Here is a 72089-nt window from a genome sequence, read left to right on the forward strand (position 1 = left end):
TGTTAATCATCAGAGGCAAACATCCCAAGATGGAAGGTTTCCCAAACATGGTAGCAACTCGATCATGGTTTGATAATTTGTAGGGACCATTTTCTACCATGGAAATTCTCAGTCCATAAAAACAAAAGAAAAATAAATTTAAGATATTTTTCGAAGGGGTAAACGTAAACACCTCCCCTTTGTTTTATGCCAATTGTAAATACATACGTCTGTGATTATTACATATACATTCCCTCTGTTTCAAAGATTTGTTGCAGATTACCCAATACAAAGAAACAATACCCATTATCTTCCAAGTAATATCATATCCAATTAGTTGTAGATGTGTGGGTCACTATAGCATCGTGTCGTCCAAGCTGTTCAGCATGTTTGCTTGCCATGAAAATTGGACACTCAAAAATCAAGGTAATCCATGGTGTATTTTGGTGTTTCAAAAATAAAAAATTCTTCCAAATTTTTAAAAAAGCAATAAAGGCATTTTGTTTCGTAGTAATGTAGGTTTAGTCCCACGTCGAATTGGCAAGGGAAAATTTTTGGGTTTATAATAAGATGATTTTGCATAGTGCTTAGGCCTCTTTGAAGAAACATGTGAATTTGGTTGTTTGGGGGACTATGCTATGAACCGCACATACGCCGCGCCGGGCCGCGGGCGTGGTGTAGTGTGGTGTAGTGTGTTGTGCATGTGGACAAGTATACTTGCATGTTAAAATATATATTTTTGTTGCCTAAAATGAAAAGTTTTCTTTTTAAAAAAAAAGCCAACAGTGATGACTGTTGGTAGGGGTGCGTATGCACCCATTCGAGGTAACCTTTGAAGTCTATACAAAGGACTTCTTTAGTTTCAAATTTCACAATCAATTCAATCTTTCGAATGTCTTTCTCACTTCAAATTTCTGCAACGGTTTCTTTTGGTTCATCTAGTTCAATTTTTGGATTACACATACAACGAAGGTTCAGATCTTCGTACATCAAGTGCATTGGTGTGACGAGACAATATTCAAGGATATTCTAGAGGCTGATTGTCCAATGTTCCTTTTGCACTACGGATATAGTTCAAAGGAGGGTAAATCAATTTCAACTAGAGTGACTTCCGTTGTGCCTCAAAACAAATAAGTTTTTTAAATTCTTTCTTATTCAAATTTATAATTTTATTTCAATTTCTTTTTATATGTTTTTAATTTCAAATTTTCATAATTAAGGATTTAAATATCTAAAATTCCTACAATCCAACCATGAGCCCACCACATAAATTTGGCGGTTTTTCAATGGTGGTCTATTATTATCTATGTTGTCATCCACCTAATGACCGGATTGGCTTAAATTTTTTGGGTGGCAATATTTATCAAGGAGTGACCCTGCTAGGTGGGTTGGATGCCAATGTATAAATAAAGGTGGGCCCCACATGCACACAAAACGGATATTTTTGTGTAATTTGGTAGGGCTTCGTGTAAACTCTTGAACAGATGGGAATTGCAATTATTCCTTTTAATATGTAGTAAGATATGACCATACTTGAGGCTCAGTCTGTTTTAGCCCCAACCCAAATCTTGTGCACTTAGGCTACGCTGGGCTACGTTTTGAGGCCCATGGGTTGGAAATGTCCTCAGCTTTAATGTCAATAATTAATTGGGTTGGATATGCCTCATATCTACCATAAGGTCCAAATAGTGGGCCGTTCTAAATGGTAGGGCCTGACTTCATCAGATCCTGATTGAGTATGGATTGGGCCTAGACAAAAGTTTCTTACTACATGAGCTACAGATGTGCATGCATTAGCTTTCATATTGAACTTAGCACATTCCACAAAGATTACACACAGCATCACTAACCAATTATTTAACAAACCCCTCCCCTTAGATCCACATTTCTAGACTTCAGTTATAAGTATTACTCATGGCATGATAAAGGGTAGCCTGGTTATGATAAAAGATAAATATGATTAGAGTAGGTCTTGCGTAATGTGGGAGTTCTATCTTAGCCATTCTCCTTTCTTACAAGCGCTAAATATTATAAACTTACTTTCCATAGTAGAATGATATATGTATGTTTGTTCTTGGATACACCGGAATATATAAAAACTTGTAGATTGTGATTTTATGCAATTTACATTCTACCTAGCATGGCCTCATCCTTCTAGTAAGATAAGGGTGCAATCTATAGTTCCTTTCAAGTACCTTTAGAACCCTAAAATCCATTCCAATAATCATGTCCTAGATTACTAAGTATATTTCCATTTAGAATTCTTACTTTGAATTCTAAATCCGGTCTAATGTCTTCACTTAGAATTCTTACTATGAATTCTAGATCGAGTCTAGTGCAATTCATTTCATTTGTAACCCTAGCATATTTTAATTAAGCTTTACATTTATCAATATTCTTTATTAATTTAGTACTTAGATAAAATAGGGTTGAACTCATTTAAGGCTATAATGATCGAAACTTCTTTAAGACTTTCAATAGACAATGAGATTATCTTTCTATATATATATATGTGTGTGTATATATATATATATATATATATATATATATAAGGGAAATTTTTACAGGGTAAACCGCCCACCTATTTCAAAAACATTTTGCGGCCGCTTACACGGATGGATGCTTGACAGATGCAGCTGTTAACTACCTAAAGGTTAATTTTACCCTTGTTTAATCGCAAATATTATTGTTGCTTGCCCTATCTTTGTTTTATCTTTGTTTTATCTTTGCAAAATGACAGTACTACCTCTTTTTGTCCCTGTTTGAGCGACGCAGAGAGATTGCAGACGCAAGGGAAGTGGATTGCGTATTGAGTAAACTCTGTGGGGCCCACTGTGATTTATGTATTCTATCCACTCTTACCTCCATTTTAATAGATAATTTTAGGTCTTAAGCCCAAAAATGAAGCATATCCAAAGCTCAAGTGGGCCACACCACAAGAAACAATGTGAATTGAATGTCTACCGTTGAAAAATTCATGTGGTCCACAGAAGTTTTGGATCAATCTGATATTTGTATTTTCCCTTCATCCATGTCTGTGTAATCTTATGAACAGGTTGGATTACAAATAAACATCACTGTGGACCCTGAAAAAGTTTCAACGTGGGAAATTATTATTCCCACTGTTTCCTATGGTATGGTCCACTTGACCGTTGGATATGATTCAATTTTTATTTCAACCATTAAAATGAGCTGAAAAACGGATGGATGGCTTGGATAGACCACATACATTCACAGTGGGCCCAACAGAGTTTACTCAATGCGATAAAAGCTTACTGAGTTTACTCGGTACAATCCGAGTTTACTCGGTACCCAATCCGATTTCAGACACATGAGGATAGGTGGGGTCCACGTGAACGTCATGAAGATTGTTATGGTACACGTGAACGTTGCTAATTGCATGGACATCTCTTTTAAACTAACATCCACCAACCACATGGCAGTGATGGTTCTAGATCATCAAAATCACAATCTAGCTATGAATTTAGCTTATGAGCATGTGCAATTGACATTTTTCTACTTTAAACTGTTTTTTAGGCCACCTAACGGATGGACAATATTGATTTATACGAAGTTAGATTACAATGTACAAAGAGATCACCAACCTCAGTGTTGTATTGAGGTGGCAAAGTTCTGTATTGGAGCTATTGCATGGCCATTTTGAGCTCCTGATTTGCCTTATTTTTTGGTGCATGCGAGCTGGAAAAATAGATGGACAAGGTGAATTTCTCACAAACATCAAAGTGGGCCCAACCAACAGCTAGAGTTTGGTAGGCAGGACAATCAATGTCCATCAATGGCAAGCGAGAGGTTTGATGGACATTTAAGTCCAGAGGGGGAGGGTTGCTCAACCTATGTGGAGCCCACCATGATGTATGTAACAAATCCAATTCATCCATCTGTTTTGCTACCTCATTTTAGGGCATGGATCCAAAAATGAGGCCAATCTAAAATTCAAGTGGGCCAAACGAACATTAAAAAAATAATAATAATAAATAATAAATAAAAATTGAGAATTAAATACCCTGTAAGAAAATAAAGATTGCAATAGTTTCAATGAACAATTTTCCCACGCTTTATTGATGTAATATGTGCTGACTTATATACACAGCTAGGAAAAACTATTTACGGCAATGTACATAAATTTAGCTAAAAATATGCAGCAGTTACAAAAATATACAAAATTGATTTTGAATGATCTTGCTTGATTGTAGGCTAGATGTACTCTATTCAATCTTGGCCTTGATTCTTGCAATCTGTCTTTATACGACCCCGCAAGATTGAGCTTCCATCAGCAAGCCCAATCTTGTTTCTCAAGATTTCTATGCTTAGTCTTGACAATGGTTTTGTCAACAAGTCAGCCAATTGATCTTGTGTATGAACATGTCGAACTTGGAGAGAGCCACGTTGAACAAGATCATGCACAAAATGAAGATCGATTTGTATATGTTTCCTGCGTGAATGTTGAACCGGATTGAAGCTTAGGTGCGTAGCACCAAGATTATCACACAGTAGTGAGGGGGCAGCTTTTAGTGGAAAACCCAACTCATGAAGAAGAGCAAGAAGCCACATTGTCTCGAATGCCGCATTTGCAAGAGCTCGATATTCAGCTTCGGTGGTACATCTTGCAACTACTCTTTGTTTCTTTGAGCTCTATCAAATAGGATTTGGGCCTAAGAAGCTGATATAGGCACATGTGGAGGTACAATCATCAACATTTCCAGCCCAATCTACATCGGAATAGGTAACTAAAGCTGGAGGTCCAGATTTTGTGAGTTATATACCATGGAAGATGGTTTGCTTTAAGTACCAAAGGAGCCTTTTTGTTGTTGTGAAGTGAGTGGTGGTAGGCTTGTGCATGAATTGAGACAATTTATTGACTGCGAACGAAATATCTAGACGTGTCAAAGAAAGATACTGCAGGCTGCCAATAATTCTTCGATATTTTGTGCTGTCTACATTGGCTGTGCCATCAAGTAACTTGAGTGACTGAGTTGTGGAAAGAGGAGTGGAGACATCTTTGGCGCCACTCATGTTGGTATTGGACAATAGTTCTCGAATGTACTTGTGTAGTGAGAGAAAAAGTCCTGCATGAGTAGATACAACTTCCACATCTAGGAAGTAATGAAGTAGACCCATATCCTTAATTGAAAAACAATCTCCCAGTTGCTTGATAATTGAAGCCACAAAATTTCTGTTATTTCCTGTAATCACAAGATCATCGACATATACCAAGAAATAACAGATTATAGAGGCCTTTGTATAAATAAATAAGGACGAATCAGCTCTAGAATTTTCAAACCCAAGCTCAAGCAGTGCATTTTTCAGTGTAGTGTACCAAGCTCAAGGGGCTTGTTTAAGCCCATATATTGCTTTTTGGAGCCTGCAAACATGATTGGGTTTAGATGGATCTTTGAACCCTGGGGGTTGCATCATATATACAGTTTCAGACAATGCACCATATAAAAAGACATTATTAACATCCATTTGCCTTAACTCCTAACCATTCACAATAGCAATAGACAGAACTATTCTAATTGTGGCTGGTTTAACCACTGGACTGAAGGTCTCTTTGTAATCAAGCTCAAGACGTTGATTATAACCCTTTACAACTAAACGGGCTTTGAATCGATCCACTGACCAATCATATTTCCTCTTCACCCGGAACACCCACTTGCAGCCCATTGGATTACAATTCAGAGGGAGTGACACTAAATCCCAAGTGCCATGTTTCATGAGAGCTGTAAGCTCATTAGACATAGCATCACGCCACTGTGGTTGAGACAAAGCCTGACTCACACAGGTTGGTTCAATGGTTTCAGGGAGTGGATATTTAGACACGAAATTAAGTTGTTTGGGTTTAAAGATTTTGTTCATAGACCGAGTGGTTATTCGGTGAAGTCATTGAACAAGTGGTGGAGATGGGTTTTGAGCAGTCGGATTGTAGAAATTTTCAGCTTGTCCTAGTAGTTGTGTAACAATTGAGGGATGAGGAACCAGTGAGTTTGAATCATTCACACAAGGATTCAGACTAGAATTGGGAGATGATGAATTCAAGTTCAAGGAATTATGACCTAGATTTTCAAATGAAATCTGAAGAGAAGAAGAAGAGGAGTTGAGCAGATTACCTGACGAGACTGCGTCGACGGCGGCTACACCTTCCGGAGTCGTGGATGAGGGCAGCAGAGCAGACGGCATCGACGAGGGCATGGGCGTGACTTGGGCATCGAAGAACAGAGGAGTATTTGTGGGTGTCAATGTGTGGGTTTTCGGGTTTGTAGAAGACACAGTGGGAGTGTTTGGTTCATCGAATAGAACATGCCTAGAAATGTAAATCTTTTAAGTTTTGAGGTCAAGACATTTGTAGGCACTTTGGACTTGAGAGTATCCGAGGAACACACAAGGTGAGGATTTGGGCTGCATTTTATGGGTGTTATAGGGCCGGGTAAGTGGGTAACAAAGCCATCCAAATTTTCTCAATTTGAGATAATTTGGTTTTTGACCAAAAAGAGCTTCAAAAGGAGAAATGTTTTGAAGGAGAGGAGTGGGTTGCCTATTAATTAGATAGGATGCTATTTGAAAAGCATGAGGCCAATAGGAAAAAGGTAACGATGCATCATGGAGAAGAGTGAGACCCGTTTCAACTAGATGATGGTGACAACGCTTGGAAACACCATTTTGTTGTGAGATGTGTGGCTCGGTGGTATAATGACCAATACCATTGATCAATAAAAAGGATTTTAAAGTAATGAATTCGCCACCATTATCAGAGTACAAATTTTTTATTTTGGTTTGGAAGCGTGTTTCGACAAATTTTTTAAAGTGAGGAAAAATAGTAGATACCCCAGATTTGGTAGCCATTGGATAGAACCACATGTATTTTGTGAAATGGTCAACCAATATAACATAATAACGAGATCCGTCGATTCCAGTATAATGTGTGGGTCTCCAAACATCAGTGTAAATAAGTTCAAGCGGTGCATGACTTTGAAGACTATTGGAATGAAAAGGTTGTTAATGTGCTTTATTGATGGAACATGAACTACACAATTGAGAAATTTTATTTGATTTGGCAACAGGAAGAGAAAATTTTTTAACAAGATGTTGGACTATTCGAAGAGATGGATGCCCAAGACGCTTGTGCCACCCATCAATTGAGGTCCGTTCATGCACATTAGCAACCATTTTGGAGGGGGAAGACATCATTGATTCCGGAAAAGTGTAAACACCGTTTTCACATGCTCCTCAAAGTAGAATCGCCCCCATGATCTTGTCCTTCACAAAGAAATGAAACGGGTGAAATTTAACAAAAACATTATTTTGTTTGGTGAGATGATGAATGGAAATTAAATTTTTGGAAAGATTTGGAACAAAGAGTATCACCTAAGATAAAGGTGCATTTGGGTGAGTGTAATTCCAAAGAACCAATGTGTGAGACAGTCAAACCTGCACGATCACCAAGAATTACTTCATCAGTACCATCATATTCAGAGTGAATGGACAATTTTGTAAGATCACTCGTTATATTGTGAGAGGCTGCCGAGTCCATGAGCCATATTTTGTCTTTTCCATTAGAAGAAGTCACACAGTTGGCTGTGAATTCATTGGTCTATAGCTGGGGACAATACTTTGCAGTATGGCCCATTTTCTCATACAACTGACAGCGAGGCATGTAACGTTTCTGAGTGTTGTTGGGCTTGCCAGACCCATTATTAGCACGTCGTCCATCACGTTGGTGACTATTGGATTGACGGGCTGGGCTTTGGCCTTAGTTACGTTGATGCCCATTTGGTTTATAAGACTTCTTTAAGAAGTCACCTCCAGATGAAGACTTGCCCTTAGCCGTGTAATTAGCTATCATCACCATTTGCTGAGTAGCTGTCTCCAAACGTCGAAGATAAGATTCGTGACCAACCAAGAGATCGTGCAGCTCTTCAAATACCAGGGACTTCTCTCGTGCTCGGATCGGCGCATCTATCTCCCAAAAATCCGATCCTAACCCATTCAAGACATAGAGGGTTAAATCGTCATCGGAAATGGGATGATCAATAATGGCGATTTCATCAGCCAAGGCCTTCACAACCTGGAGATAGTCTGTGATCGACCGATTACCATGCTGGATTAAGGTAAGCTCCTCCATTAACTGCATAGCACGAGTGCATGATCTGCTAGCATATAAGGTTTTTAGTTTTTTCCAAGCTTCAAGAGAGGTTTTTGCCATAGCAATGAGTGGTGTGATTGACGGAGAGGTGGGGGCTAGAAGGGCACTCAGGATAAGTTTATCCTGTCGGATCCAGTAGGTCTTGCGCAGCACATCAGCAGCAGTACCAGTGGAAGAGGGGCACAGAGAGGTGCCTTCGACATAGTCAAGTAAATCGTAACCGATGAGGAGTGCTTCGAATTGAGCACGCCATTAAGGAAAGGTGGAGGGAGTTAATTTTTCATTGATTTGGGCAATGATATTGAGAGCAATGAGTTGTTTATCTGTTGCGGAAGGAGGTTGGGTGTTGATGATAAAGGTTGGATTTTGATCAGAGGAGGAAAACATAGTGGAGATTTGGATCGTTGACTCGTTAGAAATTTGCTCTTCTGATACCATGTAAGAGAATAAAGATTGCAATAGTTTCAATGAACAAATTTCCCACGCGTTATTGATGTAATATGTGCTGACTTATATACACAGCTAGGAAAAACTATTTACTGCAATGTACATAAATTTAGTTAAAAATATGCAGCAGTTACAAGAATATACAAAATTGATTTTGAATGATCTTGCTTGATTGTAGGCTAGATGTGCTCGGTTCAATCTTGGCCTTGATTCTTGCAATCTGTCTTTATACACCCAATGTTAAATGTTTGCCAGGCAATAGGATACTTTTTTATATATATACACTAATCCACCTTGTCCATCTGTTTTTCAGCTCATTTTGCTTCTGCCCAAACCAAACATGAGGCCGACACCAAGCTCTAGTGAGCCACACAGGAGATTAAGTCTAGAGGTTGTTCTAATATAGTGGGGCCCACAATGATGTTTGTAACCAATCCACTCCCTCCATCTGTTCTCCTTCCTCATATTAGGGGATGGGACTAAAAATGAGACTAATCAAGAGCTCAAGTAGGTCACACGAACATGAAATAGTGGGGATTAAAAGCTCACCATTAAAACACGCGTTGAGCTATCGGATGTTTGCGACAAATCCACCTCGACCATCTGTTTTTCTGGCTCGTTTTATGCCATGAACCAAAAAATGAGGCCAGTACCAAGCCCCAATGGGCCAAGTGACAGGAAACAGTGGGAATTGGATCTGGCACATTTTTAGGCTCATGCACTAAAATAAGCTGGTAAAACAGATGGACAGGATGGATTTTTCACAAATAATAAGGTGGGCCCTACGTTCGAGGGGAGATTGCAAAATGCCGTAAAGTGAGGGCAGTTCCGTCAATACGAAAATACACAAATGCATTCGTATAGTAAACTAACGGCAAGCAGTTTAATCTCTAACGGTGAAAACTATAAGCGGATTCTAGGAAATAGTTTAAAATTAGGAGGTTTTCGGTCTATAGCCCAAAAGGCAGGCAGCCATATGGAAAAAGCCCCAAAAAAAAAGAAGAAAAGTTTCTTCTACATTGATCAAAATTAGTCCAAATCTTTTGTAGTATTCTACAGATTAGCAGGTGATAATTTGACCTTCGATATTAGCATTTGTTTGTCTCATTTTCTAATTAGTCAAATTATTAGATTGAATTAATTAGTGAAATATTTCATTGTCATTGCTTCGGAGCTTTTTGCAACATAGAGAGATTACACTTTTCTTTTTTCTTGTACTGATTGAACTAATCCCTTAGGTTATCCCAGGTAGAATTCAGCATTAGATCACCAATTAAGAATACTGTTTTGAAATCCATTTGATGAATTACAAAACGATGCATCACAACAAGAGAAATATAAGTCTTAACAACTAGATCATATGAATCGAAAATAATTACTTTGAATTTGTGTAGAACCCACTAATTATTCCATTAGCATTTTTCCTTTCTAAAATACATTATCATATTTGTCTTAAACCCGACAGATGATCAACCAAACATAGGTATTAATGGAGACAATGGAATCCCTATCATTCATTTTCAATGCCCTCCTTCTGGCCGCTATGGATTATCTATGAGCCACACATTTGCACGAGGTGATGTGTTGAAGAGGGGCCATCATAGACTATTTATAGTTAAAAAGTCATCTTGTTTAGATGATCCTATTCCTATCCATATTATCAAGGGTATTCGGTAGTCATGGATTTCCATCCTCAACACATTTCCATAAGGTGATATTTCGGAAATAGAATTCATCTCAATTGGACAATCCTATCCATATGATTGAAGACATGTGAAATGGATGTCACCATCGTTTGCCTATGGACCACAACAAAATTTAGTCCTGAGGCCCAAAAAACAAGCCCATTCATGATTTACGTGGGCTACACCAAGCGAATCAGTTTGGAGAGTAAGCGCGACTATGTACACTGTCTCCGATCATGTGATCCAACTTAATTATAAATGGGGCTGATTTTTTTGCCCCTAGGACTTACATTGGGTGACACACCTGGTTGTAGGCATAGATTTCACATAACCTTTACAGTGGAGCCTACCCCAGTCACCCCAACTCTTTGCCAGCAGAGCTGACCCAACTTCCAATGATTATTTACTAACTGGAGGTAGCTTTTGAAAACTTTTTTGAAAAAGGTAGTGGAATGTAAATTCTATATTAAACAATAGTTTTTTTTTTTTTTTTTTTTTGTAAAATTCATGTGTAGTGTAGATGGCTTCGGAATGGATGGAGTGGTGTACGAGAGAAGGGCGGAAGTATTCATATATCCACATCTGCAAAAGCCACAACAGTCCTCTTCCAGAGTACAAACCTTTATGGGTGACTTCATAAACCCCCCTATACAGGTGGCCAGGCATGACAAATGTTAGAGTAAGCTTTCGACCGTGGGCAAGAGCCTCGGCCAAAGAAACGTATTCGGTGGTGATTTGCAGGGCATTCATGCAAAGCAAATGCAGGTAGATCCAAAGCAGCAGGAAGGTCATGTGCTCTTCAGAATCGACTGGTTTGCTGTGATTACGGTAGGCCATCATGAACTGAGAATAGACTTTACCACCTCTGTTCATGAAGCGTTTAGCATCTTTGTGCGCTGGATAGATGGTTTCACCAAAAGGAAGCAGTTGGATCAAGGCCGAAACGCAAAAAATGGTCGAACTCATAGGACCGCAGCCAAAGAAGAACGTGTTGGTCGATGAGCTCTAGAAAGTTAAAGTTGCAAGAAGAGCCAGATCTGTCGGATAGTCATAAATGAAGAGTTTGATGCATTTGTAGATGCCCGATTCTCTCCACGTTGCCTCGTGTTTAGAAGAAGAGCGGGTGAACCAAGCTTCCCATTTTGGGAGTGATCTTAGCCATGCCCGAGGATTCTTCAAAGCATTTGAAGCATCAGGGATGAAATCAGGCTGAATTAATAATGTCTCATTGGGACAAAGGGGAAACAAAGGATCCATCATATTGACTTCATCCATGTCCATTGAGGGATTAAATGCTGGACCCATGTAGAGGTAATCACCCAGGGGTGATTGAAATACAATCTTGTTGATGCAGTGATCGGCAAGTGTATCCATCACCATAATCAAGTCATTTTGATGAAATGCGGCAGTAAAAGAGGAAGAGGCAACCATTGTTTGGGAAGAAAAATGGGATTCAGAGCTGTTGGGAAGAAGGGTAAGGAATGAAAGCGTAAGAGGGAAAATAATTCGAATCGATGCTTATATCGGCCGATGGAGTGAAGCATTTATTAGGGCATCATTATAGTCTTGTTAGAAACGATGTAAGTACACGTGTCAGCACAAGGTTCATCCCCTGTCTCGATAAAGTGCAGTCGTCACTAACGTATTGCGGTGAGTCAGCAAAAGTCGATTAGTGCCCTACTAACATGTGTAAGCAATAAATAATACATTTATGAAGGGTTGCAAGTCACTTTCACCTTTTCCCAAAGGTGAAGCGACGTGGGGGGGCAATGTTCATCCCTATTATCATCATTCCCTGGCCAATCAGGGAGAGCTACGTGTGATCTGTACAGATCCGCATGATGCATTTAAAGATCTGTAGATATGTACGGAGAAGATTTCTCGATAATCGCAGCTGGAGCGTATCAGATGATACTGTGTATTGCTTGAGCAGCCGAAGAAGAAGCAATCGGGTGAAGCAGTTACAGGACAGGTGGTAAGAGAAGAAATAGAGAAGTTCAAAGTGGTGGCGAACAGTTATAGTAATCGTCAGAATGTGGGAAGGATTTAGATGGGCAAATCAATGCTATAGATAAAAGAGGAATGCAAGAAGTAAAATCGTCTCATACCAACCCAAACAAACCAAATCTATCTTCCAAACTATCCTTTTATCCTTTAAAATTATCAGTCAATTTACTTTTCATAGCGTAATCATTCACTTTTCTTGTCAAGCAAATTACATTTCTTAAGTATAATCTTTTACTTTTCAACATGTTGTTTACATTTCGTAGTGTAATCTGTGGTGTTAACCAAATAGTTGGTAATCTTTAGTTGTAATTTGATTCTACACTCGTGCGCTGGATTCAGTTCTTCAATCGGGAAGGTGTTTGGCAGCCGCTCTTCGCGATTGACTATAACAATCCCTTCCTCATCTCATTTTATATGTAACATAAAGTCCATTCGCACAGAAAGTAAAGGAGTAACCCATCATCAGAGGACAAACCTCACCCTTTAAATATTGCATGATCCAATTTTACACATTGAGGGAGTGGCTAAATAGACGACCGATCTCACCAGATCTCGATCATACGCTTCGTGTCTACCTATCTTGGTGCTTAGGGTCATTGTTGTTCAGTTTGAATTGAAGCCGCAATTTCAATTCTTGCATGCCTACACACCTAGTTTGTTTAGTGTTGTTTTCGGCACTAGGTGTGTGGGTGTGCCAGAATTGAAATTGTGACTTCAATTCAAATCGAACAACAATGACCTCAAGCCTATTCAGCCGCTCGCTCAATGTGTAAAATCGAATCATGCGATATTCAGAGGGTGGGGCTCGTCCTCTGATGATAGGTTATTCATTTGCCTTTTGTACGAATGGACTTTACGCTACAGATAAAATGAGATTAGGAAAGGATTCTTACAGTTAATCACAAAGAGCAGCTCCAAAGCACCTTTCCAATTGAGGAACTGAATCTGACGCACGAGCGTAGACTCAAATTAGAACTAAAGATTACCAGCTACTTAGCACCATGAATTACACTGCGGAATGTAAATGCAAACGACACGTTGAAAAGTAAAGATTACACTTAAGAGATGTCATTTGCTTGATTGGATAAGTGAAGGATTGCACTATGGACAGTAAATTGACTGATAATTTGAAAGGATAAAATGATAATTTGAAAGAGATTTAGTTTGTTTAGGTTGGTAAGAGACGATTTTACTTCTTGCATTCCTCTTCTATTTATATAGCCCTGATTTACCCAAATAGATCTTTCCCACGTTCTGACGGTTACTATAACCGTTCACCGCCACTTTGGACTTCTCTATTTCTCCTCTTGCCACCTGTCATGTAACCGCTTTCATACAATTGCTTCTTCATCGGCCACTCAAGCAATATACGACATCATCTGATACACTAGAACTACGATTATTGAGAAATCTTCTCCGTACATATCTGCAGATTTTCAAATGCACCATACGAATCCTTATAGATCACACAGCTCTCCCTAATTGGCTCTTGCAGGGAAAGGCAATAATGGGGATGGGCGGAATTGTCTATACTTAAAAAATAAACCTATCCATTTGATCAAGCACAATGTAAAACAGATGGTATCTATTGCCTTCAGCCCCACACATTAGACAAGGTGATACATTCTGAGGCATGGAGGCCTGCCATGGATCACCCATGTTTAAAAGTTTTATCTCAATTGTGCTAACAGATCCAAACAAATCCATTAGATCCCCAGTGGCATCGCAAATTGTTTTAACTGTAGGAATATGCAAATACCCTATTAATGGGGGCATTGGACTATGCATAAACCCCAATATATTAACGAATTATTAGTAACATTAGGCACTGCTCATCCATAAAGGTATAGTTCCACGACAGACACCGTCGCAACCATAATCGGGAGATCCAAACCATTAATTTAGTATGTTGGCATAGAAATAGACGGCTAGAGAAGAATACAGCATCAGCTCTCAGATTCAACAAGAAAAGGGACAGTTATGATCAACTAATCAGGTGGAGTATCACCATGGATGACACATGTATACCTTTGCTGATGAACAGAACCACCAGTTTCAACTCTGCTCGGTTTGGTTTGGGCTGAAGCTTGTTTTAAATCTAGCCAGCGAATTGACAACCTTATGCCAGGTGCAGCCCTAATCAGTAGTAATTGATTTATCAAAATCATGAACCAATGTAAGGGGAGATGACAAATTCCGCCCTTCAACTTTGATGGCTGTTCATATTGATCTCTAAAGTTGAACATCGATGGGCATGGGGGCTATTTGAAGCTGAGCTCCAATGCTTGGCTCTCAAGTATCGAACCACTGGATTGCTAGAATTGCATCAAGATTGGCCCATCTCAAGTATCGAACCACTGGATTGCTAGAATTGCATCAAGATTGGCCCATCTCTGTATTTCTGATTAACCATCCATTTGCCGACCACCAAATGAATTGAAAACAATGGTCCGGATCACTCGATCATGGGGCACAGTTGTACAAACTGAAAACCACGAGCTACTAGGCATAACCTTGGTGTCAAGGATCATATTATTCATCTTCATTATCATCATCACAAAACAAAAACAAGAAAAAAAAAAAAAAAAAACGAACACCCACCTGATCTCATTATGGAAATTTCAAGTAGATGGGACACTGAAAAATGTAAGTATATCTTGGAAAAGTTCAGGGAGCACGGCCTGAATCCTATAGTGAAATATTTGTCTTTCGATGCATCAGAACCCAAAACCTATGCATATCTTGGAAAAGTTTGTGGACCATGGCCTGAATACTACAGTGATAAATGTATGGGGAAAAAACTGTTTTCATGAAAACAATAGATATCTAGCTCACCATTATTTCTCAGAGACCATTGTTTGAAGAGGCAGGGAACTTTCAGCTTCATTAAGACTGGAATTCCTTTCAGCAACAACCTTTGACATTCCAAACATCTGAAATGGACCAAAAGAGCATCTGGTAGGTAAATATATATATATATACACACAAATGTAAGAGAAAGTAGCAGACCAATCAACCCAACACGCATTTGTGAGAGTACTAATGTAACGACTCACCCACGGTACATACGTGGTATGCACACCAATCAACATCATTTGTGGGTCCCATTGTGAATGGAGAATCATAGCCCAAAAATCACAATGAGCGGACATAAAAGGGCCAGCGATTGTGAGGATTGGGGATGCAGATACCTTAACCATCTTACTTCCCCCATTTAATTTGGATCTGGGATCATTGTCAACTGATGGTAACCATTGGCTGGGATAGTCTGACACCACTGTGATTTTCCGGCCATGCTCCCTACATCCATACAAGGGCCAGCGATTGTGAAGATTGGAATGCATGGATGACATGCATCCTGTGGATATAGTTTGGTATACTGCCATGCACGCTGGAGTCTATCCCATCGAGTATTATCTTCAGTTTCTTTTCTTGACATTTAGCTCCCCAATTTGAGTTCTGGTTCATGTGTTTGCCTAACCTTTTGAATGGTCTTCTTAAAGCATGTCTTGTGTTCGTCCATGGAAGCATGAACAAATTCATCAATGTGATCCTTTACATCGGCCAAGAAACTGGCTTCCTCTGATTTCTTCTTTCGACAAGAGGTAGTGATTGGGCTTCTAACAGATGATGACGACTGCAATTGAGATTGAGCTTGCTGGGATTCCATTACGGACGACGCTCGATCTTAACCTACCACATGGAAATCTGTCACCTCAACTACCAAGAAAGGAAACCTTCGAACTGCAATCTTAGCCTTATGACTATCAGTTTCTAACAGATCAAACCTGGAAAACTAGAAATGCTAATACATCCATACAGTCAAACATTAGCATTTTAATTAGAAGGTCTAGGATCAATGTGTTAAAAGGAATGATCTTCATGGTGGAAGCCACCCAAATTGGCCTCATTTTTTGGCATGAAGAAACACTACCTACTGCCTCAGACCACATTCCCATCAAATTTCTTACTTAAAACTAAAATAAGACTATTCAAACCATAAAAATCAGGATCAACAACAAAATAAAGATATGAAATTATCCTTCAAAAACATCAACTCGACCAGCAGTCATCAGTCATTCTAAACCACACACACCAAAGCTTGCAAATTTCCTACTAGGAATATTTTCTTTTTAAAGGTTACGGTTTTATTGGAAGAAACCGAAATGGCCAAAAGAATTACACGACAGTCCACTATTTACAAAAGAGATCCCCCTCACCCACAGCATTAGAGATTGAAACCCATTCCTTTACATCCAATTGGTTCTTCCAAAAACCTCTGATGCACCCCCACAAAGATTACGAAAACATCGCTTGGCCCAAATACCAGTCAATAGGCCAACTTCCAACATCTCCTACCATTCTTCCCAAACCCACCCCCATGCCATGAGCGAAGAAGCCTCCATTGATTCCAGAATCACCCACCACACCCCAAAGAGATCCTAGAAGTTCACCCATACTTCCTTCACAAATGGTTGAATTTCTACTTATGTAACTCTGAAAGATGCCATTCAAATCCATCATTAAAATATCAAGATAACTAAATTTCCAACCTTCAAGTCCTGATTCCAGTCGAAAAGGACACAGAGAAGTCACAGCAGGAAACAACCAACTTGACTCACATTGGTACAAGATACCTTTTGATTACACCATAAATTGGAAATAAAATTTAAAGAAACCAGGGCTTGTGTTCTGCCACTCGAAGCAGTTTACCACAAGTTAAAAGAAACCCACTTGGCATAAAGTGGGTAACCATTGGAGCTCAATTTGGCATGTTGATGAGGATTCTTTGGAGCTTTTATGAAGCTCTTTCATTCAATCTCGTGTTCATCAAATAGCCAAAATGCAATTGTTCAATCTATTCAAGTTCGGACCCAATCCAGGACCTTCTCAATTGGGCACATTATCCTCAGATCCTTCCCCCCAAAGAATAAATAACTAAATAAATAAAAACTGAAGTACTGAAATAGGACACTGAGGTACTGTCTGAGTGTAAGGACAGGGGTTTTTGAGTTATTAGTTGTTTGGAAGTTACAGTGAACCATACAAATTGGGCTACAAACCCAACTTATTCTATTACTAGACAAATACCAATATCACACATTCGAGCTGTAACCTAAATGGGTACTGCAAAATAATTGCGCTAAGAGGCAATGTGGGGCCTGAAAGCGTTGGCATGCGAGCCTCATGTTAATCATGTATAGGTGGTTCGCTATTATTGTGAGCAGCCTGCTACACAGGCATGATCATTCATATTTGTGGGTGTTTTCTGCCTAGCATTTTATCTAGCAACTGCACCACAATGACCCAACAGTGCTTGCTCACCCTTTGGCGGTGTGCACGTAATGGTTTGTGCCGGAGATCAACACAAGTCGGGAATTTGTTGGCCTTTGAGTGGTGTCGAAGTGAGCCTCTCTCTACCATGGCCGATTCCAAGAGCCGTGTAAAAGGGGAAGGTTGATGTCCAGCAGGCAGCAGATCTTAAAACCTTTCAGAATCTATCATTTAAAAGCCGAACCCAATATAGAGTTACAAATAGGCCAGGTCCAGGCCCAGCTAAGTAAAATCAAAATTTTGAATAGGCCCGTTGACAGCCCAACCCAATCTATCTACGAGAAAGACAGATATAATGGCCTATGGGCTGTAGCCAAACCCTGCCATACCCATATCTTAAGATCTGAATTTAAAAGTTCTCATGCTTTATCCCTGCCACACTCAGCATCCATACTATGGTAATGTAAGTTGTACCTACCTTCTTGATCTTCCATCTTCTGCTTCTTTTATGGTCATACATGAACAGATTCTCAATATATGAAGCCCATCCATTATTCAACAAGGAGACACCTAAACCATATTGTTGCAAGCATTAGAACTGAGGTCTCATATCCTCAACATTTAGGCATTTAAACTAAAGGCCAATTTCGACAAGGATTTGACAAGCGGAAAAATCTCCAAAATCCACTTTTTGCAGGGCCTACGCAGCTAATGCAGAACCAGCCTAGCAGCCGTTTCCAAAGTTTCAGTTTGCACGATTGTGCCTCACAAAATCCAATGCAGAGGCTCTTGATGCGGACTCCAAGGATGCACCATATCTCCACACTGGGGTTGGTGGCCCACGAGGTGGGGTCTGTGAGATGTAGGATGGTCACGAGGTGGGTCCCACTATGGAACCGTGTGATTCGAGGACCCATGCGACGTAGGGATTGCCCATGGGGATGTTTCACCCGGGTTTGCCTGGAAGAGCCTGCATATAGGGATAAATTGGTCCTTCTCCATCAGCTCTGGAGCTTTTGGTGCATTGGTCGGTTGTCCGCTATCAGAATGGTATTAGAGCGGGAGCTCAGTGTTCAAGTCTCACCAGTATAGGTGGATGATACATGGGCATCTTGGTGCGGACTCCAAGGATGCATTGTATCCCCACACTAGTGTGGGGCGGTCCACGAAGTGGAGTCTGTGAGATGCAAAATGATCACGAGGTGCGGCTTACTGTGGGATCGTGTGATTAGGGGACCTCGTGCAACGCCAGGGTTGGCCACGAGGAGGTCTCAGATGGGTTTTCCTAGGAGAGCCTACATATAGGGATAAACCGATCCTTCCCCATTAACTCTGGAGCTTTTTATGCGCTAGTCAGTTGTCCGCTACATCCGAGCACCTTACAGAGTATATTGGCGGAGGATATCAGCTCCAGTTTCACTTTGGCTTGGTGACCACTAAATGGGCCCAGTGGGCCACATTGAAGACCCCACGTGAATAATTGTGCATCTTCAAAGACCCTACACCAGGAAGATGCATGTAGGTTGCTTACTGAGTTTGAACGATTGGATTGCGAGGACACATCGATCGGATGGTTGGATCTTGAAGATGCTTTGATCCGACAGTTGAATCATTGTGATCTTGGATCACATTGATCGTAGACTTTAAGATGTTTTAAATTTGTTTCTTTTATTTAGTTGATTATTCATGTTGGATTTATTTTGATATTTTGTTGAGATTAGGGTGTTAGGAACAAATGTTATTTCATTGAGCGTCCTTATGTGAGGATTTTCATCTGAGAGTGCTTTTTTATAAAAAGTCCCTCTTGAGACAATAAAAGGCTTGGACGACCAGCCTTAGCCCATTATTGAACATTTTGAAAAAAAAAAAAAAAAACAAAACTGTTTCTTGCTTTGAGATAGAAAATATCTTATGAATAGAAATTGATGGTGTGATTCCAAGTTGTAAAGCCTAATCTATCCTCTTTGAAAATGTATATCTCTCGTCTTTCTCAAATCCTTCTTCTTCTTTTTTTCTACTTTTCTTCTCCAAACCCTAAATCCCTTTACTCGTTCCTTCTAAACCTGAACACACTGCCCCAAACTCATATTTTCTTATTCCTCACTCCACCAACCCCAACCCAACCCATCATCATTAGCCCCTACATGTACAGTGATGTGGGACATGAAATTCAAATATGATGTGCAAGATTTTCAGCCTTTAGATCACACTACTTCAGAGACAATCACACAAAATTCCACATCCCACATAACGTCAAGCATTCAACAAAGGGAATCTATGCGGGTCCAGGCCTACACATGCTAGGGCTGGATCAAGTAAAATTATAGACCAAACAATGCTCGAAGGAGAGTAAATTCATCCACACATGCACAAAAATATTTCTCAAATCCAAGGGATTCACAAGTTCAATTCGAGAAACCCTAAGGTTAAAGAAAAGGGATAAAAATTGGGGATTTAGGACAATCTAGGGTTAGGGTTAGGGAAATCAGGTGAGAGAGGAGTGAAAGAGAGGAGAGAGAGAATCTGCAACCAACTCGCGCATGTAGACAGCAGGTTGGGCCTGACGCACGTGTGGGGCCCACGAACCAAAAAAAAAAAAAAGCCCTCTTGGGTCTGGTCGGCCAGGGCTGAGCTTCAAAACCTCCAAGTTTCAAGTCGATCCGATGTACGGTCTGGGCGTGGTGCTCCGCCGAAGTTTCAGCCCTCCTGCAGGGCCAGATTCTGAAATTCTGCTAAAGAGAGGAAAGTTGCTGTAATAAAAGATAAATTTGTAACGCAGATGATTGTGGGAGATGATAAGGGTGGATGTTAGAAGATGGGAGCAAATCAAGATAGATGTAGCTTCGCACCACGGTAGTTAGCCCTTCAAAGAAGGAAGGACTTCGCACCCAATTAGGTTTTCATAACTCGAAAAGGAGCAGGAAAACGCAGCAATTTTTATTAATCTTTATTAAGAAAAAAAAAGCCTACAAGGGGTGCTTATTTATAAGAAAACCTTATACTCCTAAAACTCGCACGATGTGCGCAACCTATTACTTAGCGATGAAGTAAACATAAATAATAATTAATCAAAGTATTCTAAACAGTCCATGATATGACTAATCAGACTAGTGGGCCACGATCATGAGAACCCATGATGGGCTTTATTTGACTATCGGGTCTACTCCAACGAACCAAAACTCAGTCTTCTAACTAGGGGGCCCTCCTTGGATATCGTCATCGATCCAAATCAACAATTGGACCCTCCTCCTCCTTGCATACGTATGCAGGGGGGGGGGGTGTAACAACCCTGGTCTTGGTAGTCAGTCACGAGCCCTCTAGCATATAGACACACTTCACGAGGAATGTGGTGAATGCTAAGAGACGTGGTAGAATACATTATCCTCACTCCCATTTAAGGTAGAAATATTGAATTTCGAGGGCGAAATTCTCTTTAAGGGGGGGTAGATTGTAACACCCCGTACTTTTCAGAACTCGGGTGTTACCAGGAAGACCAAATGGTTCATTTCAAATATGATATGATAGTACATATATTATATAATACAAAATAATTTTGTAATTATCTGTAATAATACACATGTTGCTTAAATTATTTAAATTACATATATTAATTATTTTATATTATTTAAAACATATAAAAAATAAATTGTATACCAACTCATTACAATATAATTGATGCATATTAATTAATGCTTGCATTTTATAATTTTCACTATATATTATCGTATTATACTACATATATAAAATACATATCACTTAATATTAATCTTACTATACTATATATGCATAAATAATCATAAAACTACATTATAAATATTAATAAATACTTATCCATAACTATAATTTATTATACTAAGCAAAGGTGTACGTATATTTTTATTTTATAATCTAAAATAGATAGTGGCCCTGATAGGCTCGCCAGTTAGATGAACGACCCTGATTGTGAGTGTGGATCCCGGATCTCCATCGAATCGATGATAATGGGCACTAAATGGCCATATTTTAGTTGATGCGGCCCACTTAAGCCATGGATCTACCACATCCTTTGGGCCAGGCCCTAGTTTAACCTGACGAAACAGATGAACGGAGTGGATTACATCATGGACACCACTGTGGACCCCACCCTTGATGCGCGTGCACTCACTGTGCACTGGAACCAGGAGACCCAGTCAGACCTCGTCTGACCGTGGAAAGACCGAAAGAGGGAGGATTTCCCTCTTTCCTTTTTTTGAATTCCCTTCCGCCAGGACTGACGATGGGACAGGGTCCCTCCTCGGCGATTTGTGGCCCATCATCATGGCCCTAATGAACGATCCAAACCGTCCATATTGTAGAGGACCCAAAGCCGTGCGAACCCTGCCAAGTTTCACCCGTTGGATTGCACGGACGTGCATACAAGCTCAGGAACAAATCGAGTGTGCGGCTGGATATTTCTCAAAAACGGAAATTCCTCACTTTCTTCCTCTTTACATGCTGGCTATCTGCATGCTCTGGCTGTTTCGATCTCGACCCTCCGTTGGGAGGATCCTAGCCCTCCGTTTTAGCTATGTGGCTTAGGTTTTTTTTTTTAGTAAAACCAGCGGCCGGCTGGTCTCGGTTTTGATGGTTGTACTTGGCGGTTTAGAGCAGATGAATCAGGGCCATCAATCCTCCTCCGATGGCTTAGAGAGAGTAAGGCTTCGAAAACAGGGCATATAAAGCAATAGGTTTGCTGCCCTATCTCTTGGAGTTGTACCAGCGAAACCTAAGCCGTCTCCTTCCAAAGCTCGAACCCACCGCAAAAACGCCACTAGAGCTTCATTTTTCCTCTTCCAGAAGCATCATGTGGAGGAACTGGATGCTCCAGCATCAACAGTTCGAAGAAAATAGCCTCCATGGGGAGACTGCCATTGAAGCCGAAGCTTCTTCCTCGAGCACAAGCTCCGCCCCGCTGCTGTCGCAACCTGCACCGAAGCAGGCTCATTGCATCATGCTGCTGAGCATGGTTCAGAGAAAAAAAAGTTGTTAGAAAGGAAGAAAAGAAAGAAAGAAAGAAAACCAGAGAAGGAGTGGGACAGTTGTTGTCCCAACCCGACTCAGCCAAGTCGGGCGCGGCCAGGCGCTACTAGCCTTGGTGACTCAGCCAGGCGAGTTCCTTGCTGACATCAGAGCTAGCTGGACATCGGGATCGAGACTTCCTCCACCTAGTTGTCTGTGAATAGAGAAATCAGCTCCAACAAAGGTATGATTCCAACCATAGACAGGTGATTGAGTCACTCGGTTGCTGCCGAGTTAACTCACCTAATTTCTTCCACCGAGTCCAGCAGTTTGGGGAACTAGATCTGATTATCCTAAACTGGTAGACTAGGTCTCTGGGTTATTGCACCAATCCGACTTGTTGATGCTCTAGACATGTAAACAGAGGAAAAAATGCTACTGAGGAAGAAATGAGTGTAATTACACATTGTCATTAAGGCATATCACTTGAAACCGCACCCACAGATCATCATCTTCGTATCTACTAAATCCAGGTCACAGCTAACTAACCCTCCACTCAAGAACAAGGGTTGGATAAGATGCAACTAAAATTCAGATCCTCATTTGCATAAACAGTCAACAGAAAATGTAAGTTCAACCTCATTACTGTAAAACTAAAAGCACTAGATTGGATCCATGCATAATGCAGTCATTACGGAAGTATGACTTAGCCATCTGAAGCATATTACAATCCATAGCACAGTTCAACATCACCACCACCACCACCACCACCATCATTACATGTGTCCCTACTAAATTGCATCACTGTGACACCTAAAATGAAGGATTAGATATGATTGTACTTGAACTCAGATATGCATTTGCATAAACAATTCCAATGAAGTAACAAACCACTGCATCAGGAGCAAACAATAGCCCATAGAATCGCAATTCTACCATTCAAACAATACCAATCCCAACCACAAACATGTGTCCCTCCTTCCTACCCATTAACCTAGATCATCTCTAATGAACCCAAAACCCCAAAATCAGGATGGCATGCACCCGGGTTCCAACTAGATCAGGCCGGGTTGAATCCCTTGTCTAGATCAAGATGGTTGGAATCGGTTTGTAGCCAAGTTGGGTTCAAATCGGTCTCTAGCGAGCCAACTCAATGGCTATATCTTATCTCTAGTCGTAGGTTATATCGGGGTTGGATCTTAGTTGATGGTTCAACTCTCATGTGTTCTGGCTCTTCAGGTAACTTCGGTTGGGGTAGTAGACTTAACTTGGATTCAGGTTCGTGTGAGTCGAGCCTCTAAAGTTGAGCATTGAGGTCTTGAGTTCCTAGTTGAGGCAAAAGGTGAGGACTCACCCTTTGAGCTTCCCACTTGATTTCATCAATCTAGATATAGATGATGGCCAATCTAGATATAGATGATGGCATGATTCCCATAACTGAGCTACGTACTTTACTATTGAATATGCTAGCTTGTTGTATAGTTAATTCATGTGTTGGACGACAAATGTTTCTTTTAAATTATAACATGCATGAATGGTTCGATGATAACATGCTATCCTTTATTGCATATGTATTAATTTATTTATATGCTATCACTCGTGCTTGAATGATGAATTGAATGGAACTTACCTTGGACTTATGATCCCGCGGTCCACATTTGCTTTTGTGGCTTGAATGGGTCATTGGTGCCCTTTGTGGCTTATTGGTTATATTTACACATCTGTTGTTTCCTAGCCATTTTGCGGAGTTTAGTCATACCATGATTTCCGGGTAGAGCTGAAGTTCGTTTATCGATTTTCTAGCCATCTTGTGGTGTTCACGTACGATATGATTTCTGGGTGGTCTAGAGTTGTATGTTTGTTTTCCTAGCCATCTTGCGATGTTCAGTCATACCATGATTTCCGGGTGGAGCTGAAGTTCGCTTATCGATTTTTTAGCCATCTTGCGGTGTTTACGTACGACATGATTTCCGGGTAGTCTAGGGTTTATATGTTGTTTGTCTCTTCATCTGCGGTGTCAGTCGTACCATGATTTCCAGGTGGAGCTGAAGTTCACTTATCGATTTTCTAATCATCTTGCGGAGTTCATGTACGACATGATCTCCAGATGAAGAAGAGGTTTGAAGGTTGATTTTCTATTCACCTCATGGATTTCACTTGTACCATGATTTCCGGGTGGAGCTGAAGTTCGCTTATCGATTTTCTAGCCATCTTGCGGAGTTCACGTACAAATGCGATTATCGGGTGTAATAGAAAGTCGTATGGTTGATCGTTTGGTTATTTGGACATGTTTCCTTGTATTGCGACTGCCATTATATTTTGCTTATGATGAAATTCTGTTGATTGGTTTGACTTTCTTAATATGATGAAATGCCTTATTTAGTGTATCTAATTTCATGACTTGTAATCTATATTGGATTATGAACGATGAGTGCGTAATCTTAGAGGGTGCTCCTCACTGCGATAGCCATTGACGCTATCAAACCGTAACAGTTGATGCAGGTATAGGGCGAGCCGATGCTGTTCACTAGGTTGTTGGAGCAGATCGAGTAGCTAGGGAGCTAGGTGGGGTCCTTGCGGCCCGCATTGATCTCCACTACTAATTGATAGACTCATGTTTTTACTTACCTGAACCTTGTTATTTGAGATTGTATAAGTCCTGTATGGGCGCTACATTTGGAATTTTGTAATGATCAGAATGTTTTTATACAATGCATGGTTTAATCTACCTTCGTTGCTATTAACTCTGATTAATGATAAACGGTTCAAATTTACACTGGATTTTATAAGCTAACACTCGGGTTTTTGGGAAACGGGTTATATACTCGGGTCTCGAAAACACGGGGCATTACAGGGGGGGACGTGCATGTGCCCGAGATGTCCCCATCATACATACTAGCTAGTTTGCACGGCTGTATGGACAGGGTTGTACAATCGTACGGTCAGCCCCTTCTCTCCATTTTTCTTCCCTTTCTTCAATCCATCTTCATATTCCTTAAACCCTAGCCTAAAACCCTATTTCCTATTCACCTATAAACCCTATTTCTTTTAATTTTCCCAAAGCCCTAGTCCCCAATTCCCTATAAAATCCTAAATTCCCAAATCCTTCCAAAGCCCTAATTCCTTTCAAATCTATAACCTTATATAATCAAACCCTAGCCCTATATTCTCATATCCATAACTCTAGAAAGACCAAATCAGCCCCTTTGAATCAAACCTAAGCCTATGCTAAAGTGGAAGTTCTACCTTCCATTGATCCTATAAAATTCATGTTTTATATGGTTTTGTTTAATGTGGGGTTGTGATTTAGTATGAAATCTGAATTTTATTGTTTATTTGATTTCTTAGATTTGTGGTAGGTTAGTGTATTTTATGCTTTGAATTGCTCTTTAATCCGTTTATAATATATATATATATATATATATATATATATATATATATATTGCATCATATTTAGTTTAGATCACGCGTCCTGCATCAAAATTTGAATGAAGAACTTCATTGTTTTGAGTGCAATCCAGCAAAACAATTAGTGCTAACCTAGCTGGTGGTGCAGGCCATGAAACTAAACATTTCATGATTGTTAAAACATTGGCAACATCAAAATGAAAGTTTCACATAGATATTGGCAGAGAAGCAAAGCTCGTTTAGGGTTAGGTCTGATTACATCAGTATAAAACAGATAAGCTAAACTATATCGACAACAAGCAGATCATTCTCAGACCAGATATCTAACATATATTAAATGAAAGCAGGCTTCAAATGGAATTACGCCTACTCCTGATATCCTAGCCATGGAACTCAGCATAACACAACAGTTCCATAAATCAACTGATTGTTTTCCACCTGAACTCAACCAGAGCTACTCACTAAACCATTGGTCACAACCTGCTACAGTCTGTTGCAAGAATTGTTGAAACTGAAAACCAGGAAATGATAATGAAACATAATAATCCTCTTAGCATTATCACAGCTATTTGGGGTCAGCTTTTAAATGGTAGATTGGAAAAAGTTGTACAATTGGCCACCCACTAGGTATCAACCATCATCTTTTACCAGGGCTATGGAAGAGGCCATTGTAGAGCCTTCTCCCAGGAAAGGACAATGAATATGCACGAGAAAGAATGGAAGTCATCAATGTAATTTGATGTACACAAACACCTGAGTTTTTATCACACCTATTTGGGGTCAGCTTTTAAATGGTAGATTGGAAAAAGTTGTACAATTGACCACCCACTAGGTATCAACCATCATCTTTTACCAGGGCTATGGAAGAGGCCATTGTAGAGCCTTCTCCCAGGAAAGGACAATGAATATGCACGAGAAAGAATGGAAGTCATCAATGTAATTTGAAGTATGTACACAAACACCTGAGTTTTTAAAGAGAATAACATGGTTGCTCAAAGTACAAACAATATAATGTACACATCTAGTATCAAGAGCTACACAAATGAAGAACATATCCTACACAAATGAAGGACATATCCTACACAAATGAAGAACATATCTCTGATTTATGTGAGAGGTAAAACTATGACCAACATACCCATTTTCAAAATTTGTAAAACTATGACCAACATACCCATTTTCAAAATTTTCTGATGGTAATCAACCAAGATGCCTAGTCATTGGTAACAGAAAGAGTCTTCCATTTTGGCAATATTGCAGGGGGCATCCATATGAACATTGAAGAATAATGACAAGAAGATCATCTGCTGCATTGGCAGAATATTCCAACCATGACCCACTCACTTTTAATGGACAACATTATGTTCAGCTCAGTAACACCACTGCTCCGAAAACATGCATGCCCAAGTATGTTAAATCTCAGTGCATCTTTTCATATTTGAATCTTTGTACTTTCTACCTGAACAAGAGGGCAAAGAATGGCATTATATGTATATTCATCCGGAATTACTCCTCTTAACTATCATATAATCATGTAACTCAACTACTTCATGTGCATTGCAATTCTTTTTGAACTCAGTAATAAGAATTGCATAAGTAATACAATCAGGAACGAGGCCCCTATCCAACATCACCTTCATAAGCTCTTTTGCCTGTTGAATACACCCAAACTCGCACAAAAAATTAATCAAAATATTGTAAGTTACTTCATTTGCTAAAGTCTCAAACTGTCTCATCTCATGACATACAGCAAATGCATCCCCAATCTTTTGAATGCTAAAATAACCATTTAGCAAAGTGTTGAAGGTTATAACATCTACTAGTAAACTGATCTGCATCTCATCCAACACAACCCTTGCGGTGTCCACAGATGACTTCCTGCAAAGACCATTAATGATAGAATTGTATGTTACCAAATTTGACCATTAATGATAGAATTGTATGTTACCAAATTTGGCATTTGCCTGGCCTTCACCATTCCATCATAAATTTCAAGTGCATCAGCTATTTTCCCCTCACAGTACCCATCGATCAAAGTGCTGTATGCAGGTCAGGGATCTGTCCTCGGGTAAACATACTGCTCAGTGGTTGCTTCAGTCCTTCAATATTCCTGTTCTTGTATAGATAATTAATGAGAATATTGCATGGAACAACATCTTTAACAAGGTCCTTGTCTTCTATAATCATGTTAAAATATTTCAGTCTTTCAGATGTCCAGTTTTGCAGCAACTGCATGTAAGAATATAGTACGTGATTTGGTTCGATCAATATGCTTTTCTATCATATCTGATAATAGAAAACACACTTCTTCTAAATCTCCTTGCTTGAATAGCCAATTGATTACGGAGTTATATACAATGGTGTTTGGCATTAGACCTTTATCCACCATTTTATCGCACAACCAAAAAGCCTCTTCCATCCTCCCATCACTTGTGTACCCATTGATCATAGTCGCATATGTCCGTACGTTTGCCTCAATCCCCACTTTTTGCATGCCTTCCCAAATTTCTTCAGCAACTGCCACCTTTCCAGCTTTGCAGAATCCATTAATGAGGCAGTTAAAGTAATGCAATTGGGTTTTACATGATTCCCTGACATGACCTCCATCTTCTTCAGCAGATCACAAGCAGGATCAGCATCACCAATCTTGCAACATCCATCAATAAGCAAGTTGAAAGTAACAACATTGGGCATGATTTCACTCTTCGAAATCCGATAAATTGAATGTACTCATGTTTTCTTCATACCCTCTCGAGAACATTTCCCTGTACATCTTCCAAAACACGGAGTGAGCCAAGCAATCAAATACGCGAGCCAACTCTGGTTTCATCCCGAACCTCCCCTTGACCCATCCTGTTTGATTCTGATTGTGGGGCATTCCACCTCCCACTATCAGTCAGCTTCAAAAGATGATTCATGACATTATTCCAAGCATGAAATGCGATCCCATAGCCTTCCATCCTGAGCTTCTTGATTACCACATAAACATCTTCACTAGCCCCGACTTGAGTACAAGCTCTAACCAATGCATCAAAGACAGCTCGACTCAAGGCACAGATATCATAGGTATCAATCAACGTTTCCAAGATAGCCATGGCAGAAACACCCTTTTTCTGCATTAAATATCCCATCAGAGATAGTGCATCCTCAAATCTCCTTGAAATAACCAACACATGAACTACAGTAGAATAAGACTCCAACCTATGTGAACAACCCTTTTGCAGCCCAACCCAATTGAAGAAATCCAATGCTAACCGCAGAGACCTTTGAAACTGCCGAATCACCCAATCCACTAATGAATTCGTCAACATTGAAGAAATCTGTCCTAAGAATCCCCATCTCCTCTGCCTCAGATTCACACATATTGCACTGAAAACAATCTCCTCATTACTCAAGAGTTGATAACCGCTTCCTCACATAAAAGTTTCGGATTAAAGAAGAAGAAGAAATACTCCTTAATAAGCATGAACCTACTACCAAAGAATGTTCAATTTCAGATCCTAAAGATGACCTGGATAACTAATAATCTTTTTCCTGCGATTAACAATGAAAACAGAAAATACACAAATCAGTAACAGAAGCAAAAAGCCTAGAAAGCTTCTAAGGTTTCATTCAAACATCTATAAAGATGGCATTCTGATTCCTAGATCCTATAGACAACCTGAATCATTAATCATCTTTTTTATCATGATCGACAATAAAAACAGCAGCTACATTGGTAGAAGCTGCAAAACCATTCCTTAGTATTAGACTCAGAAGACAACCTAAATCGCAAATCTTTTTTACCCCACAATTACCATTAAAACATCAAAAACATGAAGAAATCCACAAAAGGCCTCAAAAAGTTCTCAGGTTCCAAACTTCTAGGCCTAGGTTGGATGCGCAATCTTTAAAAATTGGATTGTTAAGAAAACATAGATTCCTTGGAACGCCGAGATTTTTATTAATTAAAAAAAAAAAAAAAAAAAGGCACCCTTTAAAGGCTTAATTACAGTGAACCTGAAATAAGTTGGGGTTACATTTCAACACCCACATTTTTATGCTATCTCTTTCTTTTTTTCTCTCACTCTCTGCCAAATTCAACTCATGACCATCACCCACATTTGTTATGCCACTTTTCCTCAGTTTCTCAAGACTGTCACTCTTTCTTCTTCTTCTTCTTCTTCTTCTTATGGAAATAATGAAAGTACCCATATTCAGTGGTACGCATATAAAATAGCGAAAAACATAAAAAGGGACTACAGAGAAAATAAAATCCACGATTTTCAAGTAAAAGCAAATCTAGAACAACGTATTAAAATCCAAACAAGCTCATAATCAACCCAAAACAATTATATCCACATGTTTCTAACTCAAGTATCACTAAACTACCATAGCAAAATCTAACAACAAATATTATAAATCATCAATAAACACACACACACAACACGTATCAGTAAACAAATATACATAGTTTCCTTTTGAAGAAGAAGTTGACGAAGAAGAAGAAGAAGAAGTGTAACTGTGTATGCCATCCAAACTACATATCAAGCTAGCTTCACATGATGATTGGATGCCACCAACATCATACAAAACAGGGGACAAACATCTAAGAATCTCCACTTATTCTACAACGTTGCAGAAGAACTGACCTCCCAAAAAAATCTGTAAAAACCTAACTCTTAATCCAAAATCAAACAAAAAGCATTAAAAGGTGGGGATTAAGGCCATGAACATACCCCTCTTGAGCTTTAGAAGAGATCCAATTTATTTTTATTTTTTTAAAAAAATTACCTAAAAAATTCGAGCACCACAGCCTCACGGACGTGAAAATTTAGTGAGGTGATCACCTCCTAGAGCCAATTCCACGGCTAAAATTTCACCTTGAAATGCTTCGTGGGTTGAGAGAATCAAGCGGTTGAAGTTTCGAGAGGGTGGTGATGATGGTTGTAATCGAGGGTTACGGTTCAAATCCTTCATTCCAAAGTCTCATGCTTGGACTCGGTCACAGCAGCGCCAACGTCGGTAACCTTGTGTTACTGGAAAAGCTCTTATGTGCATTGAGTCTGGATCCTCTGTTATTCGATAACAGGGATCCTCTACTTGCTTCTTTGCTATTGGTCCACGTCACCTCTCGATTTTATAATAAAAAAATAAAAATAAAAATAAAAAAATGGACATGAAAATATTATATATAAAAAATAAAAAAGGAAAAAATAAAAAAGAGAAAAGGAGAAAATAAAATCAAAACCAGACAGAAAGAAGGAGGGAGTCTATCTCTGGAGCCATCTGCTCTCCCTACTCTCCATCTTCTCTCTCAACTTCTCTCCTAGCTTTTCCTCTTCTCTCCTAAGATTTTTGTTTGAAACAAAGTATCCAGACTCTCTTCCTCTCCCGACATTTCTACTTGCTACAAACAGAGGTCCGGACTCGTGCAATGTCAAGGTTATTTGTGCGGTCATGGATGCATGCCAATGTAGAACAAGTATGTGTGATCTTGGCTATTCATTAGGTGATGTAACCATCTATGATGAATTTCAAATGCTTGTTACAAGCCACAAAAGTTTTGATTATCCCACTGTTTCCTGTTCTCAAATGGATGTGGTTAATCCATGGAAGGAAACAACTGTGGTTGACACCAGGAAGGAGAGAGTTGTGGTTGAATCTGTGCTTTTGGTATATAGTACGTGGTCATGGGGAGTGACCCAATGTTATTGTATCCCTAACATTATGTACAAGTAAATATTAAGTTCATCAAAAAATTTAATTTTCACTATAAAATAATTTTTCGTTGCTCTAAGGGTAATCGAAATGCTACCTGTGCAAATGAAAATTAAAAATTAGAGCATACTAATGCGGGCTATTTATTGGGATGGACTGGATTTGGTGTATCTCTCTACTCTTTCTGTTGACATCTCTTCGATTTTCCTTTCTCCAAACTACTCTTAATTCTACGTCTACCACGACAATTCTCATTTCTTTTAATTTCATGAGCTTTTTCTATTATTTCAATGATTTCAACGCTTTTTTCTTTTGATACAGTAACTTTACATTGCTTTCTCATGAGCTTCTTTTTTAATTTTAATGATTTCACTTCTTTACTGCACATCATCAACCTCAAATTTTACCCGATAAGCCTGAACGCTTTTTTCATTACTTAGGCTTTCAACATGTGATGAGGGTCCTTTTTCGTTCTCTTTTTCTTTCAATATCTTTTTCGAATCTTGCAACATCCATTCTAAATGTTTGGAAGCGCATTCAAATACTTCTTCACGTTCACAATCCATTGTTGCCAATTTCATAAAGTTGCAAACCAAACTATTATAACGCCAGGATTGTGATTTCTTATTTTTGTCATTGGAGTCACATCCACTACTTAATGAGGGGAATGTAATTGAAGAAGCTTCTTGAGTCCACCTTTTCAAAATGTACTTAGCTGGGATATTTGTGGATATGCTTCGTAGCTTTTAATGAATAGGGATACAAAATACCCATGAATTCAAACTTTCTACAACAACAAGTGATGGACTCCTCCATTGAGTTAACGGTAACAAGGTGAAGACTATGATTTCTTCTATTCAAAACTTAATATTTTCTGACCGTACCAGACTCATCTACTTTTTCCACTATTTGATCAAGACTATCGCCAAACTCTGCTTGAAATAATTTGAAAATGGTTGGTGTATATACACTAGTTGCGTGCTTCAGGATACTGATAGGAAAAGTCACAATTGGTGAACTTTGGGTCATTTTGAAATTAGCTTCTAATTCTGCATTTCGTCTATCATCCACCAATCGTTCGAAATGTTTAAAAAAATTGATTATATTTTGGCCTGGATGTAAGTATCTCCTCAAATCCTTATTCGAACTTTTGCAATGTTGGGTGCTCTTCATATCTGCACAAAAAGTGTTCTTTCCATATACTAATGCCCACTTCTCTTTTCCATTGAATAATTGTTGTAACCATATATTATCTGTAAGGTTATATTTCGTGATCATTCTTTTCCACACCTGACGAAATTCATGTTCCTCATCAAAATCATACACACATCTACTAAAATCATTGCCTAACGACTTGAAAGAACAAAATAGATGACTTAGATGTTTGCACGCGTTCTGAAACATACATACACAAATACGTTGAACCATTCCTGGTAACTCTGTCTTGATCGCACTTGATATAGCCTTATCTTGATCTATGAGAATGGTTTGAGGTTTTTTTTTTTTCTACACATTGCATCACAGAAAGTTTTAAATAACAATCTGAAAGAATTAATTATTTCATCGTAGATGATTGCAACCCCAGAGATAATTGTCAATCTATGATGAATAACACTGATGAACAATGCAAATGGTTGTCCATACTCGTTTGTTTTATATGTTGTGTCATAGCAAATCACTTCTCCAAAATGTTTATAATCTAAAATCATTCTTCCATCTACCCAAAAAATGTTGGTGATGCATTCTTCAGCATCAAATTGAATAGAATAAAAGAACATTGGATCTTCAGCTTGCTTTCTTTTGAAAAATATCAATAGACCTTCATCATTAAAATTTTTCATTGCTTTCACCCTTTTCGTCCATAAATAATTCTTATAATCTAACAAATTATATCCAACATTTTGTCAACCACTGGCTTGTCTAGTCATGAAATCAAATATTGCTTTTGGCTTTATACCTGAATTATCACAGTTATCGTCAACTACTTCTTGAGTAAATTTTCGTTGTGATCTTAACAAATGAAATTCTTCAGAAGTATGATCAATCTTAAGATCACTAACACGATATATTTACCGTCAACTCCCAATCTAATTTTCATATGTGCATCACAACATGTTCTTGTTTCATCCCAATGATGTTTCGCATTAACATCGTGTTTATCAAATGAACGTTTACCTTCTTTGGAACAAACAAAATCTCTCATTTCCAATGCACTTATCTTTTTGTCTTTATTTATACTATGCTTCCGAACACTGAAACCGACTTTCCTTCCAAAACTATTGTAGAAATCATATGCATCTTTCTCTGTTTTAAACTCCATACCAATTTCTGGATTCCGTACCTTCTCATCCATGTTTGGATCATCTATACCAATTTTCACTTCTGAGTTGATGTCTATATCATGTCGTGATTGAGGCATAGAATCCACTAGGCATGGCGTGCAAGAAGCCATAAGACCTTTATTTTCCATTGACCTATAATGTCAAAACAAATTTACCATGAGGACTATGGTTAAAATAAAACAGCTACATAAAACATATATAACCCATCATCTAACATAAAACACTTCAAATAAATCTAAAAATACTTTAAATAAATCTAAGGGGTCACCATAAAGAGCAATGGACGAAAATCATCCTTAAATCCTATATAATCTGCGGGCCACTAGAGTTTTGAATGGCCTAATGAATGCCCTAGAATGATCAATCACAGTAGGCCCCACAGGGCTCCTAGTATGGCTGTCCATCTCTAGCTAGGTCTTGGTGGGGGCAGTACCTAATCCGCGCCTCCTATAGGATCCACCAACGGTTTGGATGGCAAATAACCATTTAGACTGTGGGAAGCTTTCAATGATGATTGTTTAATGACCACCGTTGTTATCCACTTGAGATTCAGACCTGCTTCATTTTTCAGCCCATGTTCTAAAATGAACCGGCAAAATAGATAGACGACATAGATATACAACACAAACAGCAAGGTGGGGCCCACAGTCAGAGATCGCACCCACCTATTGGATTGGGGTCGCAGCTAATCGGCGATGTCCTAATTTTCTGATACTCCATTCATCCAGGTGTGGTGCGATAGTTGAGTGGATTGGATGGAATATGCATTGTACAAAGAACCCCATGTTCTTTAGACAGTTTACATAAGACCTTTCATCTCAAGGAGAACCAATTGCACTGAGTAAACTCTATGGGCCCTTAATGTATGTGTCTTATCCACGTCATCCATCCATTTTTCCAGCTTCTTTCACGGCATGAGCACAGCATTGAAGAATAGCCAAGCTCAAGGTAGACCACACCACAGGAAACAATGGGATAATCAAAACTTTTGTGGTAACAAGCATTTAACATTCATCATAGATGGTTAAATCACCTAATGAATGGCCAAGATCACACATACATATTCCACATTGGCATGCATCTATGATCACACAAATAGCCTCAACATTGCACGAGTCCGGACCTCTGTTTGTAGCAAGTAGAAATGTCAGGAGAGGAAGAGAGTCCAGATACTCTGTTTCAAATAGAAATCTTTGGAGAGAAGAGGAAAAGCTGGGAGAGAAGTTGAGAGAGAAGAGGGAGAGCAAACGGCTCTAGAGACAAACTCCCCCTTTCTTTCTGTCTAGTTTTGATTTTATTTTCTCATTTTTATTTTTTTCCATTTTTTTATCATATTTTCACATCTATTTTTATTTTTATTTTTTCTTTTCTTTAATCAAGAGGTGACGTGGACCAATAGCAAAGAAGCAAGAAGAGGATCCCTGTTATCGAATGACAAAGGATCCGAACTCAACGAACATACATCAAAGACAGCTCCGACTTGAGTACCACCTTCCTGAGCTTCTTGATTACCACATAAACATCTTCACTAGCCCCGACTTGAGTACAAGCTCTAACCAATGCATCAAAGACAGCTCGACTCAAGGCACAGATATCATAGGTATCAATCAATGTTTCCAAGATAGCCATGGCAGAAACACCCTTTTTCTGCATTAAATATCCCATCAGAGATAGCACATCCTCAAATCTCCTTGAAATAACCAACACATGAACTACAGTAGAATAAGACTCCAACCTATGTGAACAACCCTTTTGCAGCCCAACCGCGAGTCCTTTGAAACTGCCAAATCACCCGATCCACTAATGAATTCGTCAACATTGAAGAAATCTGTCCTAAGAATCCCCATCTCCTCTGCCTCAGATTCATACATATTACACTGAAAACAATCTCCTCATTACTCAAGAGTCGATAACCGCTTCCTCACATAAAAGTTTCGTATTAAACAAGAAGAAGAAATACTCCTTAATAAGCATGAACCTACTACCATAGAATGTTCAATTTTCAGATCCTAAAGACGACTTGGATAACTAATAATCTTTTTCTTGTGATTAACAATGAAAATAGAAAATACACAAATCAGTAACAAAAGCAAAAAAGCCTAGAAAGCTTTTAAGGTTCCATTCAAACATCTATAAAGATGGCATTCTGATTCCTAGATCCTATAGACAACCTGAATCATTAATCATCTTTTTTATCATGATCAACAATAAAAACAGTAGCTAAATTGGTAGAAGTAGAAAACCATTCCTTAGTATTAGACTCAGAAGACAACCTAAATCGCAAATCTTTTTTTACCCCACAATTACCATTAAAACATCAAAAACATGAAGAAATCCATAAAAGGCCTGATGAGGATATCTCGCGCACACGCACGCCCCCCTACGCATGTACGCAAGGAGGAGGGCCCCACTATCGATCTAGACGATGACGACATCCAGGGAGGGCCTCCTCGTTAGAGGACTGTGTTTTGGTTCCTTGTAGTAGACCTGATCGTCATGTGAATTCCACTATTGGATCTTGATCATGGCCCACTACTCTAGATGATCTAGTACTTTGAGTTTTGCTTATTATTGTTATTAGGAATATCATGGACGGTTTAGATTAATTTGATTAGTTGTTATTTTTGTTACTTCGTTTCTAAATAATAGGGTGCGCACACGGCGCGGCTTCTGAGGTATAGGTTTTTCTTATAAATAGACAACCCCTTGTAGGTTTTTTTTTCCATTGAAGATTATGAATAAAATTCTGAGTTTTCCTGCTTCTCTAATTCTCTGAGTTGTGGAAATCTAATTGGGTGTGAAACTCTCCCTTCTTCGAAGGGCTAACTACCGTGGTGCGAAGCCACATCCATCTCAAATCACCCCCACCTCCTACCCATAATATTCTTCATCTCCCACAACCATCCCATCTCCAAATTCATCCATTTTTGTAGCTAATCCTTCCTCTACAGCAGATTTGCAAAATCAGACCCTGCAGGAGGGCTGAAACTTCGGCGGAGCACCATGCACAAACCGACATCCGATCATCCCGAAATTTGACGTGAAGGTGGACCTCCCCTAGCCGACCAGACCCAAGTTGGCTGATTTCAGATTCGTGGGCCCCACACAAGTGCGGCCAGGATCCCACGCGCATGCGTCTAGGCCCGATCGCTGTCCACACGTGTGGATCACCTTGGGTTCGTCTATTTCCTCTATTTCACTCCTTTCTCACCCTATTTCTCTAACTCTAACCCTAGATTATCCTAAATCCCAAGTTTTATTCCCCTTTTGCAACCCTAGGGTTTCTCAAATTGAAACATGTGAATCCCTTGGATTGGAAAAATAATCCTTTGCATGTGTGGATGAATCTACTCTCCTTTGGTCTATAATTTTAATTGATTCAGCCTTAGCATGTGTAGGCTTGGACCCTTATAGATCCCCCTTGTTGAATGCTTGACTTTATGTGGGATGTGGAAGTCTTGTGATTGTTTCGAAATTAGTATCATCTAAAGTCTGAAATCTTGCATATCATATTTAATTTTCATGTCCTGCATCAAGGCCTCAAAAAGTTCTCAGGTTCCAAACTTCTAGGCCTAGGTTGGATGCCCAATCTTTAAAAAATGGATTGTTAAGAAAACATAGATTCCTTGGAACGCCGAGATTTTTATTAATTAAAAAAAAAAAAAAAAAAAACCACCTTTTAAAGGCTTAATTACAGAGAACCTTCCAAATAAGTTAGGGGTACATTTCAACACCCACATTTTTATGCTCTCTTTCTTTTTTTTTCTCTCACTCTCTGCCAAATTCAACTCATGACCATCACCCACATTTGTTACGCCACTTTATTTTCCCACTTTTCCTCAATATCTCAAGACTGTCGCTCTTTCTTCTTCTTCTTCTTATGGAAATAATGAAAGTACCCATATTCAGTGGTACGCACATAAAATAGCAAAAAAACATAAAAAGGGACTACAGAGAAAATAAAATCCATGACTTTTCAAGTAAAAGAAAATCTAGAACCAGGTATCAAAATCCAAACAAGCTCATAGTCAACCCAAAACACTTATATCCACATGTTTCTAAGTCAAGTATCACTAAACTACCATAGCAAAATCTAACAACAAGTATCATAAATCATCAATAAATATATATATATATATATATATATATATATATATATAGACACACACGCACACACACACACACACACAACACGTATCAGTAAACAAATATACATAGTTGCCTTTTGAAGTGTTAGAACCAAAAAAAAAAAAAAAAAAAAAAAAAAAAGACAGAAAAAAGAAAAAGGGCAGCAAGCATCACTAACTTAGCAAACATGCAAAAATTATTCAACTGCCTCTGTAGGGCCGACCTTGTTGTGTAACTGTGTATGCCATCCAAACTACGTATCAAGCTAGCCTCACGTGATGATGGGATGCCACCAACATCATACAAAACAATGGACAAACACCTAAGAATCTCCACTTATTCTGCAACGTCGCAGAAGAACTGACCTCCCAAAAAAAATATCTGTAAAAACCTAACTCTTAATCCAAAATCAAACAAAAAGCATTAAAAGGTGGGGATTAAGGCCATGAACATACCCCTCTTGAGCTTTAGAAGAGATCCAATTTATATATATACCCAAAAAATTCGAGCACCACAGCCTTACGGACGTGAAAAGTTAGTGAGATGATCACCTCCTAGAGCCAATTCCACGGCTAAAATTTCACCTTGAAATGCTTCGTGGGTTGAGAGAATCAAGCGGTTGAAGTTTTAAGAGGGTTTAGATGATGGTTGCAATCGAGGGCTAGGGTTCAAATCCTTCATTCCAAAGCCTTATGCTTGGACTCGGTCACAACAGCGCCGACGTCGGTGCCTTGTGCTACTGGAAAAGCTCCGCGTGCCCCGCTATGTGTGTGCGTTACTGGAAAGGCTCTGTCCATCTGATGTCATGCGTTTTATCCACGCGGTCCATCCCGTTGTTTTACCAGCTTATTTTAAGGCAGGAGTAAAGCATATCCAAATCTTAGATGGACCACACGACAAGAAATAGTGGTGATTAGATGCTCACCATAAAAAATTTCGGAGGGCCAACCATAATATTTATTTGCCATCCAACTGTTAATAAGGTCACACGGACCTAAGTTTTTAATGGTAAGCCACCACTGTTTCCAGAAATCGGATTGCTTACTGAGTTACTCACTTAGCTCTGATCGTACTGAGTAAACTCAGTTGAGCCCACCATGAATTTATGTGGTCTATCCACGTTGTCCATCCGTGTTTCCATCTAATTTAAGGGGTTGAGCCCAAAATTGAAGCATATCCAAAGATCAAGTGGATCATACCACATGAAACAGTGGGAGTAATGATTTCCATAGTTGAAACCTTGCTAAGCCCCAATGTAATGTTTATTTGTCATCCAAACTGATCATAAAATCATATAGACATGGATGAAAGGAAAACACAAATATAATCTTGATCCAAAACTTCTGTAGGCCCCAAGAAATTTTCAATTGTAGATGTTCAATTCAATTGTTTCCTGTGGTGTGGTCCATTTGAACATTTTATATGATTCATTTTTGGGATCAAACCCTAAAGATATCTGGTAAAATGGATAGACGGATCGGATAAGATACATAAATCATGGAGGACCTCATAGAGTTTACTCGGCACGCTAAGCGCAGTGAGTTACTCACTACGCAGTTCGCATCCCTGTTTCCAGTGGTGTGGTCTACTTGAGATTTGGATCTACTTCATTTTTGAGTCCATGACCTAAAATGAGTAGAACAACACATATATTAAGGTGGGTACCACAATAGGGATCCACTTAAGGGGGGGAAAGGATTAGGTGCAGCCCAGCCTCATCCAACACGGTGTGGCCTTGCTTGATCCATGTTACGTGTATTCACGTTGGCTATCCATTTTGCTAGCTCATTTAAGGGCATAAGCCTATGAACGAAGTAGATCCAAATCTCAAGTGGATCACACCACAGGAGGTGACTTGACCAGTGAAAACTTCTTAAGGGCACAACAGTTTTGAATCAAACTGATATATGTGTTTTCCCTTCATCCGGTTCTATGTGACTGATGTAGAGCAGGTCAAGGACACTTTCATGTTCAAGATGTCTTGGACAAAGAAGGCCCAACCATAGGCAGAAGTCCTTAAGACCGTTAAAACCTCAAAACAAACATATCTCGCAAATGGGAACGAGTTACTCGACGTATCATATATGATTTTGGGGTAGGACGAGCTATTTTATCCAATAACTGGGTTGCCCACGTCGAATTTGCGAGATTCCATCATATTGATGGTCAAATTCCCTGTTTATTTCCGTTTTTACTATTTTTAGTAAGTTTTAATTTAATTATAACTCTTCATCCTTTATGATTTAGGAGTTGTGTCTAACATGAAAAGTTCTTAGAAAAATTAGGAGAATAACATGGTTAAGCCACATAAGGCACTTACTATAAATAGTAAATTTACTATTTATAGTAAGTAACGAATTTTAGGGAGTTTTAGTTGTAGTTTCATTCCGAAATTTCTTCCAAGGCTTGGTATCCCTATTTAAAGGGTTGTAGACTCGTTTATTTCAATCTTCAATCAATTTACGAATTTTCATGAATACTATTTCTATCTTCTTGCTTTTTCCTCGTGGATTTGAAAAGTCTTTGTGAGGAGTCCAGAGAAGCTTCGTGGATTCGATGTAGTTATCCTTGGAGAAGATAGTGATCGACCTCATCACGTTCATCCCTGCGTCAATTGATATTAGAACGAGGACTTCCCTCAGGCCGATGGCAAACAACGAAGGTATAAACCAAAATTCTATGGATAGTGATCCAAGGATTCGTTATCTTTCGTAAAGAATGAAAGCTTTTCATCGGGAGAGTCAGTTGATTATACAAGAGCTGCATGTAACCCTCAATCGTATTGCGGATGCACTAGTTTCACCCCAAGCCCAAGATGATGCTCAACCGCTTGTGATCACGATACAAAATAACCCCGATTTCCACACAGCACCCACTGATAATGGTAAATCACAAGGCACCACTGTGAATATGAAGAAGCTATTGTACATGCCAAAGGTAGAGATAAATTTACAACGGCACAACATCTTTCGAACAAAATGCATTGCATACCAAAAAGTCTGCAAGCATACACGATTGGATGGATCAAGGAGCTCAACAAAACAGAGGTAACCAAATGATGTCGTATATCCTTTTCCATTGGTAAATATTATAAAGACAAAGTAATGCGTGACGTAGTCGACATGGAAGCTTGTCACATGTTACTTGGTCGACCATAGCAATATTATAATATTAATGCAACACATAAAGGCCGGGATAACGTATTTATATTTATTAAAGACAATAAAAGATTATCCTCGCCCCTATAGGAACGAAGAACCAATTCAAGACTTCTAAAGTGGAGGGATAGACTCTCATAACTAAACATGATTTTGTTCAACAATATAAGGAAAGTGGAGATGTAAATGCATTAGTTAAAAAAGAAAAATATATGGAGCTTGTGAACATCCCAAAGGATTTAAAAGCAGTGTTGAAGGAGTTTAAGGTGATTGTGCTCAATGAACTCCCTAATAAATTATCTATCATACGAGATATACAAACCACTGAGGAATGAGCTAGTGGTGAAGGATGGATGGCCGAGGATCGTGGCGAATCTTTGGTCATGAGGCGATTACCGTACACTCCACGGAAGGAGTTACATCCACAACAATACAATATATTCCATACGCGGTGCACCGTTTTTAGCAAGGTCTGTGATGTTATCATAGATAGTGGTAGTAACAAGAACATCGTCTCGAAAGTGATGGTGGCCAAGTTGCAGCTACCTACAATAAAACACAATTCCCCTTACTCAATTGGTTGGATTAAAATAGTGAACAAGACTAAAGTAACTGAACAATGCACTGTCTCATTTTCAATTGGTAAAACTTATAAGGATCAGATACTTTATGATGTGGTCGACATGGAAGCATGCCATATGTTACTCAGTTAATCATGGCAGTCAAACCATGATGCAACCCACCGAGGGCGAGACAATATTTATGTCTTTATTAAGGACTGTAGAAAGATAGTTATTGCCCCTATGGCACCAGAAAAACACCTTGAAGCTTCTAAAGTGGAGGGGTGCTCCCTCTTGACCATTTGGGATTTCGTGGAGGAATATAAGGAAACTGGCGAGGTGTATGCCGTAGTGGTAAAGGGCAAGGAATCGAAGCCCTTAGACACTCCTCCAAGTTTAAAGCCATTCCTAAACGAAATTAAAGAAGTCTGGCCCGAAGATTTACCCGATGGATTGCCCACCATGAGAGACATCTAACATCACATAAGCCTTATCCTTGGGACTAGCTTGTCCAACCGCCCTCACTATTAGGTGAGTCAGAAAGAATGTCAAATCTTGCAAGTAGAAGTGAAAGAACTGATCGATACTAGTCAAGTCAAGGAAAGCATGAGTACATGTATTGTGTCAGCTCAAGATTCTAATGCCAAGTCTAAGAAAAGGGCTAACAAACATCGGCATCAGAAGTTATCTTAGAATCATGAGCTAAGTACCTTGAGTAACTCGAGTACAAGTTTTTTTTCAAGTGGAGGGGTTTGACGTAAAACGTGTCATAGAAACGTTCCTAGCATGGTTAGACCAATAAAAGGTAGACCATAAATTGACCGTAACATTTTATCTGGGTATTGTTATGGCGCACCTGACCAAGTATTAAGAACCGAAGCAGGACAAGTTCTTTTGAAGTAGGGGGGATTGATATAGAGCGGGTCGAGGACACTTTCATGTCCAAGATGGATTAGAGAAGGCCCAATCGGAGGCAGAAGTCATCAAGACCGTCAAAACCTTAAAACAGGCATATCTCGCAAACCAGAATAAGTTACTCTACTTTAGCCCACACCGAATTTGTGAGATTTCATCATATCGACAGTTGAGTTCCCTGTTTATTTCCATTTTTACTATTTTTAGTAAGTTTTAGTTTTATTATAACTCTTCATCCTTTTAGATTTAGGAGTTGTGTTTAACATGAAAAGTTCTTAGAAAAATTATGAGAATAATGTGGTTAAGCCACATAGGACACTTACTATAAGTAGTAAATTTACTATTTATAGTAAGTTACGAATTTTATGGAGTTTTAGTTGTAGTTTAATTCCGAAATTTCTTCCAAGGCTTGGTATCCCTATTTAAAGTGTTGTAGACTCGTTTATTTCAATCATCAATCAATTTACGAATTTTCATGAATACTATTTCTATTTTCTTGCTTTTTCATCGTGGATTCTAGAAGTCTCCGTGAAGAGTCTAGAGAAGCTTCGTGGATTCGAAGTAGTTATCCTTGAGGAAGACAGTGATCGACCTCATCACGTTCATCCCTACATCAGTTACCTTATCAATAGATTGGATAGCAAATAAGCATTACGATGGGCCCTAGGACAATTTTAATGGTGAGCGTTCAATCACCATTGTTTCCAATGGTGTGGTCCACCTAAGCTTTGGATCGACTTCATTTTTGGGCTTGTGGATGCTAGAGGGAGATTTCCCAAGGGATGGGCGATTGGCTCACTTTTCCATAGTTTGTCTCACTCGAGGGCTTTCATTTGGGGGTAAGAAGTTATATTTGACCAGAGTTGTCATTAACCAATTTCTTCGAATCTATAGTCGGTTAGACCCTGTAGAAACCCTTAGGATTGAGAATCCTAAGATCCTTAACCCTAAGATGATTCTTGAGTTTGTGTTCCAGAGATTTCAAGTAAGGAACCGCAGTTACAAAGAGGGAAGGTGTTAGGTACCCTCTTTGCTCATACAGATGTATGATCTTTACTTCATAAGATCTAACTAATTTTGAGGAATGTGTAAGTGATATGTTTTCTAGCTCCTATTATTATCAAATTTTGTAGTGCCAAAACCTCTTGAAATCTGTGTCTTGTGTAGCTTATCTACAAGTTCAAGACATTGCATCTCAAGTACAAGATTAAAGGTCTTTACCTCAAGAACTTCAAATGCAAGATTAAGAGATATACAAGTTCAAGTACATAGTTCACTCCTTCAAACTTCAAAGTTCAAGGTTTCAAATCTTTATCTAAAGGAAAGACAATAGTCTTCACTTTGGTACTCAAAACTCAAGTTGGAATACAAGACAAGTACTTCAATTTCAAGCTTCAAAAGGTCTCAAGTTCAAGCTTCATCATATGTCAAGATCTCAAGCTACGTGAACTTCAAAGAACGACTATCAACTGAAGCAAAAGAAAATTCAATGTTCATACATTGCATATAAGGTATGAATGACCCTAGATAGACCATAGGATGGGTCATTTTGAAGACATAATTTAATTGGGTAATTTTATAAGTGCATAGTCTGTTTTTCGACTAGTCTTAGACTAAGCTCTACTAGTCCTAACACTGGCTCCACCAGTCCAAGAAATCCTCGACTAGTCCTAAGGTTGTTACTTATTTTTGAGATTTTTTGTTATTGCCTCGACCAATCCTGGAGACTGCTTGTAACCGCTTGAAAATCGGGGGTCGAACAAAGCTCAACTCCCAAGTTCCAACACATCACTTATGCAACATAAATAATGATGTTTAAATGTTGGTCATATTAGTGCATTAAACATGAGTGAGATTACACTAAAACAGCATATCATACTCTAGAGATGATTAAATTTAGCAAGCGGAAGACTGTAATAGATATATAAAGTATATGAGTGGTTACAAATCCCCAGAGTATGATAATGTCACCAGGCTAAATATATATACATGTTTGTTCCAAAATATACAAAATGACAAAGTAAAATGTCCCACTAATTCGTATCCCTACAATCCCGCCGATCAGTACATGGTCTACATAGACCCGCCTGATAGCTGCATATAGGAAAACTCCTCCTCATCATTGTAAAAGTCAAGCTCCGCTTCGTAAGCCTCGTCATCATCTACAGCTAAAACAGAGTCTGGTTGGTGTTTTAAAACACCGTCCCAGAGTGGGAGTGAGTGATCAACTTAGTGGAGCTATAAGGCAAAGGTTAATATGTTATCAATTCAATCAAGTAATAATGATAAAGCAGTACAACAATCATATCCTAAGTACTCTTGTTAATGAAGGAATGACATGCTGTAATGATGCATGCCCTCACCTGCACTCCCTCAGCAACATTATCTCACAATCGCGCATAGCAAACTCCTTAAACGTGCTCTTCAACGCCAAAGGCACATGCAATGCGGTGCATGGCCATGTTAGCTAATATTTAATTAAGCTCATTCATACAGCAGATTCGAGAAGCTAAGGTAACCCCCTTTATATTATTTACCCAAACAATGATCCATCTAGGGTCATCAATCCTACTTAATCACATACGATAGGCAAGTTATAGGGCAACATCACCCCTGAATGAAAAGTAGTGGATAGGCAAGTTCAGGTCGCTACGGAGAGGCTCGTCACCTCAGCGTAGGCCTAGTTTATACTCGAGGTCACTACGGAAAAGGCTCGTCACCTTGGCGTAGGCTGGCAACTCGAATACAGTGTCTCATACCACCGTATTTGGCTCACAAGTTTAGGTTGCTCACTGGTCACTACGGGGAGGCTCGTCACTCCAGCGTAGGCCGACAGTTCGACCACGGTGTCCCATACCACCATGCCCGGCTCATAGGTCTTAGCGGACGTGGTACCAAGGTTGAAACAAGCTTTACATTAGTAAGTGATACCTTAGATTTAAGCAGTAGCGTCCATACATGGTAAATACATAATAGACCAATCGGGTTATTTGACACATTCGATTAGTACGAGCGCACGCTGAATTAATCGACATGGAGCACGAGAGCACTCCACATGGCCTAACGACAGTCATCATATGACTCGAATTCATTGAACGTATCCAATGTGGCAAATCTAGTTCAGCCACTCAACCGGGAACCGTTACCGATTGCTTGGACTATGTAGTAGTCCCAATCATACTCAATTACAATAGGTAATCACATGTGATAGTTAAAATAACATTTAACAACCATTTCAAATACAATTCTCATTCGGGCTTTTAATAACCATATTACACATATTATCATACATAGATATTTCATCCATAAATCACGTAGTAGTAAGAAAGGTTACATGAAGGAAACTGTAACTATAGATGAGGAAATTGAGAATCTTATCTCAACACCCTCATTAAATACATCTCAACAAACATTTTCTCATTCAGACATTTTATCAAACACTTAAACTACACATTTCAACATACATATAATAAATTAGTTATAATATATATTATGGCAAATCCTTTCACCAAGGAGTTGTCATACGTACAACAAACATGAATTCTAGATTAATGTTATAGGAAGCATAAATCATAATTTCCTATTTATTCAAACATTTCAACAAACACATCGAATGCATTTTAGTATATAACCTAGTTTACGCATACATGATATATCGAAAACATCGTAACTAAGATCAAATGGCAGTAATCAAGTCAGACATAAATCATTGCTAATATTGAAAGCCTTGAAAACCATAACCTAAACATTTATAGTCCACACCTTTCATCGGTACGCTCGTTACGAACTCGGTTTGTACACCACGTCTTTGTCTACGGCACAACGCTTCCTACACATTGAAATAGGTTAGCTATTTCACTGATTTCTCTATTTGGATTCCTAAAATAGATTAGGGTTAGGATTTTTTATCCAAAAATGGAGTCAGAATCGACGATGTAGCAACGGTGGGGTGGTGATTCAATACGAGGAGCAGTGGGAATGAATCGCAGTAACGATCTCCTGAACTCTCTCTCTCTTCTCCTCACTCCTTTCTCCTCTTTTCTCTCTTCTCTCTCCTAGGGTTAGGAAAATTCGTATGGAATGAGAGAGGGGTGGGTTAAGGTCCTTATATAGGCCCAGAATTGATGTCAGTGGCCCCAGGGCCATGGTATACTTAGGGTATAGCCAAAGGATGGCTGTTTCGGGCCAACGGAGCTCATCTGGGGATCCATTATTCGCATACAGTCTGGAGAAAGTTTCCTAACAATGGATCTATGCCAGGTTAAGATTTCGGTCCGATCGGATTAGTGGATCGATCGCGGGGGACCCGTTTCAGTTCAACGGTCATCGTCATTCGATCAGGGCTACAAGTATACCAATGGGTGCAGAGAAATTTCCCCGATCTAAGGGTGTAGTTGGGTCAGAATCTGACGATCTGAAATCTTAAAATTGGCTTGCAAGCAAACGGCCCAATTCACTTAAGTTTGAGTCCATTTCCTGAAGATATTTGTGTTTCTCACACACTTCCCTCCATACTCAAGTTGTGCATTTCTGGATACTATTTGGACTTGATTCACGCAATGGTTGTCAAGCCCAGTAAGGTATTTATAACCTTATAGTTTCGCAATCATCGGATTGTCAACGTGCGATCCAGGCCCAATACGGAGTTTCAATGTGCTCCCGAGAGCAACTAGGTTTTAAGATTGATCCTAGGTTTCTAGGTAATGTTGGGTTAGCGATTCGAATGGTTTTGTGTCTTGCAGTTCGTATAGAAAGTGGTTCAAGCTAATTCTCTGATATATTTAGTTTAGTACTTAATTAATTTTGGTTTAATTTCTAAAGGATTCGGTCCTTAGTGATTTCTGGCTGAGGTGGTACTCGAGTCTTTGTACGAATTTTTCTTAAACATTACACTGCTCGACCAGTCGTATGAACAGTGCTTGACCAGTCCTGCAGGCTCGACTCAAAGTCTAGTAACTAAATTGAGTTCCACACGACCAGTCGTGGAGGCTACTCGACTGGTCGAGCAGGTCCTTCGACCAGTCGTGGAACGGCCTGATCTTATCGCGCCCAAATTTTCAAAAGCTTGTTGGTCCTTTGGCCAGTTGAATCGACCTCAAAACAAGTCGTAGATGCAATTTCTGCACTTATAAATAGAGCAGGATATTCAGAGTTTGATATTCAATTCAAGCAAAATCAATATGTCGCTCTGAGAGATAAGTTAATGATATTCTTAAGCTATTTAGTTCTTATTTTATATTCTCTTTAATTAGTTTTTTGCATTTGATTTTGTATTCTGCATTCCAATTTTATTTGAAAGAGGGATTGAAGTATTCCCATTTCTTAGAATCAAAATCAAGTTAAGCTAGCCCAAGGTGATTTAATTTAAAATTAATTTAGAATTTAGAACCTTTCACAAGTGAGTGTGAACATTGAACTTCTACTCCAAATTGGTTCTTCTGGGCTGCAAAAGGAGAATATCCAGAGAAGTATTTTACTATTTTATAAATTCATTCTTTTGGTTTCATTGAGATTGTGCTAGAAAAATCTCTTTTGGTTTGTCTGAGGTGATCCAGAAAACTCAGAGTGTGGGGTTTTTGAATTGTGTAAGCCCACTTAAAAGACACCATTGTGAGAGTTTTAGGTGAACCTTAAAAAACCTAATTGCATAGTAAACGCTAATATCCACTGTGTGAGGATATTAGGAGTGGAGTAGTTGTGTGGCTGTTTTTCTAAATAGTTGGTGTACACACAAGCGAACCACTATAATTTCTGGTCCTGTGGTGATTGATTGATTATTTCATTTTTGGGATGTTGTAATTTTCCTTTATGCATTTGTGGAGAATGTTGTAATTTCTTTTATACAAGTGTGAGAATGTTGTAATAGCTTAGTTATTTCCTTTGCTATTTATTTCTTTATTCCTCTGTATCGGTTTGAGATTTTGATACACAGACCGTTCTAGGAATCAGGTTGTCCTACCATAAGCCATTGGTTTTTGGTGTAAGGTTGTCCTTAGAACAACATCTGTATCAACCTCTCAATACTTGTACACTTGAGGTTATTTTACATTTCTACACTGTGGATTGTTTAAATGCTATCTTTATTTATATTTGTTTAAATTCCGCATTTAATTTTTAATTTGGTATAGTCCTATTCACCCCCCCCCCCCCCCCAATTTTTAATTTGGTATAGTCCTATTCACCCCCCCCCCTGTCACGCCCCGAACTCGGAAACCGGGCTCACAAAATTCCCGATCGCCGAATCCGGCGCCGACAGCCTCCGTAGAACCCCATTTTCAGGTCCCGGCACCCATTCACCAGGTTCCGATCCTGGGATACTACAAAGAGGATTTCAAGTCTCAAGTTCAAGCTTCATCATATGTCAAGATCTCAAGCTACGTGAACTTCAAAGAACGACTATCAACTGAAGCAAAAGAAAATTCAATGTTCATACATTGCATATAAGGTATGAATGACCCTAGATAGACCATAGGATGGGTCATTTTGAAGACATAATTTAATTGGGTAATTTTATAAGTGCATAGTCTGTTTTTCGACTAGTCTTAGACTAAGCTCTACTAGTCCTAACACTGGCTCCACCAGTCCAAGAAATCCTCGACTAGTCCTAAGGTTGTTACTTATTTTTGAGATTTTTTGTTATTGCCTCGACCAATCCTGGAGACTGCTTGTAACCGCTTGAAAATCGGGGGTCGAACAAAGCTCAACTCCCAAGTTCCAACACATCACTTATGCAACATAAATAATGATGTTTAAATGTTGGTCATATTAGTGCATTAAACATGAGTGAGATTACACTAAAACAGCATATCATACTCTAGAGATGATTAAATTTAGCAAGCGGAAGACTGTAATAGATATATAAAGTATATGAGTGGTTACAAATCCCCAGAGTATGATAATGTCACCAGGCTAAATATATATACATGTTTGTTCCAAAATATACAAAATGACAAAGTAAAATGTCCCACTAATTCGTATCCCTACAATCCCGCCGATCAGTACATGGTCTACATAGACCCGCCTGATAGCTGCATATAGGAAAACTCCTCCTCACCAGGCTCCTCCAGTCCTGAGTCACCTGCATCTATAAACAGGTCTGGTTGGTGTTTTAAAACACCGTCCCAGAGTGGGAGTGAGTGATCAACTTAGTAGAGCTATAAGGCAAAGGTTAATATGTTATTAATTCAATCAAGTAGTAATAATAAAGTAGTACAACAATTATATTCTAAGTAGTCTTGTTAATGCAGGAATGACATGCTGTAATGATGCATGCCCTCACCTGCACTCCCTCAGCAACATTATCTCACAATCGCGCATAGCAAACTCCTTAAACGTGCTCTTCAACGCCAAAGGCACATGCAATGCGGTGCATGGCCATGTTAGCTAATATTTAATTAAGCTCATTCATACAGCAGATTCGAGAAGCTAAGGTAACCCCCTTTATATTATTTACCCAAACAATGATCCATCTAGGGTCATCAATCCTACTTAATCACATACGATAGGCAAGTTATAGGGCAACATCACCCCTGAATGAAAAGTAGTGAATAGGCAAGTTCAGGTCGCTACGAGAGGCTCGTCACCTCGGCGTAGGCCTAGTTTATACTCGAGGTCACTACGGAAAAGGCTCGTCACCTTAGCGTAGGCCGACAGCTCGAATACAGTGTCTCATACCACCGTATTCGGCTCACGAGTTTGGGTTGCTCACTGGTCACTACGGGGAGGCTCGTCACCCCAGCGTAGGCCGACAGCTCGACCACGGTGTCCCATACCACCATGCCCGGCTCATAGGTCTTAGCGGACGTGGTACCAAGGTTGAAACAAGCTTTACATTAGTAAGTGATACCTTAGATTTAAGCAGTAGCGTCCATACATGGTAAATACATAATAGACCAATCGGGTTATTTGACACATTCGATTAGTACGAGCGCACGCTGAATTAATCGACATGGAGCACGAGAGCACTCCACATGGCCTAACGACAGTCATCATACGACTCGAATTCATTGAACGTATCCAATGTGGCAAATTTAGTTCAGCCACTCAACCGGGAACCGTTACCGATTGCTTGGACTATGTAGTAGTCCCAATCATACTCAATTACAATAGGTAATCACATGTGATAGTTAAAATAACATTTAACAACCATTTCAAATACAATTCTCATTCGGGCTTTTAATAACCATATTACACATATTATCATACATAGATATTTCATCCATAAATCACGTAGTAGTAAGATAGGTTACATGAAGGAAACTGTAACTATAGATGAGGAAATTGAGAATCTTATCTCAACACCCTCATTAAATACATCTCAACAAACATTTTCTCATTCAGACATTTTATCAAACACTTAAACTACACATTTCAACATACATATAATAAATTAGTTATAATATATATTATGGCAAATCCTTTCACCAAGGAGTTGTCATACGTACAACAAACATGAATTCTAGATTAATGTTATAGGAAGCATAAATCATAATTTCCTATTTATTCAAACATTTCAACAAACACATAGAATGCATTTTAGTATACAACCTAGTTTACACATACATGATATATCGAAAACATTGTAACTAAGACCGGATGACAGCAATCAAGTCAGACATAAATCATTGCTGACATTGAAAGCCTTGAAAATCATAACCTAAACGTTTACAGTCTGCACCTTTCGTCAGTCCTCTCGTTACGAACTCGGTTCATACACCACATCTTTGTCTACAGCACAATGGCTACCTAAACATTGAAATAGGTTAGCTATTTTACCGGCTTCTCTATTTGGACTCCTAAAATAGATTAGGGTTAGGTCTTCTTACCCAAAAATGGAGTTGAAATCGCTCATGTAGCGACGGTGGGGAGGCAATTCAACACGAGGAGCAGTGGGAATGAATCCCAGTAACGATCTCCCGAACTCTCTCCCTCTCTTCTCCTCACTCTTTTCTCCTCTTTTCTCTCCTATGGTTAGGAAAATTCGTATGGAATGAGAGAGGGGTGGGTTAAGGTCCTTATATAGGCCCAGAACTGGTGTCAATGGCCCCAGGGCCATGGTATACTTAGGGTATAGTCAAAGGATGGCTGTTTTGAGACAACGGGGCTCATCTGGGGGCCCATTACTCGCCCATGGTCTGGAGAAAGTTTCCTGACAATGGATCTATGTCAGGTTAAGATTTCGGTCCGATCGGATTAGTGGATCGATCGCGGGGGACCCGTTTCAGTTCAACGGTCATCGTCATTCGATCAGGGCTACAAGTATACCAATGGGTGCAGAGAAATTTCCCCGATCTAAGGGTGTAGTTGGGTCAGAATCTGACGATCTGAAATCTTAAAATTGGCTTGCAAGCGAACGGCCCAATTCACTTAAGTTTGAGTCCATTTCCTGAAGATATTTGTGTTTCTCACACACTTCCCTCCATACTCAAGTTGTGCATTTCTGGATACTATTTAGACTTGATTCACGCAATGGTTGTCAAGCCCAGTAAGGTATTTATAACCTTATAGTTTCGCAATCATCGGATTGTCAACGTGCGATCCAGGCCCAATACGGAGTTTCAATGTGCTCCCGAGAGCAACTAGGTTTTAAGATTGATCCTAGGTTTCTAGGTAATGTTGGGTTAGCGATTCGAATGGTTTGGGTCTTGCAGTTCGTATAGAAAGTGGTTCAAGCTAATTCTCTGATATATTTAGTTTAGTACTTAATTAATTTTGGTTTAATTTCTAAAGGATTCGGTCCTTAGTGATTTCTGGCTGAGGTGGTACTCGAGTCTTTGTACGAATTTTTCTTAAACATTACACTGCTCGACCAGTCGTATGAACAGTGCTTGACCAGTCCTGCAGGCTCGACTCAAAGTCTAGTAACTAAATTGAGTTCCACACGACCAGTCGTGGAGGCTACTCGACTGGTCGAGCAGGTCCTTCGACCAGTCGTGGAACGGCCTGATCTTATCGCGCCCAAATTTTCAAAAGCTTGTTGGTCCTTTGGCCAGTTGAATCGACCTCAAAACAAGTCGTAGATGCAATTTCTGCACTTATAAATAGAGCAGGATATTCAGAGTTTGATATTCAATTCAAGCAAAATCAATATGTCGCTCTGAGAGATAAGTTAATGATATTCTTAAGCTATTTAGTTTTTATTTTATATTCTCTTTAATTAGTTTTTTGCATTTGATTTTGTATTCTGCATTCCAATTTTATTTGAAAGAGGGATTGAAGCATTCCCATTTCTTAGAATCAAAATCAAGTTAAGCTAGCCCAAGGTGATTTAATTTAAAATTAATTTAGAATTTAGAACCTTTCACAAGTGAGTGTGAACATTGAACTTCTACTCCAAATTGGTTCTTCTGGGCTGCAAAAGGAGAATATCCAGAGAAGTATTTTACTATTTTATAAATTCATTCTTTTGGTTTCATTGAGATTGTGCTAGAAAAATCTCTTTTGGTTTGTCTGAGGTGATCCAGAAAACTCAGAGTGTGGGGTTTTTGAATTGTGTAAGCCCACTTAAAAGACACCATTGTGAGAGTTTTAGGTGAACCTTAAAAAACCTAATTGCATAGTAAACGCTAATATCCACTGTGTGAGGATATTAGGAGTGGAGTAGTTGTGTGGCTGTTTTTCTAAATAGTTGGTGTACACACAAGCGAACCACTATAATTTCTGGTCCTGTGGTGATTGATTGATTATTTCATTTTTGGGATGTTGTAATTTTCCTTTATGCATTTGTGGAGAATGTTGTAATTTCTTTTATACAAGTGTGAGAATGTTGTAATAGCTTAGTTATTTCCTTTGCTATTTATTTCTTTATTTCTCTGTATCGGTTTGAGATTTTGATACACAGACCGTTCTAGGAATCAGGTTGTCCTACCATAAGCCATTTGATGTAAGGTTGTCCTTAGAACAACATCTGTATCAACCTCTCAATACTTGTACACTTGAGGTTATTTTACATTTCTACACTGTGGATTGTTTAAATGCTATCTTTATTTATATTTGTTTAAATTCCGCATTTAATTTTTAATTTGGTATAGTCCTATTCACCCCCATTTTTAATTTGGTATAGTCTATTCACCCCTCTCTAACCCCGCTCACAAAATTCCCGATCGCCGAATCGCCCGTAGAACCCCATTTTCAGCTCCCATTGCTCCGATCCCGGGATACTACAAAGAGGATTTCAAGTCATCGATTTATAATGAGCATAACAAAAGCATAACCCACAAACAATAACCACAAGAACACCACCACAAAATCCACTAAGATCAAAAACTTTTGAGTACAATGCGATAGAAAAGGAAAATACAATGTAACAAAAGAAGCAAACTAAGCTCACGCACGCTCCAACTACAGACTATGGTGCGACCGTCGACGCACGCACGCATCGATCGTGCTAAGCATGGAAAGCTTAGAGGGTGGTGTAAGTGTGTGATATTAGTGCTGAATGCAAGGTCAGAGTGATGTGGAAACATGGTAATGAGCACATGAATGCAATCACAGGCTATGCGGTGCAAGATATGAATGCCATCGCCATACACGGCCATGCGATATGAAATGCAATTCAAGCATGCCAATCCTCAACATGTATCAGAACAGTTCTCACAATCACCGGAGTTCAATACACTCCAAATGGCACTGCTCTCTTAGTCCAAATGAGCGTAAGAAACCTCACTATCCGCGACAATATCCGCCAATACCTATCAAGACGTCGATGACCCATTCGCGATGTCACCCTAGTATTGCCCCCTACCCTCGGGGAGTAAGGCCACACTCCTTTCAACCGACCACGATGCGACCTCCCGGTATTCGGCCCTCATGCGCTCGTATATCCACTCGGTCTCGCGTTGGAGTCATCCTCGGTACCATCGGGTTTAGGGATTTTCACGGGGACATCTATGGTGCGTATGCTGAATCAAATATTTCCTGCTCATCCATCCACGATGTATCAAGGCTATGGCCGATGTCGCTAGGGCATATAGTAACTATAATCACACAAATGCAAGTGCATGAGTCACATTATCAATCATGCAACAGTCTGTATGTACCATGCACTTATATGGGGCAACTCCGCCTGCCCAAAGGCATATGCTATGATCGGTTACTCCTCACGTCAGGCATACATATGATGCGAATGATCATGAACCATGGAACTATACTAAACATGCATATAGGGATGGGCTCTGCGTATCACAGAAATGGGCCTAGACAGCCTGCAGAATAAATATGAACCTATCAGTGGCCTTAAGGAGTGTGACAATGCGGACATTTAACCAACATTGTCCTTACAATGTGGACGTCAAACCAACATTGTTCCCAAGGCATGGCCCGCCATAAAGTACCATTATACAAACCATAGGAAATCACACATTGCAATGGACTAATATACATCTCATTGGGCCTCGACCCATAGTGCTCAGATACATCAAATGGGCCATCTCATATGGGCCTTATATAAGTCAAGTGGGCCGCATTAGTGGGCCTTATGTACATTGCAATGGGCCATAACCCATGAGCCTTTGAAAACATCACAATGGGTCTCGTAACATGGCCCTTATATATATCAGAGTGGGCCTCGACATCGGGCCACCAATACGTCTAATGGGCCTAACCTCATGGGCCTTATATATATATCAAGGTGGGCCTCCCCAACGGCCAGACATACATCAATATGGCTCCACCACATGGGCCTAGGGCCCACCATAATATTTATTTGAATCCAACCTCATAAGGTCACTTGGACCTTGGGTAGGGCGAAATGTTCATTTGAAATCCAACTTATTCATAAGGTCACACGGCAAGAGGAGGAACAACAATTTTCAGCGATCGAAACTTCGTGACCCGAAAGGGTTTATGGTAGAGTTCAATTCACCGATTCTTGTGATGGCGCGGCGGATTGGCGATTTTGAGAGGGGTCCATGTCGAATAGTGACCCACCAAATGACGGTGTGGATACAAATATACATCATGGTGGGGCACGGATGGAGCCGTGGGTCCCGGCCTCTTGGCCGCCGCTCGCCGTAAAATTTTTTTTTTTTTTCTTAAATTTTTTTTTTTGTTTGGGGCCCACCGAGATGTGATTCACAATCCACATCCAATATGTGAGTCCCACCTAATTGACGGTCCACATTTAATTTCAAGTGGGCGCCACCAAGTGTTTTTATATGTTTAGGAATGTCTTCACATGATTTTTGATGGTATGCTTTGAGCTTTGTTTATGGTGATTTTGGAGTGGACGTGTGAGGACCCATATGGTGTTGATCAACAAAAAACATCAAAGTGGGGCCCACAGCGGGGCCGTGACTGGCAGCCCGCCCGCTCGCTCCCCCCCCCCCCCCCCTCTTGTTTTTTTTTTTTTGAAAATTTGATTTTACGATTCATATACGGGGCCCACATCCGCAAAATCCACTCCAGCCATGGGTCCCTATGGCTTGATACAAGCCCATAGAGTCCAATATCGGGCTATCTTTGATATGCAGGAGCCTTAGGGAGTAAACCGAAGGTAGGAACACTGTTTCCTATGGTACGGCCCGCCAGAAAATGGGATCAACTTCATTTTTCGGCTCAACGCCTAAAATGAGTTGATGAACAATATGGACGGTTTGGATCTTACATATACATCAAAGTGGGGCCTGCATGAGTGGCCCACCTCTCCCTACTCTCTTTTTTTTTTTTTTTAAAGACAAAGGGAGTTGCTCGTCTAGCGTCCAGTGACGCTGGACGGCGTGGATAAACACATGTCTTGTGGTGGGTCCCACATGGACGTGGCCCACCAAATATATATGTATATATATATATATATATACATATAATATATATATCATATTATATATATAATACATATTAAGTTATATATATTATATATATTATATAAAATATAACATATAAGTATATATATACAAAAAAAAAGTGCATTGGGCCCATCCAAACAGTGGATGGTGTGGATCCTCACCGGTGATAGAGTGGGCCACACCGTCTGATGGTAGAGGTAGCACATATTGGTGGGATCCACACCATTACAAAGAGAGAGAAAGAGAGAGATAAAGGGAGATATACGGTGAGATAGAGGAACCCTGCCACTATGGGCCCTCTTGATTAGATCACATACATCCAAATGGGTCCCACCGACTATGGATATTGTGTATAGAGAAAGTCCAATCATCAGTCTGGGTCATGCATTAGTGAACCCCGCCTCTGATTGGCTGTGACTCCAAAATCTCTTGATTGGATGATGGACTCTTGATGGTGAGGATGAGAGATGGGAAGGTGTAGATGGATGATGGAATTGTGTAAGCCACACTTGAGAGAGAGGAGGCTTGGACCATTGGGGCTTGAGAGTTGCTTAGGAGAGACCTATGAGAAAACCTAATTGCATAGTAAACGCTAATATCGATGGGAGTGATATGAGGAGATGGAGTGATGGGTGAGTAATTATGTGGCTGTTTTTCTAAATAGTTGACACAAGCGAACCACTATAATTGATGGCGTTGTGGTGGATGGTGTGAGAGAGTTGACTTTGTGAAGAAAGAGGTATGGGTAAGTGTACTTGAGATAAGGTTGCATTTAATGGATGAATTGATTGGGATTTCTTATTATACAAGTGTGAGAATGTCCCTCGAAATCCGCTTACGCGTGTATTTCCTTTGCTATTAAGTATCTGTATCTTCTTACGTATCGGTTCGAGATTTTGATACGCACGCTCAAGGAATCACGCGTTGTCCTACCATAAGCCATTGGTTTTGATGTAAGCGATCGTCCTTAGAACATACAGTTTCCGTATCGAGCCGACGCTCGGTGCGCGAGACTTGTACACTTGAGGTTATCGTCACATTTCTACACGAATTCGTTTAAATGCTATGCTTTATTTATATTTGACCTAAGGATTCCGGCATTTAATTTTTAATGGTACGGATATAGGACACGGGTATTACACCCCCTCTCTAAGACTCTTAGCTCGGCCTTTTCAAGTGGTATCAAAGCCTAATAGCTTGCTTTAATTATTAGTTCTTTTGGATTAATTTTCTGAGCTACTCAATTTGAGCTTTGTAAGATGTCAAATTTTGATAGCCTTTCAATCACTAGGCTTCCACCATTTGATGGCTCCAATTATGCCTATTGAAAAGCCAGAATGAGAATTTTCTTAAAATCCATGGATGAGAGCGTATGGCAAGCCACAGTAACTAATTGGACCCCTCCTACCACTGAAGTAACTGGTACCGACTGATCCAAAACTATGAAAGTCACACCTTATTTTTCTTGGACCACTCTTCAGAAAAGTGAGAGTAGTGTCAATGTAGGGGCTCTAAATGCAATTACTTGCGCACTATCACTAGATGAATTCAAAAGAATTATATCCTGTAATACTGCAAAGCAAGCCTGGGATATTTTAGAAATGACACACGAGGGAACAACAATTGTCAAGAAATCTAAAGTTTAAATCCTCACAACCAAATTTAAGAAAATATGTATGGAAGAAAGTGAAACTTTCATGAACTTCTATAGAAGATTAAATGACATTGTCAACTCTATGTAGGGTCTCGGTGATAGAATCCCAGAAAGTAAAGTATGTGCAAAGATACTATGCTCACTACCTGAACGGTTCAATTCAAAGGTGACTGCAATCCATGAACTTCGTGATACGGATAATATGAGGGTATAAGAATTAGTTAGCTCATTATAAACCTATGAGTTAAACTTTAAAGCTCCTAAAGGTAAATCCATCGCTCTTAAATCATCTAAAAGTATTTCTCAAGAAAATAGTAGTAATTCTGATTTAGAAAATTCTGAAGATGATATGGCCCTTTTAGGTAAAAAGTTTTATAAGATTTTCAAAAGTAAAAAGAGGGTTGATTTACAAAAACCTAATGAAAAGGAAAGATCTAAATCTAAAACCTGAAAATCTTTAAAAGATACTCAATGTTACAACTGCCATGAATATGGGCATTTAGCAAATAACTGTCCTAAAAAGGACAAACCGAAAAAGAAAGGTATGTTGGCTACTTCGGATGAATCTTCCTGCTCTGAAGCCTCTTCTGAGTCAGAAGATTCTGAAACTGAGTCGAGTAATGAAGTTAAAACCCTTATGACTCTAGCCAAGTTCACTTTTTCAGATAATGATGATTCAACTAGTGAAGAAAATCTGAATAGTGATCATGAAAATGAAGAAGATCTTCAAGATGCTTATAATGCCCTATATAAGGAAAGTTGTAAAATTGCTATAAAACTAAAACTTCAAAAAGAAAAGTTTTCAAAACTTAAAGAAAATTTTGATAATCTTATTTTAGAAAAATCTCACATTTCATATTGTTTTGAAAAAACTAAGTGCAACTTAGATTTCAAAACCTCCCAAGTTGAAAACTTAAAATCTGAAATTGAAAAGCTAAAACTTGAAGTCTCTTCACTTTTGAGTTTAAAAGACACTTGGAGGTATGCCTACGGTGATCCTAAGTTAGAAAAACTCTTATCCGGATCCAGAAAATGTGGCGATCGATTTGGATTAGGCTACGATAAAAGTATTCCTCCTAAACATAAGAATACTCCACCTAAATTTGTGAAAGGGGAGTCTTCAAACTCAAAAGGGAAAAGTCTGAATTAAAACTATTCTAAAAATGCTAAGACTTTTCAAACCTTAAAACCTAAAAGTAACCATATCAACTATAAAAATCAGAATCGTAATCCTTTAGGTGAGAAAATTGTTGATTTAGTTAAAGAGCTCTTAAAATCTAACTCAATGGGTCAGTTTTATAACAACTACAAACATAAGAAGACCAACTATACTCTTAAACCCAAGACTGTAATGAAATAGGTTCCTAAGGTTACTTGCTTGGACTGCTTTTAAAGCTACAAGCCATTCAAAGTATTACCTAGACAGTGGATGCTCCAGACACATGACTGGTGACAAAGGTCTGTTCACTAATTTTAAAGATATGACTGATGGTTCAGTCACATTCGGTGATGGTAGTAACTGTAGAATTATTGGCTAAGGTACGGTTCAACTCTTTAACCTCCCTTTATTTGAGAATGTTTTATATGTAGAAGGGTTAAAACACAACTTATTAAGCATCTCTCAAATATGCGATAACAATTAGTATAAAATTTACTAACCAAGGTTGTGAAATCCTAAATAAAAATGGTTCTGTAATATTAACTAGTCACAGAGCATCTGAAAACTGCTACATTGTGAGTGATTCAAGCTCATCTAATCTATCGTGCTACATGGTCCATACCGATAAGACCGAGTTATGGCATAAACGCCTTGGACATGTACACTACCACAACTTGTATAAATTGAACAAAAGAGAGTTGGTAAGAGGCTTACCCAAAATACAAAAAATAGATAAGATATGTGGCGAATGCCAGATTGGCAAACAAACTAAGAGTACTCACAAAAAGGTGAACTTCAATGCCACATCTAAGCCGCTCGAACTTCTCCACATGGATCTTATTGGACCAACCAGAATGGAGAGTTGAGATGGCAAGAAGTATATACTGGTAATTGTTGATGACTTTACCAGATATACATGAGTAGTCTTCTTAAGGGACAAATCAGAAACTCTCGATGAAGTAAAAAAGTACTTAAACGTATCCAAACGTAAAAATGATCTCAAGTCTGTAAGATCCGTAGTGATCATGGATCAGAATTTGAGAGTAGAAGTTTTGAGAAGTTTTGCACTGATCAAGGAATATCACATGAATTCTCTACGCCCAAAACACCATAACAAAATGGTATAGTAGAAAGAAAAAATAGAGTTCTTTAAGAAATGGTTAATGTAATGTTAAATAGTATGAAGCTCCCTAAAAATCTTTGGGCTGAAGTCATAAATACTGCTTGTTATATAATTAATCGTGTTTATACTAGAAAATCAAATGGTAAAACGGCTTATGAAATATGGTTTGATAAAAAGCCTACTGTCAAATATTTTCGAGTTTTTGGTAGCAAGTGCTACATTTTACGTGACCGAGAAAATCTGGGTAAGTTTGACACAAAAGCGATGAAGGGATATTTTTAGGGTATGCTCTGAATAGTCAAGCATATCGAGTTCTTAACAAGAGGACTGGTGTAATTTAAGAATCTATTAATGTGGTTATTGACAATCACCTAAATACACCTGTCTCAAGTTCAGAAATTGATGAAGTTCTTTTAATTGATAAACCAGATACTTCATCAAGTCAAAATAACTCTGAACTGAGGACTATTAAAGACCATCCAACGAATCAGATTCTTAGAAACCCTCTCACTAGTATGCGCACTCGTAAACAACTCAAAGATATGTGTAATTACGTGTGCTTCACATCTCAGATAGAACCAGCTAACGTAAAAGAAGCTCTTACTGACGAAAACTGGATAGTTGCGATGCAAGGAGAGCTCAATCAATTTGTTAGAAATGATGTTTAGTATTAGTTCCTAGACCTAAAGATAAACACATTATCAGAACAAAATGGATTTTTAAAAATAAGTCTGATGAACTTGGTAATATTATTAGAAACAAGGCTAGACTGGTTGTACAGGGATACACTCAAATTGAAGGCATCGATTATGATGAAACCTTTTACCCCAGTAGCTCGTCTTGAATCAATCAGACTATTTATATTCATCGAATGCTTTAAAAAGTTCAAAATATACCAAATGGATGTAAAGAGTACTTTTTTAAATAGCAATTTACATGAAGAAGTATATGTTGAACAACTAACGGGTTTTGTAGACCCTAAGAATGCTGATCATGTATACCACCTAAAAAAGGCCCTTTACGGTTTAAAACAAGCTCCCAAGGCATGGTACGAAAAGTTGACTAAGTTTTTACTAAGTCATAACTTTATAATGGGAAGTGTTGATAAGACATTGTTTGTAAAGAAATATAATGATCATATTTTAATAGTGCAAATCTATGTTGATGATATTATATATGGATCTACCTGTGCTAACATAACTATTGAGTTTGCAGATCTTATGAAGTCTATAAGTTCAAAATGAGCATGGTTGGGGAATTGAATTATTTCCTAGGGTTGTAAGTAAAACAGCAACCTGATGGTTTGTTTATCTCTCAAACCAAGTATGCTCTGAACTTAGTTAAAAAGTTCGGATTTGAGAGTGGAAAAAATTTTGATACTCCTATAAGTACTACTTTAAACTCTCAAAAGACTCTACAGGTAAGAGTGTGGATCCTAAGCTATATTGCAGTTGTAACATCTCGGGAAAAATCCGTACAAGGACCCGAGTATCACCTCAGGCAGAAATCACCCAGGACCAAAACCTATAGAAATTAGGTTAATATTAACAAGTGCTAAACTAGAGTACTTATGAAATTAGTACTAATCACTTTAAATATGATCTGCAAGACCCAAACCATGCAGTATCATTGACGCTACATTACCCTGAAATTTAGAATCCATCTCTAAACCCGGTTGCTCTCGGGAGCACACCGAAACTCCGTATCGGACTTGAACCGCACGTCGAAAGTTTAATAACTGCAAAACTATACGGTTATGACTGCATTACTGGACTTAACAACCCCCTCGGAAATCAAGTCTTAATTGTGTCTAGAAATGCACAACTTGAGCCCGGAGATAAGGTTGCATTTAATGATGATTGATGGGACTTATTGCGTAGAGATTCCCTCGAAATCCGCAACGCGCGGTGTTTCTTCGGAATAAACGCTGATCGGCATCTTCTTACCTGGGTATCGGTTCGGTGCGCAAGTCACGGCGTTGGAACCGCGGCGACGACGCGATCGTCAAGACATAAGTTTCAGATCGAGCCGACGTCGGTGCGCGGGACCTGGCTTAGGATCGTGCACAAACACCGAATTCGGTGCGAAGGTTGCCGAAATTTGACCGGAAGGACCGCGGAAGCTAACAGAATGGTACGGATTAGGACACGGGTCTTACACCCCCCCCCCCCCTCTCTAAGACTCTTAGCTCGGCCTTTTCAAGTGGTATCAAAGCCTAATAGCTTGCTTTAATTATTAGTTCTTTTGGATTAATTTTCTGAGCTACTCAATTTGAGCTTTGTAAGATGTCAAATTTTGATAGCCTTTCAATCACTAGGCTTCCACCATTTGATGGCTCCAATTATGCCTATTGAAAAGCCAGAATGAGAATTTTCTTAAAATCCATGGATGAGAGCGTATGGCAAGCCACAGTAACTAATTGGACCCCTCCTACCACTGAAGTAACTGGTACCGACTGATCCAAAACTATGAAAGTCACACCTTATTTTTCTTGGACCACTCTTCAGAAAAGTGAGAGTAGTGTCAATGTAGGGGCTCTAAATGCAATTACTTGCGCACTATCACTAGATGAATTCAAAAGAATTATATCCTGTAATACTGCAAAGCAAGCCTGGGATATTTTAGAAATGACACACGAGGGAACAACAATTGTCAAGAAATCTAAAGTTTAAATCCTCACAACCAATTTAAGAAAATATGTATGGAAGAAAGTGAAACTTTCATGAACTTCTATAGAAGATTAAATGACATTGTCAACTCTATGTAGGGTCTCGGTGATAGAATCCCAGAAAGTAAAGTATGTGCAAAGATACTATGCTCACTACCTGAACGGTTCAATTCAAAGGTGACTGCAATCCATGAACTTCGTGATACGGATAATATGAGGGTATAAGAATTAGTTAGCTCATTATAAACCTATGAGTTAAACTTTAAAGCTCCTAAAGGTAAATCCATCGCTCTTAAATCATCTAAAAGTATTTCTCAAGAAAATAGTAGTAATTCTTATTTAGAAAATTCTGAAGATGATATGGCCCTTTTAGGTAAAAAGTTTTATAAGATTTTCAAAAGTAAAAAGAGGGTTGATTTACAAAAACCTAATGAAAAGGAAAGATCTAAATCTAAAACCTGAAAATCTTTAAAAGATACTCAATGTTACAACTGCCATGAATATGGGCATTTAGCAAATAACTGTCCTAAAAAGGACAAACTGAAAAAGAAAGGTATGTTGGCTACTTCGGATGAATCTTCCTGCTCTGAAGCCTCTTCTGAGTCAGAAGATTCTGAAACTGAGTCGAGTAATGAAGTTAAAACCCTTATGACTCTAGCCAAGTTCACTTTTTCAGATAATGATGATTCAACTAGTGAAGAAAATCTGAATAGTGATCATGAAAATGAAGAAGATCTTCAAGATGCTTATAATGCCATATACAAGGAAAGTTGTAAAATTGCTGTAAAACTAAAACTTCAAAAAGAAAAATTTTCAAAACTTAAAGAAAATTTTGATAATCTTATTTTAGAAAAAATCTCACATTTCAGATTGTTTTAAAAAAACTAAGTGCGACTTAGATTTCAAAACCTCCCAAGTTGAAAACTTAAAATCTGAAAATGAAAAGCTAAAACTTGAAGTCTCTTCACTTTTGAGTTTAAAAGACACTTGGAGGTATGCCCAAGGTGATCCTAAGTTAGAAAAACTCTTATCCGGATCCAGAAAATGTGGCGATCGATCTAGATTAGGCTACGATAAAAGTATTCATCCCAAACATAAGAATACTCCACCTAAATTTGTGAAAGGGGAGTCTTCAAACTCAAAAGGGAAAAGTTTAAATCAAAATATTCTGAAAACGCTAAGACTTTTCAAACCTTAAAACCTAAAAGTAACCATATCAACTATAAAAATCAGAATCGTAATCCTTTAGGTGAGAAAATTGTTGATTTAGTTAAAGAGCTCTTAAAATCTAACTCAATGGGTCAGTTTTATAACAACTACAAACATAAGAAGACCAACTATACTCTTAAACCCAAGACTGTAATGAAATAGGTTCCTAAGGTTACTTGCTTGGTTGCCCACACTGCTTTTAAAGCTACAAGCCATTCAAAGTATTACCTAGACAGTGGATGCTCCAGACACATGACTGGTGACAAAGGTCTGTTCACTAATTTTAAAGATATGACTGATGGTTCAGTCACATTCGGTGATGGTAGTAACTGTAGAATTATTGGCTAAGGTACGGTTCAACTCTTTAACCTCCCTTTATTTGAGAATGTTTTATATGTAGAAGGGTTAAAACACAACTTATTAAGCATCTCTCAAATATGCGATAACAATTAGTATAAAATTTACTAACCAAGGTTGTGAAATCCTAAATAAAAATGGTTCTGTAATATTAACTAGTCACAGAGCATCTGAAAACTGCTACATTGTGAGTGATTCAAGCTCATCTAATCTATCGTGCTACATGGTCCATACCGATAAGACCGAGTTATGGCATAAACGCCTTGGACATGTACACTACCACAACTTGTATAAATTGAACAAAAGAGAGTTGGTAAGAGGCTTACCCAAAATACAAAAAATAGATAAGATATGTGGCGAATGCCAGATTGGCAAACAAACTAAGAGTACTCACAAAAAGGTGAACTTCAATGCCACATCTAAGCCGCTCGAACTTCTCCACATGGATCTTATTGGACCAACCAGAATGGAGAGTTGAGATGGCAAGAAGTACATACTGGTAATTGTTGATGACTTTACCAGATATACATGAGTAGTCTTCTTAAGGGACAAATCAGAAACTCTCGATGAAGTAAAAAAGTACTTAAACGTATCCAAACGTAAAAATGATCTCAAGTCTGTAAGATTCGTAGTGACCATGGATCAGAATTTGAGAGTAGAAGTTTTGAGAAGTTTTGCACTGATCAAGGAATATCACATGAATTCTCTACGCCCAAAACACCATAACAAAATGGTATAGTAGAAAGAAAAAATAGAGTTCTTTAAGAAATGGTAAATGTAATGTTAAATAGTATGAAGCTCCCTAAAAATCTTTGGGCTGAAGTCATAAATACTGCTTGTTATATAATTAATCGTGTTTATACTAGAAAATCAAATGGTAAAACGGCTTATGAAATATGGTTTGATAAAAAGCCTACTGTCAAATATTTTCGAGTTTTTGGTAGCAAGTGCTACATTTTACGTGACCGAGAAAATCTGGGTAAGTTTGACACAAAAGCGATGAAGGGATATTTTTAGGGTATGCTCTGAATAGTCAAGCATATCAAGTTCTTAACAAGAGGACTGGTGTAATTTAAGAATCTATTAATGTGGTTATTGACGATCACCTAAATACACCTGTCTCAAGTTCAGAAATTGATGAAGTTCTTTTAATTGATAAACCAGATACTTCATCAAGTCAAAATAACTCTGAACTGAGGACTATTAAAGACCATCCAACGAATCAGATTCTTAGAAACCCTCTCACTAGTATGCGCACTCGTAAACAACTGAAAGATATGTGTAATTACGTGTGCTTCACATCTCAGATAGAACCAGCTAACGTAAAAGAAGCTCTTACTGACGAAAACTGGATAGTTGCGATGCAAGGAGAGCTCAATCAATTTGTTAGAAATGATGTTTAGTATTAGTTCCTAGACCTAAAGATAAACACATTATCAGAACAAAATGGATTTTTAAAAATAAGTCTGATGAACTTGGTAATATTATTAGAAACAAGGCTAGACTGGTTGTACAGGGATACACTCAAATTGAAGGCATCGATTATGATGAAACCTTTTACCCCAGTAGCTCGTCTTGAATCAATCAGACTATTTATATTCATCGAATGCTTTAAAAAGTTCAAAATATACCAAATGGATGTAAAGAGTACTTTTTTAAATAGCAATTTACATGAAGAAGTATATGTTGAACAACTAACGGGTTTTGTAGACCCTAAGAATGCTGATCATGTATACCACCTAAAAAAGGCCCTTTACGGTTTAAAACAAGCTCCCAGGGCATGGTACGAAAAGTTGACTAAGTTTTTACTAAGTCATAACTTTATAATGGGAAGTGTTGATAAGACATTGTTTGTAAAGAAATATAATGATCATATTTTAATAGTGCAAATCTATGTTGATGATATTATATATGGATCTACCTGTGCTAACATAACTATTGAGTTTGCAGATCTTATGAAGTCTATAAGTTCAAAATGAGCATGGTTGGGGAATTGAATTATTTCCTAGGGTTGTAAGTAAAACAGCAACCTGATGGTTTGTTTATCTCTCAAACCAAGTATGCTCTGAACTTAGTTAAAAAGTTCGGATTTGAGAGTGGAAAAAATTTTGATACTCCTATAAGTACTACTTAAAAAAATAAAACATGCTAAAGATATTCAAGGATACTATAACGTCTCGGAAAAATCTGTACAAGGACTCGAGTACCACCTCAGGCAGAAATCACCCAAGACCAAAACCTTTAGAAATTAGGTTAATATTAACAAGTGCTAAACTAGAGTACTTATAAAATTAGTACTAATCACTTTAAATATGATCTGCAAGACCCAAACCATGCAGTATCAATGACGCTACATTACCTTGAAATTTAGAATCCATCTCTAAACCCGGTTGCTCTCGGGAGCACACCGAAACTCCGTATCGGACTTGAACCGCACGTCGAAAGTTTAATAACTGCAAAACTATACGGTTATGACTGCATTACTGGACTTAACAACCCCCTCGGAAATCAAGTCTTAATTGTGTCTAGAAATGCACAACTTGAGCCCGGAGCAAAGTGGGTGAGAAACGTGAATATCTTTAGAAATAAAATTTGAATTTAAGTAATCAGAGTTGTGTCACTTGCGGGCCAAATATAAGGATTCAGACCATCAAAATTTAACCTAAATAAATCCTCGGATCAGGGGAAATGTCTCATACATAGCCATGTACTTGTGGCCCTGATCAAGTGACCGTGACTGTTGAACTGAAACTGGTCCGCCATGGTCGATCTGCAAACCCGATCAGAGCAAAAACTCAGCCCGACCTAGATCCAATGTCAGGGAGCTTAAGTCCGATCGCACATGGAAAAGGGGCCACCAGAAGTGCTCCAATGGGCTGAAACAGACACCCATTGGATATAACTTAAGTATATCTTGGCCCTGGGGCCATTCCCATCAGTTCTGGGCCTATATAAGGGCCTTAAACTCTCTCTCTCTCTCTCATATTCCATACAAATTCTAAAACCCTAAGAAAGAGAGTAGAGGAAAAGGAAAGGAAGGAGAGAGAAAGCGAGAGAGTGAGTTGGAGATTCCTCCTGGGATTCGATCCTATTGCTCCTCAGGCTTAACTACCACTTCTACATCACTATTCTGGCAATTCTGACTCCGTACTTGGGTAGAAAAACCTAACCCTAACTTGTTTTAGGGTTTTTGACTAGTGTAATAGATGAATTAACTAACCTATTCCCTGTTATAGGTTATTGTGGTGCCATAGACAAAGACTTAGCTTTTAAAACTGAGTTCGTTACGAGTCTACCGGCGAAAGGTGCAGACTATAAATGTTTAGGTTATGGTTTTCAAGGCTTTTAATGTCAGTTAATGTTTTATGACTGACTTGGATTAGTATCACATGCTTAGATACGATGTTTCCTGCACTTCACATATATATGACCTATGTTGAATATAGTGTATTCCTTGTATTTATTGATATGACTAAATGAATATGGAATTATGATTAGCACTTGTTATGATGAATGTTTGGTAATACATGATCGTTGTATGTGTTGCAACTCCTATGTGAAAGGATTTGCTATAGTATACGTTTTAAGTAAATTAATCTATGTATGTGAAATGTGTAGTGTAAGTGTTTGATAAAATGCTTGTATGAGGAAATGATTATTTAAATGTTTAAAATGAGAGGGTTGAGTTAGGATTCTCAATCCCCTTCTCTATAACAATAGTTTCCTTTATGTAACCTATCTTCCTACTATGTGATTCATGGAAGTAATGTCTAGGTAAGATAACATGTGTACTATGTGTTTCATGAAATGCTTAAGTGCTTGAAATGGTTAAACTGCGGTGTAATGCTGTTATGCATATCATATGTGATATATAAACTACAACCGAGTGTGACTGGAACTATAACTTAGTCCAGGCAATCGGTATCAAATCTCGATTAAGTGGCTGAGGTTGTTTTCACCACACAAGACGCGTTCGATGAACTCGAGTCATACTTTGGTTGTCGGCAGTGGTTAGGCCACACGGAGTGCTTAGCACTTCATGTTGAGCAGCTTGAGGTGCGCTCGTACTAATCGAGCTTGTCAAGTAACCCGATTGACCCGATGTATGTTCACCATGTATGGACGCTACTGCTTAAATCTAAGGTACCAAACTCACCAGTGAAAACTCCCTTTAACTGTGGTACCTCGATCCGCTAAGGCTCATGAGCTAGGCATGGTAGTATGGGACACCGTGGTCAAGCTGTCGGCCTATGCTGGGGTGATGAACCTCCCCGTAGTGTCCAGTGAGCAACACAGCCTCGTGAGCCAAATACGGTGGTATGGGACACTGTATTCGAGCTGTCGGCTTACACTGATAAGGTGACGAGCCCTTTGTAGTAACCTCAAGCATACGCTAAGACTATGTAGAGGCGATGAGCCTTTCCGTAGCAACAAGAGTACAAACTAGGCCTACACTGATAAGGTGATGAGCCCTTTGTAGCGACCTAGAACCGTAACATCGTATGACATTTACTAGGATTGACGACCCTAGAATGGATCATCGTTTAGGAATTGATATAAGGGAGGTACCTTAGCTTCTCAATCCTGCTATATGAAAAGGACTAATAAGAACTTGGTAATCACGTTCATGCACCACACTGCATGTGCCATTTGGTGTTGGGTAGAGCACTGAGGAAGTGACTGACATGCATGACCGTTAGATGAAGATCGCAGAGGGAGTGCAGGCGAGGGCATGCATCATTTATACATACTATTCTTGCATTAATCAGAATACCTAGGGATGTTTGATTGTATTGTTTTATCATTACTGCTTGAATGAATTGAGAACATGTTAACCTTTGCTTTATTGTTTCACTGAGTTGATCACTCACTCCCACGTTACGGGACAATGTTTTAAATACCAACCAGACTCTGTCTTAGTCACAGATGGAGACCTGACTGATGAGGCAGAGGCGGACTTCGCAGACGATGAGGATGCTTTCTCATATATGCAGTATTCAGGTGGATTTATGTAGACCGTTCTGATCGGAGGGGCTTCAGGGTTATACTTGTAGTGGACTATTACATTTTTGACATTTTGTATTTTAATTCAATACATGTAATTATTGACCTGGCAATCCATCATACTTTGGGGACCTATATTGATTTATAAAATTATACATATTTGAGTCAATCTTCTGCTTGCGTATTACAACTGTTCCTGGATTATGTTTTACTGATTTGGCTTAATCTTATTCATGTTTTATGCACTAATACAGACAACATTTAATCATCATTAAATATGTTGCATAAGTGATGCATTGGAACTCGGGAGTTGGACTTCTACTCGACCTCCAATTTTCAGGGTGTTACAGCAGTATGATAAGAAGTTTACTTTATTTAACTGCGAGTCGACCTGATATTGCATTTAGCGAAGAAATTTGCGTTAGATATCAATCTGATCCTAAAGAGTCACATTTAATTGCTGTTAAGCGCATTTTGCGATATGTTGCTAGTTTAGCTAATCTTGGTCTCTGGTCTGCAATGCGCAATGTTATGGTTGAACAACCTGTTAATGTTGATCATCTAGCTCTATTTGATATCCTTCCTCTCCTTCAGTTTGTAGGATGGGATAACATACTGCATTGAGGTGTGCCGGCATACTGCTCCATTGCGTAAGCTATGTATGCTTGTATTACTGATTTTTCTACTAAAAATCTGACATTCACTATCTCGACCAAAGAAGGTCCAATTGATGTGGACCGTCACCTTATCTCTGGATTAATGGATTTATCTGTCAATGATGATGGTATTCTCATTAGCACTCTAGTAGCAAAACCATCTGAAACTGAGAAACGTATGCTTACTAGAGATTTATGCAATATAGATGCGGAATAGAACACTAATGGAAATGCGCTTGCCTCAAATTATTTGTTACCCAGATATATAGTCCTTTACATGATATTCATTTCGAATGTCTATCCTCGTTCTGATAACAAAACCGAACTCACTACGTTCATGGTCCATATTCTTCATTCCATCATCTCTAGTACATTTGTATGTCTTCCTTCCTTGATTTGTCATTGTATCATTCAGTTCTGTCTCCATCTAAGACACAGTGACATTCCCTTCGCGTATCTTATGACTGTGTTGGCCACACATAGTTTAGTGGCTATGCCTGTAGGAGAAGTTCCCATTCATCACCTACCATTTAACAACTCCAAATTAATAAATGAATTTGAAGTTGGCCCTAGGCCAAGTCAATGTGGGTGCTAGTGGAGCTAATGCCGCAAATGAAGAAGAAGGTGATTTGCCTCCAGATGACATCAATATGGATGATATTTTTGATGAGATCGAATCCGATTCAACAGATGATCCTGATTATTAGCCATCTGACTTTGATGCGCGGTTGCGCTTGCTTGAGAAGAAGGTAGAAAACATGAATGTATCCCATGATTTGCAATTCAAATATATACATAAATATCTTAGGCGTCTTAACAAGGGACTTCATCAACTTGATCCTTCTATACCTGCTCTTTCATTGGGTTCTGATTAATATTTAGTTATGTGGTTTGTAATAACTTTTATGATACTTGGATTTCTTTTATTTTCTGGGTTGAACATGGTTGATCATGCTTGAACTATGCTTGTTTATAGATTTACTATCTTGAATATCTTGTTCATTTATTCCTTGTTACTCTACTTATTCTTCCTTATTTATATACTTCCACTATCATTTATTGATTCCTTCCTTTGTCATGTTGTGACAAAAGGGGGGAGAATTTTATCATACCTTATGATATGTGGCATGTGGATTGTGGATAGGTAGCCATCCAATTTTTTTTTTTATGGGGGAGTAAGGGGGAGTATTGTTGGGGGAGTAGATGCGAATTGTTTTGACCTGTTAATAACCGGTGAATGATTCTTTAACCAGGTTGTAACTGGTTTATATTGATAATTGATGCATGATTCTTTATTATGCATATTTTAAATGAAGTGTGTTTTTTCACAATTTTGACAAAGGGGGAGATTGTAAGTGCTATGTTTTCTAGCTCCTAGTATTGTCAAATTTTGTAGTCCCAAAACCTCTTGGAATCTGTGTCTTGTGTAGCTCGTCTACAAGTTCAAGACATTGCATCTCCTGTACAAGATCAAAGGTCTTTACCTTAAGAACCTCAAATGCAAGATCAAGAGATATACAAGTTCAAGTACATAGTTCACTCCTTCAAACTTCAAAGTTCAAGGTTTTAAAGCTTTATCTAAAGGCAAGACAATAGTCTTCACTTTGGTACTCAAAACTCAAGTTGGAATACAAGACAAGTACTTCAATTTCAAGCTTCAAAAGGTCTCAAGTTCAAGCTTCATCATATGTCAAGATCTCAAGCTACGTGAACTTCAAAGAACGACTATCAACTGAA

The 72089-nt window shown here is 38.9% G+C and overlaps 1 protein-coding gene, 1 long non-coding RNA gene and 1 pseudogene across 10 annotated transcripts; 1 reads left to right on the forward strand and 2 right to left on the reverse strand.

Annotated features, from left to right (window-relative positions):
• Positions 1–14866: 14866 nt before the first annotated feature.
• Positions 14867–38915, reverse strand: LOC131221255 (uncharacterized). Of its 9 annotated transcripts, none has more exons than XM_058216452.1 (4): positions 38647–38913; positions 38564–38579; positions 15761–15972; positions 14867–15212 (listed from the first exon to the last, which is right to left on the reverse strand). In XM_058216452.1, exons 3-4 carry the CDS (start codon positions 15947–15949, stop codon positions 15117–15119), a joined length of 285 nt encoding a protein of 94 aa, XP_058072435.1. In that variant the 5' UTR covers positions 15950–15972; positions 38564–38579; positions 38647–38913; the 3' UTR covers positions 14867–15116. The 9 variants fall into 9 exon arrangements, with proteins under 9 accessions (XP_058072435.1, XP_058072441.1, XP_058072440.1 ...); XM_058216458.1 differs by lacking the exons at positions 38564–38579; positions 38647–38913 and adding exons at positions 27113–27397; positions 30768–30890; XM_058216457.1 differs by lacking the exon at positions 38564–38579 and having other exon boundaries at positions 38693–38915.
• Positions 24018–25258, forward strand: LOC131221256 (uncharacterized). Its single transcript, XR_009159137.1, has 2 exons — positions 24018–24504; positions 24638–25258. It is a non-coding gene; the product is annotated as an uncharacterized LOC131221256 (long non-coding RNA).
• On the reverse strand, positions 27474–30132 carry LOC131220643 (pentatricopeptide repeat-containing protein At1g11710, mitochondrial-like; annotated as a pseudogene).
• Positions 38916–72089: the final 33174 nt, after the last annotated feature.

This window comes from Magnolia sinica, chromosome 12, assembly GCF_029962835.1.
Source record: "Magnolia sinica isolate HGM2019 chromosome 12, MsV1, whole genome shotgun sequence".
Lineage (NCBI taxonomy): Eukaryota > Viridiplantae > Streptophyta > Magnoliopsida > Magnoliales > Magnoliaceae > Magnolia > Magnolia sinica.

Excerpts from the sequence above, each read along its gene's own strand:
- LOC131221255 (XM_058216450.1), bottom strand. The coding sequence starts at position 30,897 with ATGAAGGATTTGAACCGTAACCCTCGATTACAACCATCATCACCACCC. Across the intron at positions 15,967-30,767 it reads CGTGGAATTGGCTCTAGGAG|ATCGAGCGTCGTCCGTAATG; the intron begins GTGATCACCTCA and ends TGGTAGGTTAAG. Across the intron at positions 15,213-15,760 it reads TTAAGAAGACCATTCAAAAG|ATGTTTGGAATGTCAAAGGT; the intron begins GTTAGGCAAACA and ends GGTCCATTTCAG.